Source organism: Plecotus auritus (genome assembly GCF_963455305.1).
Source record: "Plecotus auritus genome assembly, chromosome: 3".
NCBI lineage: Eukaryota > Metazoa > Chordata > Mammalia > Chiroptera > Vespertilionidae > Plecotus > Plecotus auritus.
This window is the reverse complement of record NC_137772.1, coordinates 159,545,858-159,617,946: the sequence shown is the minus strand read 5'-3', so window position 1 is coordinate 159,617,946 and position 72,089 is coordinate 159,545,858. Positions and strand designations below refer to the sequence as shown.

The 72,089-nt window shown below is 39.4% G+C and overlaps 2 protein-coding genes across 2 annotated transcripts in view; both read right to left on the bottom strand.

Moving 5' to 3' along the window:
* Positions 1–18,051, bottom strand: part of IL26 (interleukin 26) — a gene marked incomplete at both ends in the record, with an annotated part of 24,123 nt that extends 6,072 nt beyond the window's left edge. Inside the window, 3 exons of the mRNA XM_080662086.1 lie at positions 17,432–17,566; positions 17,739–17,795; positions 17,881–18,051. Coding sequence (XP_080518212.1) covers positions 17,432–17,566; positions 17,739–17,795; positions 17,881–18,051 — 363 coding nt within the window. The remainder of the gene's footprint in view (positions 1–17,431; positions 17,567–17,738; positions 17,796–17,880) is intronic.
* A 25,166-nt stretch (positions 18,052–43,217) lies between these two features.
* On the bottom strand, positions 43,218–47,471 carry IL22 (interleukin 22; the record flags this gene model as incomplete). Its single annotated transcript, XM_080660772.1, has 5 exons — positions 43,218–43,295; positions 45,593–45,658; positions 46,555–46,698; positions 46,809–46,874; positions 47,286–47,471. The coding sequence occupies 5 exons, from the start codon at positions 47,469–47,471 to the stop codon at positions 43,218–43,220; spliced, it is 540 nt and encodes a 179-aa protein (XP_080516898.1).
* Positions 47,472–72,089: the final 24,618 nt, after the last annotated feature.

Here is a 72,089-nt window from a genome sequence, read left to right as displayed (position 1 = left end):
CTCCCTGCAGGCCTGGTCACCCCTAACTGCCCTCCCCTAAAGGCCTGGTCCCCCCCCCCCCCGCAACTGCTCTCCCCTGCAGGCCTGGGTCACCCCCCAACTACCCTCCCCTGCAGGCCTGGTTGCCCCCAACTTCCCTCCTCTGCAGGCCTGGTCACCCCTAACTGCCCTCCCCTGCAGGCTTGATCACCCTCAACTGCCCTCCCTTGAAGGCCTGGTCCCTCCCAACTGCCCTTCCCTGCAGGCCCAGTTGCCCCCAACTTCCCTCCTCTGCAGGCCTGGTCACCCCTAACTGCCCTCCCCTGCTGGCCTGATCGCCCACAACTGCCCTCCCTTGCAGACCTGGTCCCTCCCAATGCCCTCCCCTGCTGGCCATCTTGTGGTGGCCATCTTGTGTCCACATGGGGGCAGCCATCTTTGACCACATGGGGGAAGCCATCTTGTGTGTTGGAATGACAGTCAGTTTGCATATTACTTTTTTATTAGATAGGATAGAGGCCCGGTGCACAGGTGGGAGCCAGCTGGTTTGCCCTGAAGGGTGTCCCAGAATAGGGTGGGGGTTCTCTTGGGGCATGGGGAAGCCTGGGTGAGGGGCCTGTGGTGGTTTGCAGGCAGGCCACACCCCCCAGTGACCCAAGTGGAGGCCCTGGTATCTAGGATTTATTTATCTTATATAATTGAAACTTTGTAGCCTTCAGTGGAGCCAAGCCTCCTGCTCACTCCGTGGCTGCCGCCATTTTTGTTGGGATTTATTTATCTTCTATAATTGAAACTTTGTAGCCTTGAGTGTAGACCTGGGCCGGCCAGGGCTGCAAAGAAGCTTGGCTTCTCCCATTGCCCAGGAAACCCAAGCCTCCTGCTTGCTGCAGCTCTGTGGCCACAGCCACCTTAGTTGGGTTAATTTGCATACTCGCTCCTGATTGGCTGGTGGGCATGGCTTGTGGGTGTAGCAGAGGTGCGGTCAATTTGCATATTACTCTTTTATTAGATAGGATGCCATATTCTCTCAACCATTCAAAGAGTATAAAACCATATGTAAGATCTTATATATTTTATTTACTTCCCCAGATTATAACCATCCTTTTTTGTTTCCTTTTGTTTGTTTAGGGTTTTATTTATTTATTTATTTTAGTTAATCTTAATGGTTAAGGCAGTTCCTACTCTGGCCATGGCCTAGGTTTCCTGAAATTTTCTTTCCCCCAGAATGTCAATGATAAGGGATTAGATTAAAGATTAAACTAATTTTATTTTATTGTATGACAGCATATAGGTTTTTCAGCAAATCTTATTAATTAACTTTTTGAAATTTTTTATGTGACATCACAAATATTTTCTGAGGTTCATTAAAATAACAATTGAGGACAGTATATAAGTATAGCCCATCTTGAAAATACATTTTTTAAAATGTTATATCAGTTTGGCAAAAGTTGAGCATTAGGACATCAACACAAAATGACTGATACCAGACAGGTTTATAGGAAACTTAAAAAGAAAAAATTTAAATTAACATTATTGGAAGAAAGGTTACCTATATTTGCAACCAAATAGGTTGCATGAAAGGAGAAAAGAGTAATAAACTTTTAGCCATGTCTCTCTTCAAAAGCAAGTTCATAATCAGACATTTACTTTTTAAAAAGCAAGACAGATATCCAATACCTGTGTAAATATATATCAGGAGAGTTACAAAACAATGTCCTATTTCTATATGCTATGTAACTAACAGAATCATCTGATATAAATTAGTGTATAATTTCAACTACCTTAGACTCTGTAAAAAAGAAGGATCTCATCCTTCGTGACAATCTGTGAGGACCTAGAAGTTTTTATGCTAAGTGAGATAAGCCAGACAGAGAAAGACAGATACCATACGATCTCACTAATATGTGAAATCTAATGAGCAAAATGAACTGATGAACAAAATAGAACCAGAGGCATGGCTACATGGAACAAACTAAGAGATGTCAGAGGAGAGCATGGTGGGAGGGACTGGATAAAAGAAGATGAAGAGATTAGTCAAAGAACATATATGCATAGCTCATGGTAACAGACAACAGTGTGTGTGTGTGATGCGGGCTGGGTGGAAGTAGGCAAAGGGGTGGGGGTAGAAGTGGAGGACATCTGTGATAGTGTCAACAATAAAAAAAGTAAAAATAAAATATAGATAAGCACCAAAAGAGAAAAAGAACATATATTTAACCAAGGTTAAAACCAATTACTTGATCTATTTATCTTGAAATCGAAGTTCTACTATATGTTATACACATAATGCAAGTAAACACTAACAGTAGATACTAGAAAGGTATTTTATTGTTTAGGTGACAGTGGTCGGCAAACTCATTCATCAACAGAGCCAAATATCAACAGTACAATGATTGAAATTTCTTTTGAGAACCAAATTTTTTAAACTTAAACTTCTTCTAACACCACTTCTTCAAAATAGACTCGCCCAGGCCATGGTATTTTGTGGAAGAGCCACACTCAAGGGGCCAAAGAGCTACATGTGGCTTGCGAGCCGCAGTTTGCCGACCACAGGTTTAGGAGAATTACTCTTTTGGAAATTGTTAAGAAAATGTAATTAGAAGAAAATTAGTGTTCTGTGTATGGAAAGCAGTAAGGAAAGACACTAACAATTATACAGAACTATTAAATGCTAGGCACTTTGATATATTATCTCATTTATTTCTTCCAACAACCACAAGATGAGATTATTGCTATCACTGAAGACAAGATTTGGACTTTGCAATTAATGAAAGAATAAAACAAGGTTGGTCTCACTTTCTACATCTAGCTTTATCAGATCAACCAATTGCAATTAAAAATATTTGAAATTACAAGGATAAATAATTAGTAATGCTTCACAAGTTGATAAATTAGTTGCAATTAATGATAAAAATTACTTATCAAACACACTCCAAGAAATGGAGATACAAATATTCTATTTGCTAAGACTTATCAGACTTTAAGTTAATTACACACAATATAAAGACGTGCATCTCTAATTACCAATTACTATTCAGGCTCTCAAATGCTAATTAAAGTAGATGATAAAATCTTGAAAACTAATGGAATTTTTTTTCAGTTTCAACTTTGATTATTAGCAATTAGGCAAATTATTTTGTGAATTCAATTAAGCAACTGTTAAATTCCATTTCAAGTCAGAGTATTTCAGTTCTATAAAAACTTTTAAAATGTCTTCTTACATATGCATAGGTCAACTTCCCAAATACCATTTAGTCAAATACCATGGCTAGCAAAGGTTATAAAAATAAAGGTACTTTATGTTACCCATAATTTATTTTCTTTTAATAATTATACTATCTAAATTATCCAAATCAGATTAAGTAAAAATATAACATTTTAGTAGGTGCTACAAAATCTTCAGAATGTTATTGGAAACACTGACATGACATTCAAATACAATGGAGAGCAGGAGAAACCAAGATGGCGGCATAGGTAAACACCTAAACTGCTGCCTCGCACAACAATTTCAAAACTACAACTAAAAGACAGAACGGACACCATCCAGAACCACAGGAAAGCAGGCTGAGTGAAAATTCTACAACTAGAAGGAAGGAGAAAAGCTCACAGAGAATTGGAGGTACGGCAAAGGGGCTTTGTGCGCGCAGAGAGGAAGGGCGGCTGAGAGCCTGGCTGACTTCCTCTGGCGGAAGGGGGAAGGAAGCCTCCGACCGCACTGAACCCCAGTTCTGACTGCACTGAACCCCAGTTCCGGGCGAACCCCTGGGGACCCACACTCTTACGGGGGGAGTCTGGACTCTCGGGCGGAGACTCGAGCTGGGAAAGGCAGAAGTCTGAAGGCGCACACGGGCCAGTGCGCACAAAGGCTGCGGGGGTTGCCACAGGCTTTCCCTAGTGGAGGGGAGTCAGAGGATTCTGACTGCACTGAGCCCCAGTTCTGACTGCAGTGAACCCCAGTTCCAGGCGAGCCCCTGGGGACCCACGCTCTTGTGGGGGGAGTCTGGACTCTCGGGCGGAGACTCAGGAGCCAGGGAAGGCGGAGGACTGAAAGCGCGCCTGCGCAGGTGCGCACAAGGGCTGCGGAGGTTGCCGCGGGCTTTCCCTGGTGGAGGGGAGTCAGAGGCTCCTGACGGCACTGTGCCCCAGTTCTGACTGTAGTGAACCCCGGTTCCAGGCGAGCCCCTGGGGACCCACGCTCTTGTGGGGGGAGTCTGGACTCTCGGGCAGAGACTCGGGAGCTCGGGAAGGCGGAGGACTGAAAGCGCACATGCGCGCAGGGGCGGGGCTGACAGGAAGCCAAGACTGAGGCCCCACCCCATCCAAGCTGAGCACAGAGGCTATTGCAATTTGGCAAGTCTAATCCTATAGGGCTGTCTCCAGCACCGGGCTTCTCCCAGCATAGACACAGCTGATCCTTACAGCCAATTGGCCCGGAGGTCAATTCTTCCCAGTGATACCAACAACAATAAAGACTTAATTACAACAAGGCTGTACACACAGTCCACAAAGGGGTGCACCAAGAGTGTCCACCTCAGGTTAACTGGGGAAGCAGACCCACTGGGCCATATTGGAAACCTAGCACAAATATCTACCTTACCAACTCAGGGAATCAGTGAAAATGCGGGGTCAAAGAATCAGATCACAAACGAAAGAAATGGAGGAAAACAAACGACTGGATATAGAATTCAAAACCACGATTTTTTAAGAATATCCTAGAAAAGGCCGATAAATATAACGAGACCCTCGAAGATATGAAAAAGGACCAACTAGAAATTAAACATACACTGGCTGAAATAAAAAATATTATACAGAGACCCAGAAACAGAATAGAGGAACACAAGAATCAAGTCAAAGAATTGAAATACAAAGAAGCAAAAAACACTCAACCAAAAAAGCAAAAAGAAAAAAAAAAAATCCAAAAAGTTGAAGATAATGTAAGAAGACTCTGGGACAACTTCAAGCGTACCAACATCAGAATTATGGGGGTGCCAGAAGAAGAGAGAGAGCAAGATACTGAAAACCTATTTGAAGAAATAATGACTGAAAACTTCCCCCACCTGGTGAAAGAAATAGACTTACAAGTCCAGGAAGCCCACAGAACCCCAAACAAAAGGAATCCAAAGAGGACCACACCAAGACACATCATAATTAAAATGCCAAGAGCAAAAGACAAAGAGAGAATATTAAAAGCAGCAAGAGAAAAACAGTTAATTACCTACAAGGGAGCACCCATACGACTGTCAGCTGACTTCTCAACAGAAACTATGCAGGCCAGACGGGAGTGGCAAGAAATTTTCAATGTGATGAATAGCAAGAACCTACAACCAAGATTACTCTACCCAGCAAAGCTATCATTCAGAATTGAAGGGCAGATAAAGAGCTTCACAGATAAGAAAAAGCTGAAGGAGTTCATCACCACCAAACCAGTATTATATGAAATGCTGAAAGGTATTCTTAAAGAAGAGGAAGAAGAAAAAAGTAAAGAGAAAAATTATGAACAACAAATACATATCTATCAACAAGTGAACCTAAAAATCAAGTGAATTAAAAACCTGAGGAGCAGAATAATCTGGTGAATATAATAGAATCAGGGGCATAGAAAGGGAGTGGACTGATAATTCTCAGGGGGAAAGGGGTATGGGGGGTTCATGAAGAGAATGGACAAAAATCATACACCTATGGATGAGGACAGTGGGGGGGAGGTAAGGGCAGAAGATGGGGTGGGAAAGGGGTGGAGGGGAGCTATGGGGGGAAAAAGGAGAAATAATTGTAATAATCTGAATAAAGATTTATTAAAAAAAAAAAAATACAATGGAGATTTCAGACCTTGGGGCATCTCAAGATAATTATCAAGGTGTTATATCTTTTTAAAAATATATTTTTTATTGAGTTCAGAGAGAAAGGGAGAGGGAGAGAGATATAGAAATATCAATGATGAGAGAGAATCATTGATCAACTGCTTCCTGCATGCTCCACACTGGGGATCAAACCTGCAACCCGAACATGTGCCCTGACCAGGAATCGAACCATGACCTCCTGGTTCAGAGGGTGACAGTCAACCACTGAACAACACCGGCCAGGCTATGGTACCATATCTTTCTTTCTTTTTTTGGTACTATGTCTTAAGAGTAGTTAAAGAAGATTCCAGTCTTAGTAGACTTGCAAAGAAACCCAAAAGGCAGGATGCTTATAGAAATTAGAAAGGCTTCTCAAAAGTAAAAAAATAATTTAAGTCCATGAGTTAATAATGAAATGAAGAGAAAATAACAACTCATTGACAAGCTTGAAAGAATGTTTGAAAATTAATTCCTTATATTGAAATCTGGTAAATAAAGAAAAATAATTAAGTATTTTTCTACCTTTCTTACATGATAAGTTCCTCAGGACAGTCAAATAGTTAGTACTAGTTATATTCTGTTTATAGAACATCCATGCTAATAAATAAAGCATAATAGAATTTTTAAATATCATTTTGCAATGCCTTATGAATAGATCTAGACAATAATTACCAATGACAGCAAAAGTGATAAAAATGGATGCCATATATTATGTGCCTCTTAATGAAAGTACACAACACTACATATGAACTAATCTAGCCAAAACATCAAGCCTGAACCTGATCAAGTCTCTATATGTAATTACTAATGTATGGGAAATAAAGAAAAGAATATATTAAATTAGTCTATGAAAATGCAATCAGCAAAATATAGACTATAAAAACCTCTTTAAACAAGTGACTCAATTTCTTTAACAAATTAATTGCAAGAAGAAGAAAAAATAAAAAAAAAGAGAGGGAAAAGAGAATGCACAGGGATTTGGGTAAAGTTAACTGAAATGTGTTGACTTAGTAGAATTAGGCAAAATAATCCTTCAATCCTAACTAACAAAACTTAACAACAAGATCTAAAAGAATCAAACTCTTTTCAAGCAATTTAACTGTCTCCCCACACAAAGTTTAATAATATTTACAGGAACACAAAAAATATCTAGGGCCCAATAAGATAAAACATGTAATGGCTGACATCTAATCAAAACTTACCAGGCATGCAACAAAGCAGGAAAACATAACATATGATGAGCAGGAAAAATAATCAAATATTTAAACTAATATAAATTTTAGAATTACAGACAAGAATATTAAAAGAGCAACTATAAATTATTATATATGTTCTAGAAGCTTAAGAACATTGATCACATTAAGGAAATGGAAAATATTAAAAGACCCAATTTAGACTTCTATAGATAAAAACTACAATGTCTAAGATGAAAAATATACTGAATGAGATTAACAGCAGATTAAACACTAAAGAAAAAAAGTTTAATGAACTTGAAGATGCAGCAATAGAAACTATCCACACTGAAACAGGGGAAAAAAACTAAAATGAACTGTGGGACAACTACCAATGGCTTAAAGTATATGCAATTAGAATTCCAAGAAGAATGTATAGAAGAAAATTTTTGAATAAATGATGGCCAAAAAAAATTCCAAAGTTTATAAAAACTGAAACTTAACAGATGCAAGAATCTTAATTAACTCCAAGCACAAGAAACATAAAGGAAACTACACCAATGCACACCATAATTGAATTGCTTAAAACAAGTAAAAAGAGAAAACCCTTAAAAGGGAAAAGCCTAGAAAAAAACAAACATGACAGAGGAATAAGATAAGAATGGAAGCAGATTTCTTGTCAGAAACAATGCAAGCCTGAAGACAGCAGAGCAACATCTTTAAAGCATTGGGGGTGGGGGAAGAAATTATCAACCTAGAATTCTATAATCAGAAAAATGTATATTTCAAAAGTAAGGGGGACTTAAAGGCTTTATTTCTGACATAAAAATTGAAAGAATCCATCAACAATAGAACTGTACTACAAGATATGGTAAGTGAAATTCTTCAAAGAGAAAGATGATATTAGATAGAAACCTGGTCCTACATGAAAAAATGAAGTCTCAAAAATAGCAAAACACATAAGCATTATAACTGATGAGTCACTGAAAGGGATAAAATGGAATCATTAAAAATCAGTTAAGAAGAAGAAAGAAAAAGAGGATATGGAACAAAGAATAGACTGGAAAAATAGGAAACAAACAGCATGGTGGCAGATTTAACCACAAGTATATTGGTAATCATGTTAAATGTAAATGGTTTAAACATGCAAAAAAGAAAAAGAATTTGTTAGAGTGCATTTAAAAAAACAAACAACACCTAATATATGCTGCCTACAAGACACTCATTTTAAATAAAAGACACAAATAAGTTAAGAGAAAAGGATAAAAAAGATATATCATGTTAAAACTAATTGAAAGAAAGCTGGAGTGATTATATTAGTAGCAGAAAAAAGAGTTTCAGTTCAAAGAATATTATTAGGAACAATAGGGTAATTCTATAACAATGAAAGGATCAATTCAGCAAGATGACACTAACATCATAAACATTTATGTACCTAATAACAGAATTTCAAAATACATGGACTTCTAACATGAGTACTGATAGAACTTCAAGAAAAAAATCAAGGAATCCACTATTAATGTCAGCGATATCAATAATTGATATAAGTAGAAAGAAAATCAGTGAAGATGTAGAATAATTGGGAAACAGTAACAACTAGATCTAATTGATATTATAAAACACTATACCCAAAGCATAATATCTATTCTCTTTAAATACACATAGAACATTTGCTTAAATAGACCAAATTTGGGACCATAAAAGATGGCTCAACAAATATAAAAGGATTCAAGTCACATAAAGTATGTTCTCTTACTAAAATGTCATCAAATTAGAAATCAAAATCAAAGCAGTATCTGGAAAAGTCCCCATATATACAGATACTAAATAACACCATTCTAAATAACCCTGGATGAAAGAAGAAATCAAACAGGAAGTTAGAAAGCATTTTAAAGTGAATGAAAATTAAGCACTACATCAAAGAGTGAGGTATGTAGATAAACAATATTTAAAGGGAAATTTATGACACTATATGAAAAGACAGAAAATCTCAAACTAATGACCTCAGCTTCAACCTTAAAAGAAACCTGAAAGATCTCAAGTTAATGACCCACGCTTTCACTTTAAGAAACTATAGCCCTAGCTGGTTTGGCTAAGTGGATAGATCGTCGGCCTGTGAACTAAAAGGTCCCAGGTTCAATTCTGGTCAAGGGCACATACCTGGGTCGCAGGTATGATTCTCTCTCACTATTGATGTTCTCTCTCTCTCTCTCCCTCTTCCTTCCTCTCTGAAATCAATAAAAATATTTTTTTTAAAAAAGAAACTACAAAGAAAAGAGCAGATTAAACCCAAATTTAACAGAAAAAAAAAGAAATAGTAAAGTTCATAATGGAAATCAACTTAATAAAAACAGAAAAGCAATAGAGAAAATTTATTAAACTAAAAAGGGGTGCATTGAGAAATCAACAAAATGAATTGTAGTATGAATAACCATAGCAGCTTTATTTGTGACAGCTAAAACCTGGAGATATATATATCCTATCTAATAAAAGAGAACCATGCAAATTGACGGTACCTCCGCTACGCCCACAAGCCATTTCCACCAGCCAATCAGGAGTGAGTATGCAAATTAACCCAACAAATATGGTGGCGGCCACAGAGCTGGAGAGAGCAGGAGGCTTGGGTTGCCCCCAGTGATGGAGGAAGCCAAGCTTTCCACCCTCCCTGCCTGCCCTGGCCTCCACTCAAGGCTACAAAGTTTCAATTATATAAGATAAATAAATCCCAACAAAAATGGCAGCAGCCACAGAGCTGGAGAGAGCAGGAGGCTTGAATTGCCCCCAGCGATGGAGGAAGCCAAGCTCCTGCAGCCCTGGCCTGCCTTGGCCTCTGCTACAAAGTTTCAATTATAGAAGATAAATAAATCACAACAAAAATGGTTGCAGCCACGGAGTGAGCAGGAGGCTTGGCTCCACTCAAAGCTACAAAGTTTCAATTATAGAAGATAAATAAATACCAGATATTAGGGCCTCCACTTGGGTCACCGGGGGTTGTGCCAGCCTGCAAACCACCACAGGCCCCTTGCCCAAGCCGCCCCACGCCCCAAGGGAACCCCCATCCTGATCCAGGACACCCTTCAGGGCAAACCAGCTGGCCCCCACCTGTGCACCAGGCCTCTATCCTATCTAATAAAAGAGTAATATGCAAATTGACCATCACTCCAACACACAAGATGGCTGCCCCCATGTGGTCAAAGATCCTGCCCCCATGTGGACACAAGATGGCCACCACAAGATGGCCAGCAGGGGAGGGCAGTTGGGAGGAACCAGACCTGCAAGGGAGGGCAGTTGGGGGCACTCAAGCCTGCAGGGGAGGGCAGTTTGGGGTGACAAGGCTGGCAGAGGAGGGAAGTTGGAGGTGACCAGGCCTGCAGGGAAGGGCAGTTGGGGGGGACCCAGGCCTGCAGGGGAGAGCAATTAGGGGGGACCAGGCCTGCAGGGGAGGGCAGTTGGGAGGGACCAGGCCTGCAGGGGAGGGCAGTTAGAGGTGACCAGGCCTTTAGGGGAGGGTAATTATGGGTGACCAGGCCTTTAGGGGAGGGCAGTTAGGGGTGACCAGGCCTTCAGGGGAGGGCAGTTAGGGGTGACCAGGCCTGAAGGGGAGGGCAGTTAGGGGTGACCAGGCCTGCAGGGGAGGGCAGTTAGGGGCAATCAGGCTGGCAGGGGAGCAGTTAGGCATCAATCAGGCTGGCAGGGGAGTTGTTAGGGGGTGATCTGGCTGGTAGGCAGAAGCAGTTAGGGGCAATTAGTGTCTTTCTGATACTGAAATTTGTACATACTATATGCTTGAATGTATTCTTCACTCAGGGGAATTCTTACAAATGCATTTTTCTCATGTATAAGAACAGATTCATGTTAAGTGTATTTATCAAAATTCTGCATGTTCAAAATGATTCCCTTATTATGACTCTTTATTGCCCCAATCTCCCTTCTCTCTGCTACTCAGTCTCCAATTCCAAATGTAGAAACCTGAAACCAAGAAAAACTAGAATATTCCTTAAAACAAAGGAATTCTTTTATATGAAGATAAAATAAAGCCAGTCAACTAAAACTAGATAGGTAAAAGAAACAATGGATTCAAAACTTGCTCATTTTACAAATTGGCTATTCAGCAAATTGACTCAGAGCAGGTACATAAAATATTCTGAAAATATTTTATGAAAGGAGAGATAGGTGAGAGGAAGGAAGAAGAAAAAATGAAAGAAGGAAGGGAACAAAACCCCCTGATTTCAGCCACTCCGTGGCTACACATCTATATATATAAAAGCCTAAGCAACAAAAGACCAAATGCCCAGTCACTATGACGTCCACTGACCACCAGGAGGCAGACACTCACCTCAAGAGCTGCCTCCTGGTGGTCAGTGCCTTCCCACAGCCAACCTCCCGTGGCCAGTCAACCTCCCGCACCCCCTCCCCCTGACTGGCCAACCTCCCACAGCCTCAATCGGCCCTGATTGCCAGCCAGGCGAAGGGACCCCACCCATGCATGAACTCATGCACTGGGTCTCTAGTTAAGTATAAATCCATAAACCCTCAAAATGTGTATAATTGTTTCCTTGCCTTCATCACATGGTAGTAAGTGGCACAATGTTACCTGGGAAAGAACAAGTAAGAAGGGGGAAAGAGAACTATTTATTTGCCATGGACATTTTAATTTTGTATCTGAATTTTGAACTAAGAAAGCTAAAGCCTAGAAATTTTCAATGGTTGGTTTGTGATAATAGTATTAAAAGAGTTGTACCCTTATCTATAGCCAGTAACCTTAAAGTTCCATGTCAGCTGCATAATGGAAAGAGATATTGAGCATCTCCAGCTGGCAACATGTGATCCACTATCTAATTCCTGATTGTACTAGACTTTGTTTTTAAGTGTTTTCTCTGGTGACACAAAACAACCCCCATGACGGATAACTCAGATATAACCCAATATAATTATATTTGGTAATGTAATACATGAGTATTCCATCACTGAAATTATACTATTTCCCCAACACAAACCCTCCTAAAAATACCAAGGAATTTACTGTCAATTTTAAAGGAGTAATTTAGTACTTTGCTCTTAATAAGTGAAAAATTCCACCTAGCTCAACATAAAATCAGCTAATTCATCCAGAGTCAAATTCCATCTGGCAAAATAGGGCAGACTATGATATTTTAAAACATTATCAGGATTAAAATATCTTTGCGTCTTTAGCAGAGTAATTGTTTTTTTAACAATCCTGGATGATTATTTTAAAACTAGAGGCCTGGTGCACGACATTCATGCAGCACTGGGGGAAGGGGGTCCCCTCAACCCTCTCGCAGTCCAGGATCCCTCTGGGGATGTCCCCCGAGGGGTCCTTAACACTGTCACAGAGGCGGGAGAGGATCCCGCCACCGCCGCTGCACTCACCAGCCATGAGCCTGGCTTCTGGCTTCTGGCCGAGTGGTGCTCCCCATGTGGGAGTGCATTGACTGCCAGGGGGCAGTTCCTGCATTGAGCATCTGCCCTCTGGTGGTCAGTGTGTGTCAAAGCGACCAGTTGTTCCGCCATTTGGTCAATTTGCATATTAGGGTTTTATTATATAGGATGTCAATAAATGCTCAATAAATATTAATGATGTGGGGGAAAGTGTCAAGAGAAATGAAACAATCACATAGAACCAGCACATTTTAAATCACCATTACAAGGTAACAGTTTATAGAGTTATAGTAATTCTTATTGTTATTTCAATGTATTAGGATACAAAATAAATACTTGTTGGATTCGCTAAGTTACATGAAGCAATTTATCCTATCTAATAAAAGAGTAATATGCAGATTGACCATCACTCCAACACACAAGATGGCTGCCCCCATGTGGTCAAAGATCCTGCCCCCATGTGGACACAAGATGGCCACCACAAGATGGCCAGCAAGGGAGGGCAGTTGGAAGGGACCAGGCCTGCAAGGGAGGGCAGTTGTGGGCGATCAGGCCATCAGGGGAGGGCAGTTGGGAGGGACCAGGCCTGCAAGGGAGGGCAGTTGGGGATGATCAAGCCTGCAGGAGAGGGCAGTTAGGGGTGACCAGGCCAGCAGAGGAGGGAAGTTGGGGGTGACTGGGCCTGCAGGGAAAGGCAGTTGGGGGGGACCCAGGCCTGCAGGGGAGAGCAATTGGGGGGGACCAGGCCTTTAGGGGAGGGCAGTTGGGGGGGACCAGGCCTTTAGGGGAGGGCAGTTAGGGGTGACCAGGTCTTTAGGGGAGGGCAGTTAGGGGCAATCAGGCTGGCAGGGGAGCAGTTAGGCATCAATCAGGCTGACAGGGGAGTGGTTAGGGGGTGATCAGGCTGGCAGGCAGAAGCGGTTAGGGGCAATCAGGAAGGCAGGCAGGCGAGCAGTTGGGAGCCAGCAGTCCTGGATTGTGAGAGGGATGTCCGACTGCCCATTTAGGCCCAATCCTATCAAGGCAGTCAGACATCCCTCGAGGGGTCCCAGATTGGAGAGTGTGCAGGCTGGGCTGAGGGGCACACACCCCCGTGCACGAATTTCATCCACCGGGCTCTAGTATCATATAATTTGCTTTTTTTGTTATTTCCAGGTTTTGGAGGGTGGCATTTTCAAAAGAACACATACCAATGATTTATGGTTGACATAAACTCAAACTCCAAGTACTCACATTAAGCAAATGGACTATATCCCAAAATTCTGTATATAAGTCAACTGTTTTGCACTCAGACAACATTTAATTCTGGAAACAACACCATAAATGCAATGTTGATTGAAAAAAAATCAACACCTCCAGCTCCTATTTAGACTATAGCATCACAGTAACCTAAGCATTAGTTTAGAGTTCTGGGTCCCAGAAACAAAGATTGTGCCATTTTCTTCTATTTCTGGATTATGGGAATAGTCTGGGACCAGCTTTGAAATATGTCGTGGTTCCAGAGAAATAAAACCCACAGAACTCAAGGTCCTTCTCAAAGTCCCTCCTTGACACTTTTCCTGCTCCATTTAGACATTCGTATTTCTCTACTCTGAATCCCCAGAGCTTGACTAGTACTGTTATTATGGTGCTTTTTCTTTCTCCCTCTTGTTATAAATGTGTGTATAGTGATCATGCTCTCGCTTCCCCACTAGGATCCTTCCACCAACACACACACACACACACACACACACACACACACACACACACTGCAAAACTCCTAGAGTGAAAGGTTTGTGTTTTAACTAATTTTTCCCATAATAACCTTGATAGCAAGGACAACCAGACAAATACAGCAAGTGTAATTACTTTCTATATTGGCTGTTTATATATTGATTATATTTAATGCCCACTTTTTATTAATATCACATTTAGGTTAATCTTGCCTACTTCATATTTTATAACTTCTCCATGCTTAAATCCTGCCTCAATCACTAATTTAGAATTCCACCAATATTAGTTGCTGAGTAAATTTATATTACATTGATACCAGCTTCTGTTGAAAAAAAAATGTGATTGGCCAAAAGATGAAACACAAGTACCTATTTCTTAAAGCAAAAGTCTGAGAAAGCTTTCCAAAGCTCAGGCTAATCCTCTGACTTTCTTTTTCAGTTTCCTTAAGGTGGCAGATACACCCCAGGGTATAAATTCCAGAGCTCCTGAGACAAATTAACTGAAGCTAACAATGGTTGGCTACAGGTGGGAGAATGTAAGAAGTAAAAGAGCTAGGTGGCTCTTAGGGAGGTTGATTGGGTGTTGTATTGCCATTTGGCCATAAGGGGGAGCCAGCCACTTAGGTAAGCGGCCTGTGCTGTGGTGGCCCAAGTCCCTGAAAGGGCATCTCCATTGACAGACTGAGGTCCCTTTATGAAAACACTCAAAAACAAATCAAGGAAAACCAGAGTTCCTATACAGTTCTGTATTTTCTAAGTTTTTCAGCTTGGTTTGGGTTATAACCGTCATTATCTGTTTTCTGTATCAGGCAAGGATTTCTTCTAGTGCCTCACTATCACTAACAAACTTCATTTAGAGTAACATTAAATCGGATGGCTAATGCAAACAATAGCACCTACACAGAGGAGCCGAGGTTCTCTAACAAAAAGAAAAACAGAAGGTACTAACAAAATAAAGCTAAAGAGGATGCCTGTTTCCAGATACTGAAATGGGGACAGTTTGCTGGTCCTTCGGATGACCCCACTCTAGCCTACAGTCACTGCCATGGGTCTCTATTTCCCCCAATAGCAGCTGCTTCCATGGATTATTCTCCCCCTCTTCAAGTCTTTTAGTGGTAAAAACTCTCTTACTTGGGAGAATAATCATCTAATCAGGGAGGCCAAAAGAAATATAAAATTATATAATAACTAGAGGCCCGGTGCACGAAATTCGTGCACGGGGGGGGTGGTCCCTCAACCCATCCTGCACCCTCTCCAATCTGGGACCCTTCGAGGGATGTCCAACTGCCCGTTTAGCCCTGATCCTGGGTCACCCCAAACTGCCCTCCCCTGCTGGCCTGATCGCCCACAACTGCCCTCCCTTTTAGACCTGGTCCCTCCCAACTGCCCTCCCCTGCTGGCCATCTTGTGGCAGCCATCTTGTGTCCACATGGAGGCAGCCATCTTTGACCACATGGGGGCAGCCATCTTGTGTGTTGGAGTGATGGTCAATTTGCATATTACTCTTTTATTAGATAGGATAGAGGCCTGGTGCACAGGTGTTGGCCAGCTGGTTTGCCCTGAAGGATGTCCCGGATCAGGCTGGGGGTTCTCTTGGGGTGTGAGGCGGCCTGGGCAAGGGGCCTGTGGTGGTTTGTAGGCCGGCCATGCCCCCCGGCGACCCAAGGGGAGGCTCTGGTATCTGGTATTTATTTATCTTCTATAATTGAAACTTTGTAGCCTTGAGTGGAGGCTTAGGCTGGCCAGGGTGTGCGGAAAGCTTGGCTTCCTCCATTGCCGGGGAAACCCAAGCCTCCTGTTTGCTCTGTGGCCACAGCCATCTTGGTTGGATTAATTTGCATACTCGCTCCTGATTGGCTGGTGGGCGTGGCTTGTGGGTGTAGTGGAGTGATGGTTAATTTGCATATTACTCTTTTATTATATAGGATTCCACTTAAATTTAAGAGACTATACTATTTACTGCCTTAATAAGAGTTTATAGATTAAATATAGAATAAACCAAAGATGAGTGACGGCCTTTCCATGATTTCAGGGAAAGGAACTGGCCCAGAGCAATCTCCCTGTGTTCTAAAAAGAGGTACCAGTTTGTAATTTTCAATCATTATTATTATTTTAGTGAAATGAGAAAGTTTATTTAAAAATCATGCAGCCCAAGTCCCAAACAAGGACATGACCTAAACACAAACTAACCAAAGAAAAGTGAACATAGAGTCAATGAATTTTTTTGCCTAACTGACCAGCTCACCCTTATAAAATGCTTCTATATTATGGGCTATGATTTGGATTCCTGACCCTTTCATGGACCACAAGACAAAGATATCCTAACTCTTAAAAAATAAAAATCCACCTCCAACTGCCCAGTATTTAGGTCTCAGTAACCATCTTGCCCAAGAGCAGAGAGCTCGTTTCCACTTGCCATCCCAAGGGTTGCAGCCATTATCACTCCTCTCTTCGCACCACCTGCAAGGCACAGCCGCAGGAGGCACGCTCGGAACCCAATCATGGAAAATATTCCACACTCCCCACAGAGGCAAGGCAATTAATATTGCGCAGATACCTTAATATTGTGTTTTGTTTTATTTTTTTCTACACTGGTCTTTATTAACTGTGGGTGTTTTTATAGAAATGTGGTCACTTTTATCTTCTTAATTAATTCCCCATCGCTTATGGTGACAGAGACCATACACCACATCAAATAATTTAGATCCATAAGAAGACATATCCCACCCCTTTATTTTGTTTTGATTGAGACCATGCCTTAAAAAAAGATATAACTATAAAAACTTAAGTAAATAAAGAACATGGCAGTCTAGAAGTTCTCAGCAATATAGGAAAGAAAAAGAAAACAGCTTAGGATAGTTTTGGGCACATAGTTGGTACTTAAGAACTATCAAATGAATGAATGAACGACTTGGGAATCATAAAGAGGGAATGATAAAAATTAAATAATACACGGGTGGGAAAAAGTAGGTTAACAGTTAACAGTGAGTATACAAAACACATTGTCTATTATCATTTATTAATTATTTTCCATATGACCAACTGTAAACCTACTTTTGCCCACCCCTGTATTTGAGTAGCATTCCATGTTAGTTTAGCTTGCTTCAATATGTTTTACATGCCATTCCTTGAGATATAATAAATAGTGGCATTCTGAGTTATGCATGGTTATTTGACCCTGTTTTCCTAGAAATGAGCTCTCCATGTGGACTAAAGCCAACACTTAGAAAGGCCCTTTTACTCACCCTTTGATGTGGAGACAGCTTCACACATGCTGTTTCCTAGGTAGGTTTGTAGGGTCAAACTCACCATGTTTGCTGTGCATACTTACACAGCGGCTCAATTTCTGCCTAAGGCTGTGAAAATCTTCCACAAAGTGGATTTCCTTGCAAACTTGCAATTGGAGTTGACCAAAAACATCTTCCATGAAGAAGGACAGAAGCTGTTCTTGGAATCTGCAATTTTTCTATAAATAAAATATAAGAAATTGCATATGATAAACCATGAATCACTTTTGTAAAATGTCACTGAAACATCCCCCTGTTTATTACTTAATGACCATCTGGGAAAATTTAAACGAGGGGGGAAAACATCAAACAATTAGAAACCTGGGGGAGAAGAAAGGCCCTCTGGCTTACCATAAATAGCTTTTTTGATTTCTTTTTTAATAATCGTATGTTTTTTATGCTGTCTTCCTACAACAAAACAAAGAGAAATAAGTTTTATCCAGAATTATAAATGTCCTATAGATCATCATTGTAAGCAGAGCCTAGTACTTACTGGAATTGTTGCTTTGAGCCTTGCTGCCTTGACATAGAGCATGTCAACAGCTTGGGACAGTGTTCCCCTTGGGTAACAGCTCTTGGCAAAGGAAGGTTGCTTGTGCTTGGCAATAGCAAGAGATAGAGTGGCAAACAGCAACCCCGACGTCAAAATGCAATTCCCCCGCATTTCCCTCCACTTCGCCCGGCCTGTGTCACTCACAGCAGCCAGAGAGTTGCTTGTGTTCGTAGATGAGAGGATAACCTACTTACTTTAGCCCTCAAGGCTGCCTCTCCAATGAGATGCTGTGAAAGATAACATACAGTCTATATAGAGGAAGATCACTTAGGCTGTTCTATTTTTTTAAAAAAAGATTGCTTCATAATCAAAAAACTTTGACCACACCATCTGTGACATTAAGCAAAAGCTCAAATTTACTGGTAAGATTGGGGCCTCAACCCCCTACCCCACAAAAAGAGTCAAAACTTGAGTTGCATATCAGAACAGATTTCATTATTTTAAAAGTCATGCCATGCCAATGAAAAAAGCCTGATTTCCAGGAGGTTTGTGAATTCTTTTAATTCACAAGTGAAAAGAAAATCTCCTTTTCCAAGGTATATCCCAGAAAAATTTAACAGCAGAGTAGAATGGGAAGCCCTAGGACACAAGCTCGTGATGGCATATAGAGTTCTGTTTATCCCTTGCCACACCTTTCACCGGGCTCCTCTTCCCTCAGAAGCCATCATTCCGCAGCCAGCGTCAAAACCCAAGAGAGAAATTTCCCAACTTTTCTCAAGAATTTTTCCAGCTCAGAAACTGTAACGCCCCTAATATATTCAAGATTTATTTGGAACTGAACCTGGGATTAAGGCCCACAATTTTAAAAGGTTTTTTATTATCTCTAGCCAAGTTGACCACACGGACTTTTCTTCTAACTCTAGACTTCCAGTAGAATGTGAATTCTTAAGGAAAGACACCCTGTCTTTTTATCTTTGAATCCTCAGTACCTACCATGGTGCTTCATTGAAAGAAGCACATCTAATATTAGTTGAGTAACCACTTTCCTTCCCATATCATGAAATACTACTATAACTGCTTAACTTAAATAAATGTATTCCATCAAAAAATTCTATCAAGGATCTGCCAGTTCTAAGGGTCCTGGGTTCGATTCTGGTCAAGGGCACATACCTTGGTTGCAGGCTCCACCCTGGCCCGGGGCCCTGGTCAAGGCTCATGCAGGGGGCAACCAATTGATGCGTTTCTCTCTACAGAAACCCTATTCAGAGTATGCCAGATGCTCAAGGCCACTCTGAGTGTTGGAATCTCAATCAGGATGTCCAAAGTCTATACACAGGTACAAGAACAAGGACACAGTAATCTGTATGTACCCTGCGCAAGCGTGCCCTTCTATAACCCAAAAGACTGAGGTCACTATTTGGCGAGAAGCCTCTTTTGTCTAAGTAGTATAAAGTTGTTACTGACCAGCCAGGACGGGGCTGTATTATGGGGAAGATGTATTATAGCTGTGGGTACAGAGGCTGCTACTGCTTTGTGGGAAAGATGTATTGCTACCTAGCTGGTATACAGCTATTGTATAGGACTTTGCTTTAAAGAACTGCTTTGTCTAGTGGTTCCTTGTTAGCAATGGCTACATGGCCACTGGCTCCTACAATAGAGACTCTCTTATATACCCACAATATCTCATGGCTTCTCTGTCAAATACCTGACAGTTGGTGTAGTGGAGCAGGATGAAGGAACTGAGTCCCAACACTCTCACATCAATATTTCTCTCTGTCTTTCCCTCTCTCTTTCACTCTCTCTAAAAATCAATGGAAAAATATCGTTGGGTGAGGATTTTAAAAAAAGAAAGGGATCTGCCAATACAAAGACTACTGCTAGGTACTAGGGGCTATGAAGGCAGATGTTCCATGAACTCTCATCCTCAGTTCTGCCCAATTTTTCCTATGGCAATAAGCGTGGTTCATTTTGGGTAGTAGCCACAAGATAAGAAGTAAATGTATCACATGATCTCACATGTATGTGGGATCTAATGAACAAAATAGATCCAGAGACATAGAAGCACAGAATAGACTCTTGAACTTCAGAGGGAAGGCAGGGGAAGGTGGGTGGGTGGGTGGAAAAGATCAACCAAAGAACTTGTATTCATATATGCATAACCCATGGACACTGACAATAGGTGGTGAAGGCCTGGGATGGAGGGTGGGGTGGGCTAGAAGGGACCAATGGGGGAAAAAGGGGGACATATTAATACTTACAACAATAAAGATTAAACAAAAAGATATATTTTTTAAAAAGAAGTAAACGTAGTCCAGGACCATTGAAAAGCAGAGCTGAGTCACCAAAGCCTAGCAATAAGAGAGGTAACGTGGTGCCTGGGCAAGTCAACACTAGGAATCTGGTTGTGAGGAAGAGAGTCAGCAGAACTAGGCAGAGTCAGTAACAAGCGCCAGAACCTAAGACTAAATTCCAAATCAAGGCAGCCAGGGCTGGCGATGGAGCTAGGAGAAAGGATCACATGAAATGTCCAAACACTTGGGAGCATTTTCAAAAAGTAAGTCAATCTCTTTCAAGAGCCCAAGCCTCATTTCCACCAGAGCACCTCCGCTGATAACGAACACACCCTCTGAAATGAGATGAGAACTCATCACAAAGAAGACAGTTGATGAGGAGAGAAAGGATGCACAAATCCAAGCATCCTCCAAAGTTTTGTCAAAGCACATAGGGCTTAAAAACAGCCTTTCTACCTCATTTTCTAAGTGCATCAAAAAAGAAGGTGCACATAGAGAGAAACCAAGATGGCGGCATAGGTAAACACCTAAACTGCTGCCTCGCACAACAATATCAAAACTACAACTAAAAGACAAAACGGACACCATCCAGAAGCACAGGAAAGCTGGCTGAGTGGAAATTCTACAACTAGAAGAAAAGAGGAAAGCACATTGAGACTCAGAGGAGCTACAAAAGGCTGAGGTACAGAGGCTCGCACGTGGAGAGGAAGGGCGGCTGTGTGCACGGGCGGCTGAGTGCGCGGCTGGCTTTCTAAAGTGGGAGGGAGAAAGAAACTCCCGACTGCACTGAACTCCAGTCCCAGGCGAGACACTGGGAAACCAGACTCATTCGGGGGGAATCTGGACTGTCAGGAAAAGAGAAAGCACACTGAGACTTGGGAGCTGCAGAAGGCAGAGGTCTGAAGGCATGCACGAGTGTAGAGAGGACTGACTTCTGAATGCACGGGAGGCTGAGTGTGCAACTGGTTTCTAAAGCAGGAGGGAGACAGAAGCTCCTGACTGCATTGAACTCCAGTTCCGGGCAAGTTTCTGGGAAACCCGACTCATTCAGGGAGAAACTGGACTGTCTGGCAGCAGGCGAAACTCCAGGGCAGCTTTCTCTTAGAGGTGCTTGCAGTGATTACTGAGGGACACTGAGACCCAGGGGCCTCATAGGGCAGGGCTGACGGGAAACCAAGGCTGTCTGCTCCTCCCTAAAACTCCACCCCATCCAAGCTGAGCACAGAGGCTTTTGCAATTTTGCAAGTCTTGTCTCATAGGAGTGTCTCCAGCACAGAAGTGTTCCCAGCATAGACACAGCTGATCCTCACAGCCAATTGGCCTGGAGGTCAATTCCTTCCAGTGATACCAATAACAATCAAGACTTAACTACAACAAGGCTGAGCACACAGTCCAAAAAGGGGTGCACCAAGAGTGTCCACCTCAGGTAACGGGGGAGGCTGAGCCACTGTGCCCTAGAGGACACCTACCACACAAATCTACTCTACCAACTCAGGGAAGCAGCAAAAATGCGGAGACAAAGAAACAGATCACAAATGAAAGAAATAGAGGAAAACAAACAACTGAATATAGAGTTCAAAACCACAGTTATAAGGTTTTTCAAGAATTTCCTAGAAAGGGCCAATAAATTTAACGAGACCCTCGAGGATATGAAAAAGGACCAACTAGAAATTAAACATACACTGACTGACATAAAAAATATTATACAGAGACCTAACAGCAGACTAGAGGACTGCAAGAATCAAGTCAAAGAGTTGAAATACAAAGAACCAAAAAACATTCAGCCGGAAAAGCCAAAAGAAAAAAGAATCCAAAAATTTGAAGATAGTGTAAGGAGCCTCTGGGACAACTTCAAGCGTACCAACATCAGAATTATGGGGGCGCCAGAAGAAGAGAGAGAGCAAGATACTGAAAACCTACTTGAAGAAATAATGACAGAAAACTTCCCCCACCTGGTGAAAGAAATAGACTTACAAGTCCAGGAAGCTCACAGAACCCCAAACAAAAGGAATCCAAAGAGGACCACACCAAGACACATCATAATTAAAATGCCAAGAGCAAAAGAAAAAGAGAGAATATTAAAAGCAGCAAGAGAAAAACAGTTAATTACCTACAAGGGAGCACCCATACGATTGTCAGCTGATTTCTCAACAGAAACTATGCAGGCCAGACGGGAGTGGCAAGAAATATTCAAAGTGATGAATAGCAAGAACCTACAACCAAGATTACTCTACCCAGCAAAGCTATCATACAGAATTGAAGGTCAGATAAAGAGCTTCACAGATAAGAAAAAGCTAAAGGAGTTCATCACCACCAAACCAGTATTATATGAAATGCTGAAAGGTATTCTTTACAAAGAGGAAGAAGAAAAAGGTAAAGATAAAAATTATGAACAACTAATACATGTCTATCAACAAGTGAATCTAAAAATCAAGTGAATTAAAAATCTGATGAACAGAATAAACTGGTGAATATAAGAGAATCAGGGGCATAGAAAGGGAGTGGACTGACAATTCTCGGGGGAAAAAGGGTGTGGGGGGTGCGGGAAAAGACTGGACAAAAATCATACACCTATGGATGAGGACAGTGTTGGGGGGGTAAGGGCAGAGGGTGGGGTGGGAACCGGGTGGAGGGGAGCTATGGGGGAAAAAAAGAGGAACAATTGTAATAATCTGAACAATAAAGATTTATTAAATTTTTTTAAAAAAGAAGGTGCACAGTTATAACAGCAAGAATTGAGACAGAATTTAGAAATCACAATAGTGAGAGTCCTGGAAATCAATGTATTTTTCTATCAAAATGTATTAATCATTGGTCCATCTCTTCAGCCTGTGACCTGGGGGAAGTCAGCATAAGCACCTAAGAGACTTACTCAGAAGAGGCAATGCATTTGAACCGGAAGTTGCAGACCACTAGCAACATGATTTCTCCCTTGAGTTCTTTCCCTACGCTCAGAATAAAAAGCCAACGTCCTTCCAATGACCTAAGGACCATGATTTTACCATTCTCCTTACCTTTCTGGCCTCTTCTCCTACTGCTCTCCCCCTTGTTCACCTACCCACTCTAGTCACGGTACCTCCTGGCTGCTCTTCAAACTCACCGAGCATGCCTGTATCACAGAGCCTTTGCCCTTGTTGTTTCCTCTCTCTGAAATGATTTTCCCCCAGACATCTGCATGGCCAGCTCTTCCAAGTCTTTGCTCAAATATCATCTTCTCAGCAAGGCTTTCCCAAGATACTTGTTATGAGCTGAATCCCCCACAAAATGCATATGTTGAAGCCCGAACCCCCACGACCCCAGAATGTGACTATATTTGGAGAGAGGGTCTTTAAATGAGTTATCAAATTAAAATGAGGTCATCTGGGTGAGCATTAATCCAATATAATTGGCACCTTCATAAGAAGAGAAGATGTGAACACAAACATACAGAAGGAAGACCATGTGTAAGGAAGACTGTGTGTAGGCACAGAAAGAAGCTGGCCATCTACAAGCCAAGGAGGGGGACCTCAGAAGAAACCTGCCCTGCTGACACCATGATGTCAGACTTCTAGCCTCCAAACTGTGAGGAAATTAATTTATGTAATTTAAGCCCTCTAGTCTGTGGTACTTTGTTATGGCAGCCCTAGGAAACTAATACAATACCCTAATTAGAATCAACCCCACTTCCAGCTCCTCTCTCTCTCTCTCTCTCTCTCTCTCTCTCTCTCTCTGCTTTGTTTTCCAAACCCCTTATTGTGATTTAACATATGCTATATTTTATTAACGGTCGATCTCCCTTTCCTAAAACTTTAAGCTCTATCAAGCAGGGATTTTTGTCTGCTTGGTCATGGCTGTTACCCCAGTTCTAAACAATGACTAGCACATAGTTTGTGCTCAATAAATAATGTTGAATTACTGAATACACCCCCGATTACCAGAGAACGCCCTGTAAGGTGAGAAAAGATCAAAGGACAGCTAGAGCTCTACAGAGGAAGGAGAAAGAATAATAAATTCTGCTTTGAGAGAGCCTTTCTGGATGTTTCTTCTCAATTCACTTCTGAGCTATGTTGGGCAGCCACAAGAGCTCTTTATCTTCTCATTTTGTCTATAAGATCTATAGAGCCCACAGTGGGTATCCCCTCCCCTGCCTTCAGTATTGTTTCCTGCCTCTCCTTTGCATTTCAAACTAGACCAGAATGTAAGATCAGATCAGCTGTGCATCAGGCTTGATGGGAACTTCTTGTGCAGCTTGGTGCTAAGCAATGCTGGCTACTCCTTTTCATCTCTGTCTTTCTCATAACTTCCTACACACTAGCTGTTCAGTTCAGCACAGTTAAATCCATCTGGGGTTTTTTGTATTGCAGACCTGGGTGCTCTTTGTGGAGGGAATCAGCTAATAAGAGGTCTCTTATCCTTACACAAATTTGTTTTGGTGCTCATCTCTTCCAAGGGTTCTGCCATGAATTGATGCATTCATTAATTTTTTCAAAATTAAATGCAAATTAATTATATATATGTATTATATATATTATATGTATCTGTACATATACATATAAATTCTGATGCTCATAGCAAATGTTATATGTAAGGTATATATGTGTATGTGCATATATACACAGAGCGAGAGATCCCAAAAAATGTATACACACACTTTGAATAATTATGAAGATAGTTTTTAATAAAATAAATTTTATTTTCAAAATTGAGCTATCAGTTATTAAAATGTGTAACATTTTGGGACACCATGTATATACAGATCTTATATACCTTGAACACCTACTATGTGTCAGGCAATATTCTAGGCTGTAAGCAAAATAACCAAAATCTTTATCCTCACAGAGCTTAGATTCTAGTAATGAATTGTCTTAGCCCAGGTTCCCCAGAAAAAGGAGCCTGAGGCAAAGCTTGAGTGCCAATGCTTTATTAGGGATCAGTGAGGGTGAAGGAAAAGAGAAATAGATCCAACAAATACTAGTAGATCCTGGTGATACATCAGTAATCTGGCCAATGTTTTATGAAGAGAGGCAGCCAGACTTTTGGCCACTTAGGATGTCTCCAGACAGTCTGTACAGAAACCAAGGAAAGGGAATAAAAAGTATACCCCAGTTTTCCCCAATGAAGGTTTGCCCTATGGGGAGTTAACTTTTCACACCCATAATATTCCCTGGCCCCTTCAGCAATTAAGGGAAGACAGATTCCACAATCTGCCCCAGGCCCTTTTTCTGAGTTCAGAGTGGCAGAAGGAGCCAGAAATGACCACGCAGTAGCAGCTGGGAACAAGAGAAGCCAAGAGAATCTGAGATAGCCCATAAGATGTGATACAGAGGTTTGCTTTTTATTGTAATAAAAAAATTCACTATCATCAAAAATAGTTAGAGCCAGGCTAGATTCATCTTGTGGGGGTTGTTGATAGTGGCAGAGGCGATATATGTGGGGGGCAGGGCATATATAAGAAATCTCTGTAGCTTCCTCTCAGTTTTGCTGTGAACCTAAAATTCTAAGAAAAATAAAATCTATTTTTTAAATTGCTAACAAGATGAGATAATAGTACAGTCATGGTTACATTTCATGGTTCTGCTATGACAACTTGTGGTTATAGGGAAATTTAATGCAGCATTTGTTAACTCTGGAGTATACTCAATGCTAAATACATTTGTCATCTGCTGCTCATAGCAGATCTTATTAGCCACTCACAAAATAATTCCCTTTTCATCCTGCTCACAGAAGGTTTTGGAGTGTCGATGTGCCTAGTCCCAGAAAATGAATTGAATAATCTAAGCCAAAGGCTGGCAAATTATAGCCCAAATCTGGCTCACAGCCTGTTTTTGTAAAGTTCATGAGCTAAGAAGGGTTTTGACACTTAATTAACAGGTTGAGAAGGAGGAAGAGAAGGAGGAGGAAAAGAATATGAAAAAAATGCAATAGAGATGATAGGCAGACCACAAAGCCTAAAATATTTACTATTTTGCCCCATACAGAAAAAGTTTTTCCATCCCAAATTTAAGCCAATGATTGGCATGAGCACATGTGTCATTTCTGGCCAAAAAGATATGAGAGAAGCCTGCCTGGGAAAGGGGTGGGTCTGTTCTTGGATAGGGCAAACAGACACCTCCCTGGGCTCTGTACTTGAAATGGAGGCAGCTTGGGGGATGTTGCACCTTATTTCTCTTTTTAAACATCATTAAAATTGAATTTGGAAGATTTCCCTCACAGCCAAGATGGAGTGATTTCATTCTTACATGAGGGGTAGGTGTCTCTCTCTTCATTTTAAGGACCAGGAATCTGCAGTTTAAAGTGATGAGGCAGTAAAGAGCAGATATCACATGCTCTGATGACGAACTCCAGTACATTGGAACCACCTTCTGAAGACAAAAGCATGGAGACTTTGACAAAACCATGGACAGAGAACCCAGACAATGCTACTACCATCCTGGCTTTAGACCAGGGGGTTCCCAGCAGCCTTCACACATCACTTGTTACCAACAAAAGTGGGCCAAACAGGCTGTAGAAGGGTCTCCTACAGTGTGAATGTCCTCCTGGAGGTAACATCTCTTGTCTGCCTGTGCCAGAAACTATTTGCATTTTGAAAGAACTTCACTCCATACCATCAGCAATATCACATTTCCCATAGTTTTTGTGAGGCATTGTTGGTGGAAAGTGTTAGTGGGTGTCAGCTGCCCAAACTCAAGAAGGAGAAAGTTAAAATACAGAGCATCAATGCAATTGCCTTACCAGCTCACATCAGGTTAAGGGCCAAGGGATAGTGTGAGCCAAATTCTGTTAATTCACTGAGCTCTCTTTACATAGTCCCATGAATACTGAGTTCCCAAAGACTAGAAATAGGAAGTTGTATAGAGTTACTGTTACCACTGCTGGTCATCTCCCAGTGCATCAGTCCACACCAACCTGAGCTCCAGCCACACGACCTCTGGCCTTCTGCTGAGCATGCTGTCCTCTTTCATGTCTCCAAACCTTTGCTCATCGAGATCCTTGGGCCCAGAATGCCATTCAATCCTGTCTTCATCCATCCACCAAACATTTACCAAGCATCTGTAAAGTGCCTGGTATATTTAGGTCCTAGAACACAGAGATGAACAACAGTTTCTGTTCTTGAAAAGCTCTTGAGATAGACACATAACAAATAATCAAACTGTGATGTGATAAATGCTAAAGAGATGTAAATTATTCTTAGAGAGTCTTGAAGATGGGGCAATTAACTATGCCTAAGTTGCAAAGGGGAAGAAAACAGGAAGATTTCATTGAGGAGAGGACATTTGAATTTGTTGAAATCCTTCTTATCCTTCAAATGATCACCTCAAATGCAGCTTTGGTGTCATCCGCAGTGACAATTGTCATCAGTACATTTCAATTCGCTTGTGTCCCAAGCAGTTGTTTTCCTGTCATCCTCACCAGACAGCAGGCTCCCTGAGGATAGCATCCAAATGATATCCAACCTTATGTTTTCATAGCCCCCATCACAGGATCTTGCACACCCTAAGATCTAAATTGCATTGAAATTTCCAAGGGTGTCATTGAGTCAAGCAGCAATGTAAGTGCATAAGCTTCCTGGGTAGTCATTGTGCCTAAAAATAGCATCTGCAGCGATGGCAAGATGAAAATGTCACAGATGAAACAACAGCTCATAAAAGCATCTCACAGCATGCGGGTTTCAAAAAGAAACAGTGCCTGCTAGGAAGGACACAACTGGTGGATTTCTAGGTGGTACTGAGGTTAACCCGCATGCAATACATTGCTAAAGTAAGACATGGGATACAGAAAATCACCCTGATGGTTAAGCCTCATAGAAATAAGGAAGCATGTGGGGTCCCCCTGAATATCCTCTACAGCTATAACCAGGAAAGAAGGAGGAAGAAGGGCCACACACAAGAGAAGCAACCACGGAGGAGAAAAAATGGCGGCGGAATAGACAGACATGTTCCGAGCCTTGTCCCAGAGTAGAAAGAAAGAATAGCTGAGGGTCACACGAGGAGTGTTTGTTGGCAAGTTAAGGGACAGCTAAACTCCAGAAGAAGATGGGGGACTGCTAGACTGGGTTCCCTGACCTGGCAGCCCCCACTGTGGCTGGGTCCCCTCCCAGAGCTGCGGGCACGCATGCGGAATCTGCGCCATCTTGAAAGGGAAAGTGGAGTTTATCTGATGCCTGAGAATCCACAACTGCGGCACCCACGGAACAGCTGCAAGCCCCAGAACACCGGTTTCCAATTGGCGCAAACACACGGATTCAGAGGAGCTCTACACTCCACCACGGAAAGGTCAGATTTCACCTGGGATAAGGTGAGGTCTCTGGTCCCGGTGGGAGAGAGGAATGGGTGTTTTGTGGGAGCTGGAGGACCAGGGAAGTCTGTTCCTAGAAAAATCTGTGGCTGTTGGGGCAGGCGTGATCCGTGAATGTGGAAAGGGGTCCTCAGAGCTGCTAACAGAAGGGCTCTCTAAAAAGCAATCCATTTTGATCAGACGTGCAGGGACACCCTAAGAATTTCAAAGGTGTGCCGGCTGCCTAGACTTGCTCGCAGCCCCAGAGTTCGCACACTTGGGCTTTTTCCTCTTCAAATCCTTGCTTCTGATTACTAAGCCCAATACATAGGATCACCCAGTTGGGGACACCCTAGGAGACTGCAGGGGAAAGTGTTTTTCTGGAACCTGGGGATCAGAGCAGGGAGTGACCATCGGAGAGCCAGCTCTGAGGCAGCCCACTCCCACAAACCGGTAGTGAGTGCCACAGGGAAAGAAGGCTCTAACAGTGCCTAGAGAGGCCATATATAGACCCGGAAGTCAATCCAGAAACACTGCCACCCAGGGGCTGAATCACAAATTGACTCTTGTGTAATCAAAAATAAAGGAATACGAGAAATTAAGACACACTGCCTGCTTAAAATCAGGACTGGCTTACAACACTGAAGAGCAGTGGAATGCAGGAACTGCAATATTGTCTGGACTGAGAAACAGGCATGCCAAACAGAACAACAGAGGAAGTGAATGACCTTCACTACTCCACATTTTATTTTTATTTTTTATTTTTTTATTTTCATTTTTTGCATCTTTTACTCAAGAAACTAATTTTTTTCTTTTTCCTCACTTGATTTTACCTTTTTAATTATTACATTTTTATTTTCAATCCGTATTATTACTACTGCTATTTTATCTTTTTTTATAAGTGTCATTTTATTTTCTCTTCATTTTATTTTAGGATTAGTGTTCTATATTCTATTTTCATCTTTCCTTTAGCATCGTTTTACTCTATCTCAACTCTACCTTTATGCCATCACTCTCTTCCTAACCTTCCCCTTTTCGGTGTCCTGTTTATCTTACCCCTTTCCTGCTTTAGATTTTCCCTATTCTTTCTGTTTACCCCTTATTAAAATTTGACCCTACTTACATATCTAATCTCCAATCCCCTACTCCTAGTCCATACACACCTCTCTCTTCGCTATCTTAACTATCCAAAAAATTGTTTTTCTCTCTGTCCTTTTGTTGTTGTTCGCTTGAATGTTGATTATATCAAATTTTTATGCTTTTTTGTGAGATTGTTTTGCTTATTCTTCTTTTGTTTATTTTTTTTGTTTGTTTTGTGCTTCAGCTTTCCCTTGCCTCACTCAATATTAGTTGGTGTTGTAGTTTGTATTAATCCCCAGGTACTTGTTGCTGGCATTTGCTGGGATCAGTAATTGTTCTATTGGAGTTTTATCCCAATATATATAGTTTGTTCCCCTTTATCTCTTAGACTCTTTCTTGTCTCTCTTACTTTTTTTTTCCTTTTCCCAATTTCATTTTGACACTCCTTTTTTTTTTTCCTTTCTTTTTTTTTTTTCCTCTTCTTCTTTCCCTCCTATCCCCTAATTTGCCTTTCTCTGGTGGTCACCTTTATTGGAGGTTATTAATATCGTGAATACATTGCTGTTCAGTGCTTTGTGTGTTGTACCTAGTATTGCTGTATTTTGTGCCTTTAAATCAACGCAGGAGAGAGAGAACTACATAACCAGACATCCAGAGAAGAGAGACCATGGGGAGACAAAGAAACAGCCCGCATATGAAAGAAAAGCAGGCATCACCAGAAAAGGAAGTAAACGAAATGGAGGCAAGCAACCTTCCAGAGAAAGAATTCAGAGAAATGGTCATAAGGTGGCTGAAAAGAATGGAAGACAAATTTGACAATATGAGCAAGAACCAAGAGGAAATGAAGAAGAACCAAGAAGAAATGAAAAATGACATCACTGCTGTAAAGAACTCAATAGAAAGCATCAAGAGTAGACTAGAAGAAGCAGAGGACCGCATCAGTGAGCTAGAAGACAAGATGGGAAAAAATACCCAAATAGAGCAACTTCTAGAAAAAAATTTAAAAGGCAGGAGGAGAGCCTAAGGGAACTTTGGGACAACACGAAACAAAACAACATCTGTATAATAGGGGTTCCAGAAGGAAAGGAAGCTGAGCAAGGAATAAAAAATCTGTTTGAAGAAATAATGACAGAAAATTTCCCTGATATAAGGAATAAAAAACCCACACAAATCTAAGAAGCTCACAGAGTCCCAAGCAAAATGAAGCCCAAAATACTGACGCCAAGGCACATTATAATTAAATTGGCAAACACCAACGACAAAGTAAGAATCTTAAAAGCAGCAAGAGAGAGACAGAAAGTTACATACAAAGGAACCCCCATCAGACTAGCAACTGATTTCTCAACAGAAACTCATCAGGCCAGAAGGGAATGGAATGAAATATACAAAGTCATGCAAAGGAAGGGTCTGAATCCAAGAATACTGTACCCAGCAAGGCTATCAATCAAAACTGAAGGTGAAATCAGGAGCTTCACAGACAAAAAAGGAATAAGGGAATTTATTACCACCAAACCAGCAATGCAATAAATGCTAAAGGGTCTGCTGTAAAAAAAAAAAAAGAAATAAGAAGCGAAGAAGGGACACAGGGGTAAAGAATAAAAATGGCGACGAATAAGTACCTATCAATAATAACTTTAAATGTAAATGGATTAAATGCCCCAATCAAAAGACATAGGGTAACTGAATGGCTAAGAAAACAAGACCCATATATCTACTGTCTACAAGAAACCCACCTCAGAAAAAAAGACGCACACAGACTGAGGGTGAAGTGATGAAAAAAGGTTTTCCAGGCAAATGGAACTGAAAAAAAAAGCTGGGGTAGCAATACTTATATCTGACAAATTAGATCTCAAAGTGAAGGACATAACAAGAGATAAGGAAGGCCACTTCATAATACTAAAGGGAGCAATCCAACAAGAAGAAATAACTCTGGTAAACATATATGCACCCAATACAGGAGCACCCAAATACATAACAAAAACTCCTGGAGGATATCAAGGGAGAGATTGACAGCAATACAATCATAGTAGGAGACTTTAATACCCCACTATCACCATTGGACAAATCCTCTAAACAAAAAATCAGCAAAGAAATATCAATCCTAAATGACTCACTAGACCAGATGGAATTAATTGACATCTTCAGAACATTTCACCCCAAAGCCACAGAATATACATTCTTCTCAAGTGCACATGGGTCATTTTCAAAGATAGACCATATGTTGGGACATAGGCAAAGCCTCTTCAAATTCAAGAAGATAGAAATAATATCAATCATCTTCTCAGATCACAGTGGCATAAAACTGGAAATCAACTACAATAAAAACAACCCAAAGAAATCAAACACATGGAGACTAAACAGCATGCTATTAAACAATGACTGGGTTACCAGAGAGATCATGGAAGAAATAAAAAACATCATGGCAACAAATGACAATAAAAACACTACAATCCAAAATCTATGGGACACAGCGAAAGCAGTCTTGAGAGGGAAGTTCATAGCTCTACAAGCCTACTGCAAAAAACAAGAAACAATGGTAATAAATTACCTAACCCTACAACTCAAAGAGTTAGAAAAAGAGCAACAAGAAAAGCCCAGTGTAAGCAGAAGGAAGGAAATAATAAAGATCAGAGCAGAGATAAACAACATTGAGACCAAAGAAACAATACAAAAGATCAACAAAACCAAGAGCTGGTTCTTTGAAAGGATAAACGAGATTGATGAACCTCTAGCCAGGCTCACCAAGAAGCAAAGAAAGAGGACCCAAATAAACAAAATCAGAAATTAAAGAGGTGAAATAACAACAGATCCCGCGAAATACAAAGGATTGTTAAAAAATACTATGAACAACTCTATTCCAACAAACTGGACAACCTGGAGGAAATGGACATATTCCTAGAAAAATATAACCTTCCAAAACTCAATCAGGAAGAATCTAAACAGCTCAATGTGCCAGTAACTATGGAAGAAATTGAAGCAGTCATCAAAGAGCTTCCGGCAAACAAAAGTCCGGGGCCAGACAGCTTCACAGGAGAGTTTTACCAAACATTCAAGGAAGAACTAAAACCTATCCTCCTCAGACTATTCCAAAAAAGTCAAGAGGAAGGAACACTTCCAAGCTCCTTCTATGAAGCCAGCATCACCCTAATACCAAAACCAGATAAAGACAATACAATGAAAGAGAATTACAGGCCAATATCCCTCATGAATGTAGATGCCAAAATCCTCAACAAAATTCTAGCAAATCGGATCCAGCAGTACATCAGAAAGATCATACACCATGACCAAGTAGGGTTTATCCCAGGAATGCAAGGATGGTACAATATCCACAAATCAATAAATGTGATACATCACATAAACAAATTGAGAGATAAAAATCACATAGTCATATCAATTGATGCAGAAAAAGCATTTGACAAAATCCAACACCCTTTCTTGATAAAAACTCTCAACAATGTGGGAATAGAAGGATCATACCTCAACATAATAAAAGCTATATATGATAAACCCACAGCTAACATCATACTCAATGGGCAAAAACTAAAATCATTTCCCCTAAGAACAGGAACAAGACAGGGATGCCCACTCTCACCACTCCTGTTTGACATAGTACTGGAAGTATTAGCCATTGCAATTAGACAAGAAGAAGAAATAAAAGGCACCCAAATTGGAAAAGAAGAAGTAAAGCTGTCCTTATTTGCAGATGACATGATATTTTACATAAAAAACCCAAAAGACTCCATCAAAAAACTAACAGACTTAGTAAATGAATTTGGCAATGTAGCAGGATACAAAATTAACGCCAAGAAATCTATGGCATTTCTATACACCAACAGTGAACTTACAGAAAGAGAGACTAAAAAAGCAATCCCATTTACCATAGCACCAAAAAAATTAAGATACTTAGGAATAAACCTAACCAAGGAGGTAAAAGACCTATACGTGGAAAACTACAGGACACTGAAAAAAGAGATAGAGGAAGATGTAAACAGATGGAAGAACATACCATGTTCATGGATTGGTAGAATCAACATCATTAAAATGTCCATACTACCCAAAGCAATCTATAGATTCAATGCACTCCCCATTAAAATACCAACGGTATATTTCACAGACCTAGAAAGAACTCTCCAAAAATTCATCTGGAATAAAAAAAGACCCCAAATAGCCACAGCAATCCTGAGAAAGAAGAATAAAGTAGGAAGGATCTCAATACCAGATTTCAAGCTGTATTACAAAGCCACTGTCCTCAAAACAGCCTGGTACTGGCACAAGAACAGACATACAGATCAATGGAATAGAATAGAGAATCCAGATATCGACCCAAACCACTATGAGTAATTAATATTTGACAAAGGAGGCATGAACATACAATGGAGTCAAGACAGTCTCTTCAATAAATGGTGTTGGGAAAATTGGACAGATACATGCAAAAAAATGAAACTAGATCACCAACTTACACCATACACAAAAATAAACTCAAAATGGATACAGGACTTAAATATAAGACGGGAAACCATAAAAATACTAGAGGAATCCACAGGCAGCAAAATCTCAGACATATGCCGAAAGAACTTCTTCACTGATACTGCCCCTAGGGCAACGGAAGCCAAAGAGAAAATAAACAAATGGGACTACATCAAAATAAAAAGCTTTTGCACAGCAAAAGAAACCATCAACAAAACAAGAAACCCCACTGTATGGGAGAACATATTTGCAAATGTTATCACTGATAAAGGTTTAATCTCCAACATCTACAGGCAGCTTATACAACTTAATAAAAGGAAGATAAATGATCCAATAAAAAAATGGGCAACGGACCTAAATAGAATCTTTTCGAAAGAAGCAGAAGGAAGGCCAAGAGACACATGAAAACATGCTCAAAGTCACTAATTATCCGAGAGATGCAAATCAAAACGACAATACCATCTCACACCTGTCAGAATGGCTATCATCAACAAATCAAGAAACGACAAGTGTTGGCGAGGATGCGGAGAAAAAGGAACCCTCGTGCACTGCTGGTGGGAATGCAGACTGGTGCAGCCACTGTGGAGAACAGTATGGAGTTCCCTCAAAAAACTGAAAATGGAACTCCCATTTGACCCAGTAATCCCACTCCCAGGAATATATCCTAAGAAACTAGAAACACCAATCAGAAAGGATATATGCACCCCTATGTTCATAGCAGCACAATTTACAATAGCTAAGATTTGGAAACAGCCTTGGTGCCCGTCAGCAGATGACTGAATCAGAAAACTATGGTACATCTACACAGTGGAATACTATGCTGCCATAAAAAAGAAGGAATTATTACCATTTGTAGGCACCTGTATGGAATTAGAGAACATTATGCTAAGTGAAATAAGCCAGTCAATGAAAGAAAAATACCACATGATCTCACTCATTTGGGGATAATGAAAAACATTATAAACTGATGAACAAAAAGATAGATACAGAGGCAGTAAAGCATCAAACAGACTGTCAAATTACAGCGGGAAGGTTAGGGAGAGGTGGGGGAAATAAGAGATCAACTGAAGGACTTATATGCATGCATATAAGAGTAACCAACGAATGCAAAACATTGGGGGGTGAGGGCATGTATGGGAGTGGGGTGGGGGGGCAATGGTAAGATATGTACACATATAATACCTTAATTAAAAAAAAGGTGCTAAATAAACATTTGTTGAATTTAAAAAAGAGAGAGAGAAGCAACCACAGGTTTAGAGGAGTCAGAATTATTCAGGTGTAATCATTCTACCCATCCCGCAGCTGGCATGGCAGCTGGACTGAAACAAAGATTCCCAAGGCAGGGGGAAGAGAGAGCCTCAGAAAGAAACAAGAGATTCCTGATTCAAAGAGGAGAAGAGGGCTCTTTAGTTCCTATAGGTGGTTCTTGCGTGTTGACTTAAGCACCTCTATTTTCCGTGGAGAAATCTTTTGGAGAAATAGAATTTTTTTATTAAAGAATGTATTTTAGTCCTGCTGGTGAGGCTCAGTGGTTGACCATCATCAGCCTATGAACCAGTAGGTCATAGTTTGATCCCCAGTTTGATCCAAGGCACATGCCCAGGTTGCAGCTTGATCCTCAGTAGAAGGCATGCAAGAGGCAGCTGGTTAATGATTCTCTCTCATCATTGATCTTTTTATCTCTCTCTCTCTCTCTCTCTCTCTCTCTCTCCCTTCCTCTCTGAAATCAATAAAAATGTTTTTAAAAGAATGTGTTTTAATTTTAGAAGCCGTATTACCATTGTTTCTGATTTTACTTTATTGCTGTGTCAAAAATTTATACACAACTCAGATATGCCAAAAACTGGGTCTATGTATGGTCTATAAATGATCTCAGCTAAATTAGCAGACTCCACCCTGCTGTTGGGCAGGATTGGGGGAGGAATGGAAGTGAGAAAAGGGATACATAGGTCAGAATCCCAGCAGAAAATTTCTATTACACTCAAAGTGAGTCATAGAGGAGAGTTTATGGCATTGATTTTTTTTAAGGTATGGAAAGAGTTTAAGGAACCCTACAAGAAGTAGTGCAATGTTCTGAAACTAACAATAGCCAGATTCCTGTTAGGGAACAGGATTGAGAGAAATTTCCAGAACCAGGAAAGAGAACGCTGTGGAAGAGGGCTGTCTGCAAGGAGCTCTCTGTAGAAATATACAACTGGCCTGTATGGCAATCTGGCAGGAAGATTCCAGAGGAATAAACACTCTGACCTTATTTTTATTCTTCAAACTACTACTAGATTTCCCACTTGTTAGTTAGATGCTATCAAAAGCCAGAGAACAAGCACATATATGGTTCAATTCATACATGTCAGCCTCTCAGAGCACAAAGTGAAGTGGGAAAGAACAGCGGATGGATCTGGAGGGCCAGATTGACATAATTCATCATTTTTGTCTCAGCATCTATTCTTGTCTTTGGGTGAAAAAAGTATCCAACACAGGAAATACTTATAATCTAAACAACTACTGTATCAATCTAGGATGATGTCAATGTGATCCTATGCCCATCAGAAAACTAAAATATTAGCCCCCACAAGTATCCTATTTAATAAAAGAGTAATATGCAGATTGACCATCACTCCAACACACAAGATGGCTGCCCCCATGTGGTCAAAGATCCTGTCCCCATGTGGACACAAGATGGCCACCACAAGATGGCCAGCAAGGGAGGGCAGTTGGGAGGAACGAGGCCTGCAAGAGAGGGCAGTTGGGGGTGATCAAGCCTGCAGGGGAGGGCAGTTAGGGGTGACCAAGCTGGCAGAGGAGGGAAGTTAGGGGTGACCAGGCCTGCAGGGAAAGGCAGTTGGGAGGGACCCAGGCTTGCAGGGGAGAGCAGTTGGGGGGAACCAGGCCTGCAGAGGAGGGCAGTTAGGGGTGACCAGTCCTGCAGGGGAGGGCAAACAGGCTGGCAGGGAATCAGTTAGGCATCAATTAGGCTGGCAGGGGAGTGGTTAGGGGGTGATCAGACTGGCAGGCAGAAGTGGTTAGGGGCACTCAGGAAGGCAGGCAGGCAAGCAGTTGGGAGCCAGCAGTCCTGGATTGTGATAGGGATGTCCGACTGCCCGTATAGGCCTGATCCCACCGGGCCTAAACGGGCAGTCGGACATCCCTCGAGGGGTCCCAGATTGGAGAGGGTGCAGGCTGGGCTGAGGGACAGCCTCCAGTGCACGAATTTCATGCACCGGGCCTCTAGTTCTTTATATAAGAGATAAAGAGGGGGAAAGAGGAGAAAATAGGACAAATAATTTATTAACAGGAACTGTATCTGCTATAGTTCCTACTTTTATAGTTGTTTATAGACTCTATATTAAGTAATCATAAATTCCTTCTTTCATTATTTATTACATTTTCCCTTTACCCTCTGCCTGCACCTCCATTGGATGGAATCCTTTACCTGGTAAAGTGACTTAAACCCTCATTCCTAAGGAAATGGAGCTCATTTATTTTTTTAATATATCTTTATTATTGAAAGTATTACAGATATCCCCTTTTCCCCCATTTATCCCCTCTAACCCGCTTCTACCCCCTCCTCAGGCCTTCACAGCACTATTCTGTGTGTCCATGGGTTATGCATATATGCACATAAGTTCTTTGGTTAATCTCTCCCTCCTCCACCCCTTCCCTCTGAGATTTGTCAGTCTGTTGCATGCTTCTATGTCTCTAGATCTATTTTGCCTGTTAATTTATTTTGTTCATTAGATTCCACATATAAGTAAGATCATATAATACTTGTCTGTTCCTGACTGGCTTATTTCACTTAGCATAATACTCTCCAGGTCCCCCATGCTGTCTTAAAGTCTGAGAGAGCCTTCTTTTTAACAGCTGCATAGTGTTCCATGGTGTAAATGTACCTCACCTTTTTTATCCACTCAGTTACTGATGGGCACTTGGGCTGTTTCCAGATCTTAGCTCTTGTAAATAGTGTTGCAATGAATATAGGGGTGCATATATTTTTTCTGTTTGGTGTTTCAACTTTTTAGGATATATTCCTAGAAATTGAATTACTGGATCAAATGGCAGTTCCATTTCTTATTTTTTTAGGAAACTCCACAGTGATTTCCATAGTGACTATACCAGTCTGCATTCCTACCAGCAGAGTACTAGGGTTCCCTTTTCTCCACATCCTCACAAGCACTTGTCGTTTGCTGATTTGCTGATGATAGCCATTCTGGCAGGTGTGGGGTGATACCTCATTGTCATTTTAATTTGCATCTCTGATGATTAGTGACTATGAGCATTTTTTCATGTCTCTTGGCCATCCGCATGTCCTCTTTGGAGAAGTGTTTATTTAGGACTTTTGCCAATTTTTGTTTGTTTGTTTTTTAATTGATTCTTAGAAAGAGAGGAAGGGAGAGAGATAGAAATATCAATGAGAGAGAAACATCATCAATTGGCTGCCTCCTGCATGCCCCCTACTGAGGATTAAGCCAAAAACCCAGGCATGTGCCCTGACCAGGAATCAAACCAGTGACCTCTTAGTTTCTGAGTCGATACTCAGCCACTGTGGCACACCAGCCTGGCATCCTTTGCTCATTTTTTAATTGTATTATTTGTCTTCCTTTTGTAAATTAATATCCAACAAAGGAGGCAATAGCATACAATAGAGTAAATACCGTCTTTTCAATAAATGGTACTGGGAAAATTTGGACAGGTCCATGCAAAATAATGAAACTAGAACACCAACTTACATCATACACAAGAATAAACTCAGATAAAAGACTTAAATGTAAGTCATGAAACCATAAAAATCCTAGAAGAAATCATAGGCAGCAAAGTCTCAGACATCTCTCATAGCAATATGTTTGCAGATATATCTCCTAGGGCAAATGAAACTAAGGAGAAAATAAACAAATGGTACTACATCAAAATAAAAAGCTTCTGCATAGCAAAAAAAAAAAAAATCAACAAAATGAAAAGGGAGCACTGTATGGGAGAACATATTTGCCAATGATACATCTGATAAGGGGTTAATGTCCAAAATATATATATAACTTAACAAAATGGAAATGGAGTTCTTGATGATCCTGTCTCTTTGGGATTGATGCAGTTTTCTGTTAGCAAGACTATCAAGCAAATTGACAAGACAATCCAGCAAATCCATCCGGTCTAGTTACAGTCTATCTAGCCTCTTGGTGTAGCAGTAATGCAATTTCCTCTTAGAGATCCTGTCATCAGTCATCTCAGCCTTCTCTATCTGTTTTTCAAAAACAGGCATTCCTTGACAGGAGAGTACAGAGATAAACTTGCTATAACTGTGATTGCCTCTGAGACAAGAGGAACACAGCTTTCAACTCCTAGCATCCCTGCATTCCACTCTTCTGATAGAAGTGTCTTCACTCAAATCTCAACTTCTTTTCAGAACAAAATCACCTGTCTATCTTAAATTCTCGCATGCAGCACTGCATGCTACTGAATAATACAGTGTAAGTGAAGGATCAGAAGAAAAACAAAAGGATTATTTTCCTGCTAGTGCATATGGTCTATACATAGCTCTCATTTCCCAGGCAGCCCAAGCTGAGTGCCACAGTAAGACACACACAAGTTTTCTCTGACTCAACTCCCATCTACTGCAGTGTAGTCACCTCCCCCGCTCCCTGGACTATTGCTCTGACCTTGCTTCTGTTCTAACCCTCCCCCCACACAAACAAACACATACAGTGGGCTTCCTCTCTATCCAATAGCCATAGTGATCTTTATAGAACATGAATCATATCAAGTTTTTCCCATGCTCAAAACTCTCCAGTGGCTTCTTGTCAGTCCTAAATTATGGTTAGTGTCTCACGGTGCTATGTCTCACACAGCCTCACAGGCTAGTCTTCTTTAAAACCTCAATGTTGCCGTCTGCTACTGGGAGAGGAGACACCCAAGGCCTCCACCAAGGCAAGAGCATGAGCAGTGCTGATAGTGGCAGCCAAATGCTAGCCACTGCCACTGATGCTAAAAAAAGAAAAAGAAAAAGAAAGAAATGCTACAACAGGTACTAATGATTGTGTCAAGACTCCCTTCCAGCTGCCCCACTAACTTTCACCTTCTGTGGAAAGACCTATGAAGGAATAGGTGAGATACACACACAACGATTGAAATTTCTTTTGAGAGCCAAATTTTTTAAACTTAAACTTCCTCTAATGCCACTTCTTCAAAATAGACTCGCCCAGGCCGTGGTATTTTGTGGAAGAGCCACACTCAAGGGGCCAAAGAGCCGCATGTGGCTCGCGAGCTGCAGTTTGCCGACCACTGGGTTAGAGCATTGTCCTGATAGGCCAAGGTTTTGGGTTCAATCCCTGGTCAGGGCACATACAAGAATCAACCAATGAATGCATAAATAAGTGGAACAACAAAGTTTTGCCTTCTCCCGCTCTCATATCAATAAACATTTTTTTTAAAAAAGAATAACAAAATAGAGATAAACTTAACCCTCATTGATACTCTCTTCATAAAATATGGGAATCTTATAGAAAACAGTGTAGTTTTCTACCTTGTAAGAGGTATATATTCAGCTTCCATTTATTATTGCCAAGAATTTTCATTGCTTTGTTGGCTTAAAAGTAACTAATAAAATAAGTGATAGTATTTTGAGGTGGGATATTCAGCCATAATCACAGCTAAGGTACAGAATATTTGGGAGAACATTGTGTTCTTATTTTTGCATATGGTCTCAGGATAAAATATTCTTTCACTGTTATTTCATTTTGCGTTATCTCAGGATTTTTGTAATTATATATTAAAAAGTAGGATAAATTGTGTGTGTTGTCTAAGAAATTTGTTTCTCTGGTTTAATGCTTTGTGTCAAAAACAGTTTGCTGTGAAGAAAATATATCAAAGGGATTGGAATTCCATTCTTGATTTTTATAAACTGTTTTAAAATGCTGTGCTCTTCCATTTGCTTCCATGGTGTGTTCTATTTGACATCTATTTCTCTATATCAATTATTTTTTAAGTACCAATAAAAATAATTGGTAAGATTAAAAAAAAAAAAAAAGACCTACGAAGAACTTGGGCTATCTCTCATCACTGCCAAAGTTGTCATCAATGAAGACAAATTGATGAAGATCCTAGCACCTTATGCCTTATGTTCATTGACATTCAGTATTTAAATCTCTGTTTTTCAGCCTCCTTGCCCTAGGATGGAAGTCGTCACAAATCTAATTTTAAGAGTAGTATTCTTCCATCTATGTCTTTATTTCTAGAATATTAGTAAAAAACAAGTACAATATAAATTTTTCTCAAGGCATTGCACTTAGACTCATCTGGAAGAAGAGAGGAAAGAGTCTTAAACCCAACTTATGCCAGAGTAATTTTATTTCTACCATCTCTAAAGTTTAGTTCTCGTACCTCTCAGCATTCAAAGGCCATGCCCAAAAATATTAGTTCCACTTTATCTACACATAAACCTACAATTGATAATGCTCACCAATTATCACCAGGCTTGACCTAATCCCACAAGAACTTGGCAAACAATTGGTGAATGAATTAAAGGATAAAACCAAGGTTCCTGATTTTTTGGAAAAGGAAACACTTTAGACAGCTGCCCACTAACTTTCACCTTCTGTGGAAAGACCTATAGATTCTTCAGAGCTGGTGTCATTTGTTCATTCTCTAGGTAATCCAACTTTTATCTCTACCTCTTTGCTCTCTTCTCTGTACAAAGTTTGAAGATGTGCAGCCTTTGCTCTCTCTCTCCAGTGTGCTTCTTGCTCTTCTTCTACACACAAGACTTCCTGTGAGTGCTAAACTCCACTAGCAGATACTCCTCCAGCTCAATAAGCTTCCCCTTTACTTTATTTCCTGATTTACAGGAAAACTAGAGAGTGCCCTCCCTCATAGGCTCGAACTAGAACTAAAGCAGTTCACCTACAGAAATAGAGGTTCCATCTATTTCTCCCCCAGTAGCATCCCTCCTTTCTTTTATCTGCCAATTGCTAACAATACAGATGGATTCTTTTCCATTTCTTACCTTTTCATTTCAGAATTACGTGCTGAATCAAAATAATAAATCTATAGAGGCAATAGAGCAGAGATCCCAAAACTCAGATAGACTGAGCTCCATCAGGATCAACTACATATAGTTACACAATGTTTTAAACATGGCTCTGATTCAGTTTTCTCATCTGCCAAATGGGGATAATACTAATGGCCACCTCATTTGCTTAGAGTCAAAAATAAAGTCTTTTATACGAAAACAGAGATTTTAAAGCTTTTACTCCATTTTGAGAGAATCAATTTTCACATGTTTAATAGGTTGCCACGTGGAAGAGTGGCTATGCTTTTTTTACCCTGTCACTCCAGAAGGCATAGGCAGAACAGATGAATGTTGTTCAGAGAAAGCTCAACATGAAGAAAAATTGGTCAGCGCTGTCTGAAATGGAAAAGAAACCTTGAGAGGTATTAATTTACTGTCACTGGAGGAAAAAGCAGAGAGCAGGCTGTAGTAGAATGGATGACTAGAGATGACAAGATAAACTTTAAAATTTTTTTACATGAAGATCCCTTGGCCTTAATACAAAGGAAGAGTGGAAAGGTGGAATGGTGGAAGAAAGCAGGGAGATAAAGGAGAGCAAATGGCTCATTTAGCAAATGGGAATATGATGATGATGATGATGATGATGATGATGACGACAATAATGATAATATTAAAGAAAAAAATCACAAAGCCACAAAACTTAAGATATTGAAGTATTTATTGAATTTAAATAAACATATCAGTGAGCCATAATTATTGTCATAAATATTAATATTAGCCTTATACTTAAGTAGCAATATCATGATTCTATAAATAAATCCATATTAGTAAAATTACATAAATAAAATGATATTTATAACAATAAATAAACTTATAAATATTAAGACTTAATTTTGAAAATAAAGTTATTTAGGTTGGGTTTTTTTTTCCCCTAAAAGAATGGGAAGTAATTTTTTTGTAAGAATAGACCATTCAGCATTCAATTGCTTAAAAATGAATTTCTGTGTATAAAATGCCAATTACAATTAGCAATAAATCTCATTATGCTTGGAAGAGCTACCTTCTAGTCTTATGGACACAAGTGACATGGTTCTCTTTTTTAAACTAAGTAGGGGTTTATATATTTATAAATCCTTGATTATGAAGTTTGACCTCCCATTTTCCTTTTGGTAAAAAAAAAATCTTTGGGATCTTATTGTTATTTCCCACAGGCAAGAAGAGTTATTTTCCATTTTCCAGCTTTTCCATGATCAAATGCAGGCATCTTTCAGGAATAGAAACAACAAGTTTACTTCTCCAATTGCTTTGATCTTCCCACTCTCCCCAAGCTGTGAAAATAAGAAAACACAAGTATTGAGTACTTTCACCATATTTTTAAAAGAGGGACGAATTAGAAGAAAGTGGCTTGGTTAGGTTTCTGGAACAGAAACCAAGTTTTAGCCTTTGTAAAAAAAATTAATAGTAATACCCTTTAGCAATAATGTAATATGACTTGCCAAAGACCTTATAATTATGGCTATCTGAACTGAGAGGGCACCAAGAGGTATCAATCTCTGTGGTACCTCATGCTAATGAAGTTGTTTAAAACCACTTCCTAACCAGAGCAGCCAGATGGGAGCTATGACAGGGGACCCAGAATGCCACCAATTAGGATTTCCCTACCCCATAGCCCTACAACTGTCTACGACCAATAAATATTTACAACAGTTGCCTTGAATCAAAACTATACTTTTACCAATACACATGAGGTTTTCTGTTCTCACCTTCTTAAAAGAAAAGAAACAGGTTTTCACTTTTGTGAAAATATCAAATAAGTCCTATTCAGTTGCTTTTAATTAGTAGAAGGCCAAATACAGGTTCTAACATTCTTTCTTTCTTCTTCTTTCAGGTAGTATATAAATGAGGCTTTCAAACCCAATGGAAGAGGGTCCAAATTCAAGTTCAAAGCACCCTCTGAAATTCATCTGTCCTCTATACTTTGCTCTCCTTTCTCTTCCTGCTTTCTTCCACTCTTCCACTCTTCCTTTGTATTAAGGCCAAGTGATATCTGTGTCAAAAAATGAAAGTTTTCCTTGTCCTACCGTCTTTTCATCCATTCTACTACAGCCTGCTCTCTGCTTTTACCTCCCAAGACTTCCTTCCCTTTTCAGACAGCGCTGACCAATTTTTCTTCATGTTGAGCTTTCTCTGAACAACATTCATCTGTTCTGTCTATGCCTTCTGGAGTCACAGGGTAAAAAAAGCATAGCCACTCTTCCACGTGGCAACCTATTGCACATGTGAAAGTTGATTCTCTCAAAATAGTGAGAAGCTTTAAAATATCTATTTTCTCACAGACCACCATCAGATTTCTCTCTCACTCACTTCACTCTTCTAAAGACCACAGAGTAAACTGACATCAAAGATCTTTCAAACCAGAAGGGCAAAGCACTTTTTGGCTATGGCATGCCAATATCCATCCCTTCACATCTAGGTAATACTTAATTCTATGGCAAGAGAATTGAGCTTCACAGTCAAACACTACAAAGGCCACAACCATTATGTTCATTAAGTTATGCTCAGAAAGAAAGACTTTGGGTAAAAAAAAAAATCAAGATGGAAAAAGAGGGAATTGTCATTTTGCTTGTTGCTGAAATTTTCATCAACTAGAGCCTTCATGTTTCTGAGGTCTAATTATACTTGCTTGCAAGAGCTTCACTTTTGCTGCTACTAATCATTCTTCTGGTTTTGAGATTAGTCACAATCGGTAGTCTGAGCCTTCTACTGTTGTTCTTTTCCCCAAACAGGCCACATGATAGTCTCATTCACTGTAGAAATACACACTAGCCTACACCAGATAGATGCTCAGTGTCTATCTAAGGATTTATTGTGGTGGAGAAGAGGGTAGAAATGAAGGGAAAGGGACAGAGGAAGAAAAGATTTCTAATTCTAACTTCCATGTTACTATAACAAATCTACTACTAATATTTTTATTCTATTTGAAACTGTGTAAATATTGAGGGTTGCTTTTAAATTCAAATCAATAGCTGTCAGGTATTATACTATGGTAACTAAATATAAGTATTAATCATTCCAGAAATTCAGCCTACAGTCAAGTCAAGCTCTTTTGTTACAGTTGTTCTGGGTTTATTTCTCCAAGTTTTAAATCATCAAATTTAATGGCTTTAAAAATCACTTCAAATAAATATGCTCCCAGGCCCTTTTCTGTTTTGAACAAGTGATTTTTCAGATTACATGAACTACTAGGAATCTTAAATTTCCCTAAGAATTAATAATACTAAAACTAGTACCTATTGCTGCTGAAAGAGCGCTAGCCTGGATGGGATTCAGGAGAACTGCATTCTAGCCCAGGCTCTGCCACTGGCCATCCCCAGAGCATGGGTGATGAGATTAAACAACCTAACTTCCCATACAGTTCTAGAATTCTATGATTTGAAAAATTTGGCAAATGATTTATAAATATAGACACACATCTATATCAATATATACCTAAATTATCAACCTAATGGTAGAAGAATCAAGTTAAAAAATCATAGCTTGGGGGGTAAAAGAAAGAAAGGAAAGGTAAGAGAAAACATTTGTCTCTCCTATTTAATTATTCAGCATTAATAGTTATTAATAGTACCTCTTTTACTGTGTCCTTCAGCTTTTGGACATTTCTGTGGATATGCTGGTCATCACTCTCAATGTGCTAGAAAATGAAAAGCAGAGTAATTATTTTAACGTTGTTGTACTGATACTTTATGAACCTCAGCGTCCCCAACTGAGGTATGTTACAATTCACCTGGAGTTAAAGTTCTTAGCATTTGTGCCCACAATGACCTAGATTTCACCAGTGACCTAAATTTTCTGAGCTCTTGAATTCCCTTGGACACCAAAATCCAGTCATTTCCCTTGTTTACTTTTGGGAAATCTTACTGAGGTTTAAGTTTGTGGAAAGAGTAGAGTGGTTTATGCAAATTCAATCAAGATTAAAACCCTAACTGTACCTTATCAAAAATGCATGCTCAGAACAAGAAACAGACATAAAACATCATCTGTGAACAGTGGGCCCTCCCCAATAGGTACTAGGTCTCCTTTGCTCTGCCCACTTCACTCAAACTTTTTTCATAGTTTTAAATGTTCAGGGGCATAGAATTCACACACCTTTGATTTTGTCACTTCCCATGACATCAACAGGGTAAGAGTCTTTGCCCACCCACCATGGAACATTAAACCTTCCCATTTCCCTCTTTCTCTCTTTACCATCTCTTCCCTTGATCAATTTCTACTCGGTGGATCCATTTCCACATCTAGGTGTTCAGACACCTTTCACATCTCACATAACCTGAATTGCTTTTCCCAGGGACAAATGAGCCTCTACGCACTTGTCTTTCAGACCCCATTCATTACCATAAATTCAAAATATGACTCAATTAAAGTAAATACTCTGTGATTCCAAATGACTCCTATAAAGGTGTCACTGAGGCACCTCTTACTGCCAGCATAGAAGGAGGCAGTGAGGATTGGGGGGGAAAGGGCTCTAAATGAAAGAAGGAGAAAAGGCAGGTGATTAGGAGTGGGTGAACTTAGCCTGAGAGAACTTACACATTGGCTAAGCTTTTTGCTAAGGTTTTCCAGGAAAGACACCACTTGCTTCATGTAGGGCTGGAATCTATCAGACTCGGGGAGCAGCACTTCTTCAAGGGTAAAGTTCAGCACCTGCTTCATCAGATAGCAGCGCTCATTCATCTGCAGGCAAAAGTAAAACATCAGAGATCCTATTAGGGTACTTCCAGAAGATCCAAACCATCTTCACCACCGCTCCAAGTAACCATGGATGGCACACTGCTATGGCTTACATTGACTCCGTGGTACAGTTTCTCTCCAATGAGGCAAACATCTGTGTTGTTATCTAGCAAACTAGCCTGGAAGAGAAGAAAAGACTGTGTTTGGACATCGAGGAGACAGAACAAAAGTCTGTAAGTAGAGATGTACTTTATCCCCTCTCCCAAGAGCAGTCCAATGAAGACCAAGGAGAGAATTCAGATGTGTGCATGAGTTTAAAACAATGCACAGAGGAGTACAGAGCAAATGAATAGTCAGCTGGGCTCCTTTGGGGGTAAAACTCCATGTACATATTTTAAAGGCCAAAATGGAAGGTCTTCTGATAAAGCCCAATCTCCCAAGAGTCTATGACAAGACAAAATAATTCCTGGTCTACTAGTAGAGATAAATGATGGATTCTCAAAGATCTTAAATGTGCTCTGCAGAAAAATGTAAGAACTATTTGGGTTCTAAGTAGATAAGATACGAAAGAGAGAGATTGAGATGAGTACCTCCTCGGCCATCTTGAAGGTGTAGTTGGTGAAATAGGGCACTTGGAAGTTGGACTCGTCAAGCCTGCAGTAAGACCTGATGGGCACAGCTGCTCCTCCCTGCACTGACAGGGCAATGAGAAGAAGGCAGCTGGCGGCCAGAGTCCCCATAAGGGAAAAGCTCACAGATTTCTGCAGGGTGGCCATTGAAGACAACTCTCACTCTAGCAATTGGCAGGTAGGGAAGAAGAACCTGGTATCAAGAAAACAAGAACATAAAGGAAGATAATTAAGTGTCAAGAAGTATCACAACAAATGAATCAATCATACTAAGTTTGCCTGAAACACTTACCTGCTTCAATGATTCTGCTTGTGATGAAAAGGTAGAAGCTGCTGCTTTTATAGTCCTTGGGACACCAAATTTTTTTATTGTGAAAAATATGACATCAGCAATTATCTAATTTCCAGTGTCATCTTCTGAGAACTACCTAACCACCATAGGAGCCCACAAAACGCCACCTCCTGTCCTTCCCACCTTGATATGCAAGTGTTTCCCTACAACGTCACTATTAGGTTCCAGACGGTGCTTTTACAGGTAAATCCTTGAATTTTCTAAACCTGACATATTTTTCAAAGAAAACAATTGCTTTGTCTTTATAGAGTCCATGTTTTGTATAATGATTATAGTAACTGAGTAAGCATTTTGGTCATGGACTCATTTTCCTTTCAAGCTTTATAGATTCTTATCTCATTAGAGTTGATCAGAAATAATGACCTGTGTCCTATATCCTCTGCTTTAAGATGATGACATCTTGGAGATAATACCATTTTTTAAAATACTTTTTATCTTATTTTTTAATATGCTAAATCCTGAAGAAGACTCACACTTTAAAAATTAAAGTGTTAGCTAATCTAAGCACTATTTTCCTCCCATTCTTTTTTCAACTGATCATAACAATTATGGTAGATGCAAATATATCTTAAAATTTTTATTGAATTAAAATTAATATCAATTTAACTTAGTAAATATTAATGTTGAACAATCTTATCACTATTATTCTTAACATGCAAGTATTTTAAAAATACAGTCATCTAGTAGTTCATCTTGAAATTTTACCTGCACTCATTCTAAACAACACACAAGTCTCAAAATAATGTTTCCAAAATCTAATAACAAATTTTAGTGTGTGTATATATATATATCGGAAGAAGAGAATCTGGCACTATGTTGACTTTAAATTATTAAAACTACAATGACACTAACACCTAAAATCTAGACTGGAAAACCTCCTAAAGGGTGGGAGCAGAGAGCAAGTGCGCTGATCTATTGCTAGAAGAAGGAATGTGAATTTGAACAAATTAGTTCAATAAGATTTTTCTCTTCACAACTACTGCAGATCAGGAGTGTTGAAGAACTGGAATAAGGAAAGTGAGTAATTGTAGAAACTTGAGCATTTTGTGAGATGGCACAGACCTAAGTGAGGAGCCACAGTGAAGGGTGAGAATAGCATGAAGACACAGCTTTTGGAAAAATGACCCTAAAAGAACCATGCAAAAGGGAAGGGTAGGGAAGAGTAAATAAAAATTAGACTCATTCCAAACATTTTCTTAGGGTTGTTCATGAGCCTGAAATGATGAAACTCCTCTTTATCCAATTTTTTCTTTATGTAAGATATGACCATTTTTTACCAGAACTCTGTATAATGATATTAGCACCAAAGTTAAGCGAGTCTATGTATTAAATAGGCTTTTGTTGGTTTGCCTGAGAACCTGAGAAGTATACATATTTTGTTCCCATGGAAAGATAAGTTGTGACATCATTGAATTATATGCTTTTGAAGGAAAAGTCTTTGTCTTTTTTAACTTTTTAACCTCCAACCTTAAAACCGTTTTATGCACAAACATAGGAAATACTCAGTAGGAACATATGAATGAATAAATAGTTCTGTGTAATTAAATAATTTACTAAATATCTGTGGGAACATGCATGGAGGTATTTTTGAGACTACCATTATAGTAGCACTTCCAATGTTGGGATTTGACCCAGTACTACTTGCCAGCTTCAGTATTATTCCTGAATAGGGAATAAATATCTGTGAAACAAAACTAGAATGTCAGAAAAGTGTAAACCAGTCTTTAATAGCAACTACATGTCTATTATTCATTATATGGCCCTGGTGGACAACATGGATAGCATTAATGGAATCAAGATTTAGATTTTAGTGAACTTAACCAAAACCCACTAAAATGAAATCTGCTCTCTAGCTGTATATGGATTTGTGAATAGTCATACAAGGAGTCTCAAAAATAGAATAAAATTGCTCCTGTGGAAAAAAAAAAAACAGCTGAAGACATATGTGTGCTACATAACTTCAGATCATAATGGGTTTTCTCTTCAGTTGTTTCCTTATGAATTTTCAAGTCTTTCCCAGAAGCCAACACAGATAAAGGGCAAGCCCAGAGTCATGCCCCCAGGCCCCATACAGATTGTACCCAAGGTTGATCTTAGATACATGAAACAATTTACCTAGTCAAATCCAGGAAGGACTAACCAGAATCACCAACCAGAAGGGAGGCTATTCTGTTTCATTCATTATTATCCCTAGCACCCAGAACAGTGCTCGGCATGGAGCAGATGATGAAAAAATATTTGCTGATCACATGATAAAACTATGTTCCAACTTGTTAGCAAGAATTTTTTATTCTTCATACTCCTCAGTACAACACACATGATCATTGTTCCACACAAGGTTCCTCTCTTTCTCTCTCTCTTTCTGTGTGTGTGTGTGTGTGTGTGTGCACATGTGTGTGATTCTACACTCATTATTCTCATTCCCTCCATACTAAACACCCAACCACCTCTATGCCTGCCATAGGTTTCTGTTTTAATGCATTTGATATATATTTCTGAATATGTATGCATCCCTGTAAAACAGATTGTGGTTTAGTGCCTGTAGGATTTTTTTTTTTACAGGAATTATTCTTTGTCTTAATTGTTCACTTAGCACTATGGTCTTGCAATCTAACTATGTTGCCATATGTAACTCCTTTATCTAACATGGCATTCCATGGTGTGTATCAAAATTTTACTTGTTCCCCTTTTGATGGGCACCTAAACCACTTCCAATTGCCAACTCTACAGGCATTGCCGCATGATGCAACCTCATGTAAGTCATTTTATTCTACTTTTTTAAAAAATACCTTTGAAATAGTTACCCAGGAGTAGGTCCACTGGGTCACAGGGATAAGTTTATTCACTTTTACTGGGTACTGCCAGATTGCTGTTCAGAAAGGCAGCACAGATTCTCTCATATCAGTGAAGAAAGGTTCCTCTTTTCTTACATCTCTGCCCACACTTCAAATTATGCAGATTTAATTGTGCCAGCTTTTTTGGAGGTATAAAATGGTATCTCATTGTTGTTTTGATTTACATTTTTCTCCATACACTTGTAGCCACTTAGGTTTCCCCTTTCATGAACATCAGTCGCCTATTGTTCTAGAGGGCTTTGGTCTGTTGTTGTTTTGTTGTTGTTGATTTATAAGAGTGCCCTGTATATTTTATAAATTACTCTCTTGTAGTTTGTAGGCATAACAAACTCTTCTCCCAGTTGGTGTTCTATTGACTTTGTCTATATGTCCTTTGTTCAACAGAAAATTTAATTTGGATTAAAGACATTATTTTTCATTTTATCTCCCTAGGTCACAAAGTTGTTCTATCTTTTCTTTTACCTCATCTATGGTATTGCCTTTCACAATCAGGTATTTAATGCCTTTTTGTACACGTTGGAAAGTAGGGATCCAGTTTTATTTTTCTCCACATAGAAATGAGCCAGTTTTTCCAACACAGTTACTAAACAGTGAATCCTTTATCATATGTGTTTCCTATAATAAATAGCTATCTCTCTCTGAACTCTCTATTTTGTTGCATTGGTTTATTTACTTTTTTCTTACTATCCTTGAGCCCATTTTATAATATTTTTATTACTGAGGAGTGTCTTTATATCTAGACAGGAAAGTCTACACTTTTTGCTCTAGGTTGCCTTAGCTATTCTTAGACTTTCATATATATATTTTATATAAATTTGTAATAAATTTGTTAAAGTTCCTAGGAAAATGGAGTAGAAACTTTAATTCAGCTATCATTTAGTTCAAAGATTAATTTTAAGGGAATTAACATATTTATAATATGAATTCATTTCACTCAAGAGCATTTACTATCTCTCTACTACTTAAGATCTTTTATATACTTTGATCGTGTTTTAAATTTTTCTCCACTGAAGTCCTGTATATTATTTTTAAATCCTAGTTACTTTATAGAAGAAGCAAGATATTGAGCTATTAGTAATCACTTTCAACTTGGTGTGAATGAGTACCAAGTTGACTTGGAGAATGAGACTATTGGGGTTCTCCTCGCCTGAGAACATGAAGAGCATGGTCTTTTTTTAAGGTCAGTGGAAAGGCGAGATAGAGGTACACAGCAAAGAACAAAGCCAGAGACTGGGGTTTTCAAACACAAACCTTATTTATTTCCCAGTGCTGCTTGAAGATAACACTGACGATGCCCAAGATAACTTTCTCCCATAGCCACCTCAATCTGCTAACACCCTGCCCACAAAGACACTTGTCAACCATAGCCACCTTTCTCTTTTTCCTGAGGATTGAAACTTGTGAATCTGTACTATATGTCATCTTAAAGGAAAGACTCTACCATGGGAATGTGTCATAATATAAATGATTATATTTTCCCCTCTACTAATAACAAGTAGTACTAAAATCAATTTCAATTATAGAAGAAAGCAATAATTATACAAATTCCTCACTGTTCTAATGCTTATAAACAGAATTTGACATTGGCTTCCTGATGTCTGCCTCCACTGTCATAGATTTTTCAAAATCTATAGGATCCTTTTGAGTCTTTTATTTCATTATTTTTTGACTAGTAAGTATTAAAAATCATAATTCACACTTGCTTATAACACCAGATATTCAAAGTCATAGTTAATTAACTAATATCAGTGAATCTTATATACCAAATCTCTAATAAGTTTTGGGTTATTAATATTTCTCACAATCTCTCAGACCCATGTCTTATACTTAAAAAGTACAGTAATAGTTAACAACTGTGTTGTAGCAGTTTTAGAATTAATCTGAAGTGGGATTAATTTTGAGAGAAAACATTGAATGTCCCTAACTACTGACTAGAGAACTGGAAATTTAAATTGTACTTATATTTGTTAATTAACATGTCTTTAAAGAAATTAGAAGTACCTACAAGTCCTGAATAAGTAGGAAGGGAATTAAATATTATTTCTCACAGGCTAAATACTACTTTAAAACATACCTTTAAAAAGTCATATTCAAAACTCTATTTGGTGTGATTTTATCAGACCCTCTCAGTCTCTGATGGGAAAACCGTGGGCCAGTAAATGTCCAGTAAACTAGACATCCCTCATGTTCTCATGACCCTGTTGAACTTTTTCAAATACAAATGATCAAACACAGAATCAATTCACAAACGTCATCCTGAGAAAATGTCCCCTTTCCCTTTCCCTTGTCACTGCCCTAATTCAAAAGCAATGTGTACTATAAATAGGCTGAAGCATCACTAATTTAGGTCAGTTGGACAAGATGTCACTTTGAACCAGTGGAAAGTCTGAAATGCACTGTTTTAAAAGAAAAGTACTTCTATTTTCACTTCCAAATTCTCACAACCAAATATACTAAGCCAATAGCATCTCATTCTATTTAACAAATATCTATTTTGTTTCTGAATATTTTACCACACAAGGGTTCTTGGACCCATGTTTTATACTTAAAAAGTACAGTAATAGTTAACAACTGTGTTGTAGCAGTTTTAGGATTAATCAGAAGTAGGATTAATTTTGAGAGAAAACATTGAATGTCCCTAAAGTGCTGATTAGAGAACTGGAATTTAAATTGTACTTATACTTGTTAATTAACATGCCTTTAAAGAAATTAGAAGTACCTACAGGTCCTGAATAAGTAGGAAGGGAATTAAATATAAGAACCAAATAGAAATAGTGCTTGAAATCCTTAACAGGCTGGCCAAGGCAGGAGTTAATATAAATAACAAAGCCACAAACAAGTGGGATTATCTATTAGAATGTCCATTTGTGGTGCTCTAATAAGAAAAGTATCTGAGTAAGTTTTGTCTAGGAAATGGAGCAGAGACAAAGCTCTGCACAGAGTGCTGGGTAAGAGAAAAGGGTCAACATGCTCTATTCCTTCATTTACTCACCCATTCACTCACTAGAACATAAGCTCCAGAAGAGCACAGCCTCTATCTGGCACAATCCTTGGAATGAGGTCTAGTTGGATGATTAAATGAATTACAAGCAAAGGTGACTTCATGATTATTGCAATAATTTCCTTTTGACCATTTCTCTTATAAGCTCCTAGCACAGTGCCTGGCATCCAGCAGGCATTTAATAATTGTTCTCCTAGACCAGTGGTTCTCAACCTTTCTAATGCTGCGACCCTTTAATATAGTTCCTCATGTTGTGGTGACCCCCAGCCGTAAAATTATTTTCGTTGCTACTTCATAACTGTAATTTTGCTACTGTTATGAATTGTAATGTAAATATCCGTGTTTTCCGATGGTCTTAGGCGATCCTGCTAGCGGTTCTCAACCTGTGGGTTGTGACCCACAGGTTGAGAACCGCTGCTGTAGAGCCTAAGACCATCGGAAAACACAGATATTTACATGGTGATTCATAACAGTAGCAAAATTACAGTTATGAAGTAGCAATGAAAATAATTTTATGGCTGGGGTCACCACAACATGAGGAACTGTATTAAAGGGCCGCGGCATTAGAAAGGTTGAGAACCACTGTCCTAGATGAAGGGACAAATAAATATTTCTTGAAAAAGTAACTCTCATTATTTTTATCTCTTTTCATCTTTGCAGCCACCCTCGAATATTGAAAAGACAAGAAGCTGTATTCCCTCTTTATAGCTGGGGAAGTGAGATTTGTTTCTGACTTACCCAAAGCCACAGAGTCATCTTGAGAAAGCCAAACTTAAGTTCAGATCTTCTGACTCAACAGCTGCCGCCTTTACTCCCTATTGAGTTCTTTCCATTTTCACCCACTACAGTCTGGTTTCTTCTTCAAATTTATTACTAAAAATCATTTTGGGTCATGCATTTGATACGGCTGGCACTGAGTTTGAATTAAAGAACTGAAGTCCCATGGTTGACATGAGCCCCACCTATATTGTAGCAAGGAGGTAGCCATTAAGACTATGATCTCTCTAGTTGGTCTGCTTAGATCTGAATCTGGCTCTGCCTCTTATTTAACTGGATGGCCCTAGGTCAGCTATCTAAAGGTTCTGTTAAAAGAGAATAATAATAGTTCCAACTCCATAGAGTTATTGATATAACTGTTCAAGAGTCATTAGCTATTAACAATAAGGAAACTCTTTGTAGACAAAATATGGAGCAACCAAGAGAAAATGAAAACAGTCACAAGTTGGGAAATAAAGATTCTGCAACATAATGAGTTATTTTATTTTGGACAGACCAAATCTGTTGAATGAATTAATTAGTCTTGACTTGAAATTTTAATGAGGTTCCCTTCTCCTTCATCTTCTGTGATCAAACTGTCCTAAATCTTTTTGTTTCTTCCTTTGAAATAAATCTTGATTTAGATCTTTCCATCTTTCAATAAATAAATATATACTGACACTATCTGTTATTAGAACCACCACAAGTGTGAGTTGTTAAAAACAATCCCAGAAAAGATATTTGTAATATATCAGACACAAAAAAAACTCTAATTCAGAATACATAAAGAGTTCTTGCCAATCAGAAAGAAAAAGACCATCCTGAAGAAAAAAAATGGACAAGACACTTTCCAAAAGAAGATATTTAATAGACGTATGAGAGGAGTTAGGAATAAGGAATAAGGAATGCAAAACTAAAACCACACACCTACCAGAATGACTAAAAATTTTTTAAAAGACAATACCAACTGTTGGAAAACATTTAAAGCAAATGGAACTTTCATAAATTGCTTGTAGGACTATAAATTGCTACAATCACTTCAGAAATTTGTTTTGCAATATCTACCAAAGCTGAACAGATACGCACTCTATGACCCAACTATTTAAATTCTAGCTACATATTCAACAGAAATGAGTTTGTTAACAAGAGACATTTACAAAAAATATGCATAACATATGCATAACATAATATAACAGAAAGATCTAAATCAAGACTTATTTCAAAGGAAGAAACAAAAAGATTTAGGACAGTTTGATGACAGAAGATGAAGAAAAAGGAAACCTCATTAAAATTTCAAGTCAAGACTTAATTCATTCAATTTATAAATGTGAATTCTTAAACCATGTAGGATACAGTTTTACAAGAAATGCACTATAACTAAATATTTGGAAGAAACTTCTTTCACAATGCAAAAACTTTTGGGATAGGAATTTGTGTCTGCAGGGCTTCTCAGAAAATCATGCCAACAGTAAGAAAAGTAATAACATAGCTATAGAGAGGGGTCAGAAAATAATTTACAAAGACTGAGAAAAGATTTTTATCTATAGGAAAAAGAAGTTTACAGTTTAGCATGATGACGTTAATAGTGAATTTATAAAAACCCTTTCTCAAAGGTGTCCAACTTTTCAGCTTTCTTTGTAAGTTACATCTAATTAATCACTGCTTCAGGGTGATGGATATTCCCTTTTCAAGATATGATAACCTGCTGTGGAAGAGCCACAGACTGGGTGGGAAAATGCTATGAATGTTTTGTGTGTTTTTTGTCTATCCATTCATTCCTTTTGTTTCTGGTCTTTTTTTGTGAGATAGTTAATAGTTTGTTAATGTCATTATAAGATTTGTGAAATACTGTTCTTTTGTTCAGTTGATTTCTAGTTTACTGAATTCAGGAGAGATATGGTAGCCTTTCGATAAATTGTAAACAAGACTGAGGGCGGAAAAGAATAGATAAAGTACAGTATAGTTATACACTAGACTACTATACAGCAATGATAATGTACTAGTACTTGATACTGCTACACATACAATATGGATGAATCTCACAAGCAAATGCTGAGCAAAAGAAGCCAAACACAGAAATATCCAACTCATGTAATTCCTTTCATATAAAGTTCACAAACAGGTGAAACTGGTCTATCATGTTAGAAGTTGGAAGAGTAACCACTTGTAGGGATGGTCAGATACAGGTATGAGATAAAAGGGGCAGCTGGAATGCTGATAATATTTTGTTTATCTGTCTGATTATGTGTGTTTAGCTGGTAAAAATATATTGAGCTACACATTCATGATTTATTCATTTTCTATATGTGTTTTATAGTTTAATAAAAGTTTTCTTAATGTCATTATTCCTCTGACCCTGTCTACATTTTCTCTAATTTAAGCAAAAATTTTCAAGGTTTCCTCTGCTCAGTCTGTACCTCCGACAAAGAATGGGAATGCTGGGGGCCAGGGAGATCATGTGTTTGAAGAGAGGCAAAAGGAAGTTGGTAGCTCCTGGACTTTGTCCTCATAGAGATGGTCTGTGCACCCAAGCTGGAAAACTACTAGTGAAGACAAAAGAATATGTTGGTTGAAAAGGGTGCTGTGCTCTCAGCTAGTTGTTTTGACAACTTCACACAGTCTGAGAAAGATCATGTGTTGAGTAAGATCAAAACTTATCTATTCTTTATCAGAGATTCAAACAATATAGAGGCAGCTGAGTGATGAAAACTGATTCCTTCAACTTCATTGTCGACTCCCCTCGTTGCCACACATTGCCAGTAGAGAGAAGCCACAGGAAAGTGGATTATGCTGAATTTTACCTCAAGGTAAGACTTTATCCAAAAACATCAAGGAAGTAACCAGAAATGTTCCTACTTTAGTAGGATCTTTGACATGATCTTTTGTGCTCTCTTTCCCACAAACACCCCAATGCAATCCATCATTGGTCTCTTCTCCCCATTCCCAATTCTCCAGCCACACAGGGACCTCTCTTTTCAGGTTCCCTCAGAGTTTAATTAAAATTCTTTCCACACTTGACATCATCTTTGTCCCTGAACCAAACTGTTCTGAGTACCACTTAGAGATTCATGCTGTTCTTAGCCAGTCCTGGAAATGTGCTCCAGATGGGCTTTCAGGAATTCTGCCAGATCCTCTGGGACTGAGCAATAAGAAGGAAATTAGATAATGTCCACATGGCTTCTTTGGGAAGGAAAAGAGATAGTTTACCTGTCAGCACAACCATGACACTGACTGGTCATATACTTCCTAGTTTTTATTTCCTCTTCTCCATTAACACCAGGTCGATTACTTGCATTTGTAAGTTACTATTATCTTCAGTTAGGCTTGTTTTGAAACAAAACTGTAGAATAAAATAAGAGTGCTTTGGGACCTCATCTCTTTCTTTGTATACCATTATACTCACCATTGTCTCTCTCCTTCTCTCCATTTCCCACCTTCTACTTCAGTCTGTTTTATATTCATACCAAGTCATAAATTATAAAACTAATATCATCTGTAATTTTCAAGCTGTTCCCCTAGATTTCATCTCATTTAATCTTCATAATAACCTGTCAAATTATGTTATTCCAATTCTACAAATAAGAAATATGAGACTCAGAAAGGTGAAATAACTTTCTCCAAGTCACATTGCTACATAATGACAACTTCAGGACTAATTCACCATGTTATTTCAGAGTGAAGTGTCAAGCTAAATGCATCTGCAATTATAAGATTTTAGCCATTAGAGATCCAGACAAAGGAAATACTTAGTCAACAAAGAGGGTTTCCTGGAATCCATGAAACCATACCACTTGCCCTTCCACTAAGTCACATAGTACCTTGTATTTACTCCTATCATGGCACATATCAATCTGAATTAAAATACCCTGGTTACTTCAACTTCCCAACTATAGGTCACTAGCTCCATTATGATAGGAAGATGGACAGGTCAATTTTTACTTGCTTCTCCTGTGATTCCATTAAATATCATTCTCTCTCTCATACACACACACACACAGAGACACACACACACACACTACACCACTTTTTCTTTTGCTTGGAGATGGCCTGGAGTAAAATGAAAAGACAAGACTCTACATAATTTCCAATAAATTACATGATTATTCAAACTGAACAGGAAGAGTTTTTTAATAGGAAATCTCCCCCTTACATTAGGAACAGTAATTCCGATAATTATTAAGAAGAACAGTGCCATGGGGCATCAAGGGGAAGGAAGGAGCAAACCACCCCCTTGCTCATGTTGTGAAGAATAAAACCTGCACTCACATGACCCTCACATCTCTGTGGCCTATCCTTTGAGCTAAGATGGGGCCAGGAAGATTCACTCAAGGAAGGTCAGGTTGGAAAGAATGATGTCTCTCTCAAGAGGTTCCCATTCTTCCTGCCAAAAGCAGGCATGTATGCCTCTGGTGTGATTCAATGGCAATGACTACCCAAGTTCACCATTGTTCTGCTCTCTCCACACCAGTTGAAGGCTCTCATGGAAACCACAATGGCAACCACACACATCATCTTTACTCGTTCAGTTCTCCACCTCTTGTTCCACCAGCCCGGTCATCCTATGTTGACCCCCATGCTAATCAGGGTCTCCAACATTTCCCCCATAGAGACATAGCCTCAGGGACAATACCCCATGCACTGGACCCTACATCCTGCCTCAACCTTACCAAAAATGTTCCTGGCCTTTGTTGCTACTACACAAGGTGGCACCAAGTAACTGAGACTGTAGTGGCCAGTCAATCCATCCCGAGGCATTAAGAGGTAAAAAACATTCTAAATGCAAATAGACATTTTGCAGGATTCTTTAACATCTTAGCTCAAAGGAGTGACCAATGGGAAATTTGGCCAAAATGACAGGCTTGTAGAGGAAAGATTTCTGGATAAATGTCTCTTGGCAACTTTCTGCACCTGTTACACGTGTTGAGCTAGGCCTTACCCCTGACCCTCTAATTTTCCCATAACATTAACATTTCTGTGACCTCTTTGGAAATATTTGTGGTTGATTGCATTCATTGTAATTGAGGAAGAGTAGAGAGCATTCTGATATTTTTGCATAAGATCCGAAGTTGACTTCAGGGACCTTCCACGTATTACTACCAGGTAGCCATTAATTAACTGTCCCAGGATGTCCAGAGAACCCTCTGAGAACACAGTCTAATATCATGTTTGCCTATGGGATTCCCCTGTACCACCTGGTGGTTTAGTATTCTCGACAATGACATAAAATGAAGAAGATTGGGGGAAAGAACTGGAAGCCAGCATCACTTTACCTCAAGAGCCACAAATGCTTCCTTCTTTCATTTTTTGCACCCACAGATAGAACCAAAACTTTACCTTGGTCTTTTGAGATAATCCACTTTCCCAGATGTCCACATTAGTCATACTGTGTATCTAGGTGATTTATTTCATGAATTAGTTAAACAACAGCTGACAAGAGCTTCATTCATCACAATAAATGAAAAGTTTTATTCTAATACAAGTTCTGTCCTAAAATCCTGATCTAGCCACAAAAGACCTTTCCACAACTTTACCAAAAGCCGCTTCTTCCCACAATTCAGCTTCTCAGAAGAGCATTTACTGAGTGACTTCTGTGTGCCCAGCCCTGTGCTAGTCCTCATTGTGTAGGAGGAACAAAGCATAAGAAAAGATTCCTCATTTTACAGTCAAATTAGTAGACAAACACAAAGACTCAATTAGGGAGCATTAAAGTAACAAACAGTGTTGACATTAATTATGATCTAGATTCAGATCAGAGTGAGAAACAAGTACATGTGCAAATTTCTTCTTAAAAAAACTCCTCTTTGATTGCCCCAGGCTACACAGATATGAATGCCTTTCTGGGACAAATGGCACTTAAGACTTGACCGACATGCGAGGAATTGATAAGGAGGCTGGTATTTGAAGTGGGGGGTGGGATGGAATGAGGTGGCAGGGAAGAGTGAGGAGGAATAGGTTATGGGTAGAGGAAATAACATGTGAGAAGGCCTGGAGTTGAGAATGAAAACAGTGCATTCAAATAACTGACATAAGTTCTATATGACCTCATTGCATCACGAAGAGTAACAAGAAATCGTCACCATGTGCACGTGACTCACTCCCTGGCCTCCTTCAAGTGCCTTCTCTCTTTCAATCTCCTCTCTTTTTAAGGTAAATTTTGGTTCTCAGCAATTGAGCAGAATATACAGAGATTTCCCATATGCCCCTTGCCCTCACCCATGCGTACCCTCCCTATTATTAACACCACCACCCTCCTCCAGAATGGTACATTTGTTACAATTGATGAACCTACATAGACATATCTTTATCACCCAAAATTTCCCAAAGTCCTTTAGGTGTTTGTTGCAAGGCTCCTTCTCAATAAGGCCCTCCCCCAACTATCCCGGTAACTGCCAACACAATCCAGCATATATATTCACTATTTTATTTTTGTATTCATTATATATGGGCTATGTAACAAATGGCCCCAAAACTTAGCAGTTTAAAAAAACATTTGTTATTTCATATGATTTTTAGCTATTTTTAAATTTTTATTTATGTATGTATTTTAATTGAATTTATTAGCATGACATTGGTTAATAAAATTATATAGATTTCAGGTATACAATTCTACAATACAACATCTGTATATTGTATTGGGCGCTTACCACCCCAAGTCAAGTCTCCTTCCATCACCATTTATCCCCCCTATACCTTCTTGTACTCCCCCACCTCCTTCCTTCTGACAATCACCATACTATTGTCTGTGTCCATGAGTCTTCCTTTTTATTGTTTGCTTAATCCCTTCATCCATCTCCACCCTCCATCCCCTGAGAGTTGTCAGTCTACTCTCTATATCCATTTTGCTAGTTTATTTTGTTCATTAGATTACACATATAAGAAAAATCATATGGTACAGTACTTGTCTTTCTCTGACTGGCTTATTTCACTTACCATAATAATTTCCAGGTCCATCCATACTCGTGCAAAAGGTAAGATTTCCTTCTTTTTATGGCTGAGTAATATTCCATTGTATAAATATACCACACTTTTTTTTTAATCCACTCATCTACTGATAGACACTTAGGCTGCTTCCAAATCTTAGCTATTGTAAATAATGCTGCAATGAACATAGGGGTCCTTATATTCTTCTGAATCAGTGTTTAGGGTTTCTTTGGATAAATCCTCAGAAATGGAATTGCTGGATCATAAAGCAGTTTCATTTTTAATTTTTTGAGGTAACTCTATAGTGTTTTTAATAGTAGTTGCACCAGTCTGCATTCCCACCAACAGTGCACGAGGGTTCCCTTTTATCCACACCCTCACCAACACTTGTTGTTTATTGGTTTATTGATGACAGCCATTCTGACAGGTGTGAGATGACTTCTCATTGTGGTTTTAATTTGCACTTCTCTGATGTTTAGTGATGATAGCATTTTTTCATCTGTTGCCCATCTATATGTCCTCTTGGAGAAGTTTCTATTCAGGTCCTTTGCCCATGTTTTAATTGAATTGTTTGTTTGGTGTTGAATTGTATAAAGTCTTCATAAATTTGGGGTATTAACCCCTTATCAGATATATCACTGGCAAATATGTTTTTCCATTAAGCAGGCTGTCTTTTCATTTTGTTGGTGGTTCCTTTTGCTGTGCAGAAGTTTTTTGGTTGGATGTACCATAGTTCCATATGGTTTCTAAAGGTCTGGCTCTGGAACATTTATGACATTGTGTCAAGATCTACTCTTTCAGCAACCTCCACGTATATAATACAATATCATTAACTACACTCACAATGCTGTACATTAGATCCCCAGAACTTATTCATCTGATTAGCTTGTACCCTCAACATCTTCCCACCCCCGCCCCCAGCCTCTGGCAACCACCATTCTACTATTTCTATGAGTTTGGCTTTTTAAGATTTCACATACCAGTGAGATCATACAGTATTTGTCTGACTTATCTCACTTAGCATGATGAATACCCTCAGTTCCATCCATGTGTCACAAAAGGCAGGATTTTCTTCTTTTTATGGCTGAATAATATTCAGTATGTGTGTGTGTCACATTTTCTTTATCTATTCATCCACTGATGGACACTTAGGTTATCTCCACAATGTCTTACCATTGTAAATAATGCTGCAATGGACATGGAGGGTGGGAGTTGGAAATAGTGATTTAATTTCCTTCAGATATATACCAGTGGGATTGCTAGATCATATGGTAGTTACATTTTTAACTTTTTAAGAACTTCCAGATTGTTTTCCATAGAGGGCTATAATTGTGTTCTATAAAGTCTCCATTAACATGAATTCACAAATACTAAACCATTGCACCTAGGGAAGCTACAGGGTTGGCTTCTCGTAAGCCTCTGGTCATAATATTTTTATCAACTTATCAATCATAGCCTTGTTTTATGTGTGTTTCTGCCTAAAAATATCTTACTTAATATATATGTTGATTCATTAACATTGATCTCAGAACCAACAGCACTGTAACTCATGCCTGAACAAAGCTTATGTAACACACGTTTTCTCCATTAAGCATATTACAGCCTTTTTGCACTTAGGAGGAACACCAGACAGCACTTCAGCAGTTCGCTTGGGGTGGGGGTGGGGGTGAGGGGTGGCATTTGAGATAGCAAAGTCATCGATGAAAAGCACAAATATGCAAAAAAAAAAAATGTGACACTAAGTAGGCCACAAAAAGGAAACCAGTTTACAGTGTGAGAGGTGAAAGAAGGCAGAGAGTCCCTCACCTTGTTCAACCTCTGCTGAGAATCAGTACATAGGGCAACTCAAAATTTCATTACTCTGCACATGACTGCAAATGACCACCATTCACTGCGTGTATTGACTGGGAGGTTACAAAAATGTTTAAGCATGTGAATTCTCAAATATAGCATCTGCAAATAATGAGGATTTAATATATATTCAGAAGAAGAAGTAGTCATTCTCAAAAGAAATCAGTCGCTAGTTAAAGGAGAGAACAAAAAGTAGTTTCACAGTCTACATAGCGCTCAAGTAAAACAAAGACTGAATAAGGATCCCCTATATGTTGTGAACATAAGGTAATTGTTGGCATTTGTTAGAGCACTTTCATGGGGGTGATTGAAGCAAGAGTATGATTGGTATGAGTTGGAGAATAATTGGGGTGGGATTGGGGTGAGGGATGAAGAAATGAAAGGAGGGGAGGTATCATTTGAGGAAACTTGGTTTTGCTCTTCAGAGGGGAAGACATTCAACATTGAAATGTAAGCTCCAATTGGGGGCTGGGCTGGTCGGGCGGTAGGGGGGGGTGTGGCGGTGGGGGGGGGGGGGGCGGCAATTGGGGCCCAGATCAGGCTGGTTGGCTGCTGCAGTGCAAGTCATAGCCACCAGTCATTCTGGTTGTTCCGCCATTCCAATCACTGGGCTTTTATATATATAGATTATATTCATTTATAATTTCTAAATGTCCTTTAGAAATGTTTGTTGAATGAATAGAATGATTGAGAGCTTACGCTATATTGCTCATTAAACTAGAAAATGTGGCCAAAACCGGTTTGGCTCAGTGGATAGAGCGTCGGCCTGCGGACTGAAGGTCCCGGGTTCAATTCTGGTCAAGGGCATGTACCTTGGTTGCGGGCACATCCCTAGTGGGAGGTGTGCAGGAGGCAGCTGATCGATGTTTCTCTCTCATCGATGTTTCTAGCTCTCTATCCCTCTCCCTTCCTCTCTGTAAAATATCAATAAAATATATTTTTTTAAAAATTTAAAAAAAAATAAACTAGAAAGTGTGTAGATCTTGCTTGTATTGTTTGTCATAATTTTTCAGCTAGAATGCAATGCTTGGGGTAATGCTATTTGCTATGCCAGGGTTTAGAAATTTACCAAATAATTTACATCAAAGGAGGTAGAAGCATAGAAGTCAAGCTTGTGGACTCTAGAGCCTGGGTTTGAATCTTAGCCTCATATTTTATTTTTTGTGCAATCTTTGGCTAGTTAATTTTGTGCATGCCAATATGTCAACTCATGATAATAGTACCTGTAGTAATGATTGGTTATTTACAAATATCTGTTTTTCTCCTTCTTAAGTAAATGAAGAAATGGTTTTTGCCCACTTCTTTGAAGTTAGACATGACCATGTGACTTGCTGTGGTCAATAAAATATAAGTAGAAATGATGGATGTCACTTCTAGTCAAAACTTCTAAGAGTCAATGTGCTATTTGTCATTCCCTTTCTCCTTATTACAATGACTGGAGATATTCCAGATGGTGGAAGCTCTGTCATGCTAACTGACAACTATATAGAGCACAATTTCTAGCTACAGCATATGAAGACTAAGCCAGAAATAAACCTTTATTTTATTAAGCCACTGCTGTATAACATAGCCCATCCTGCTGATATGGTAATTTCTTTGAGTTGTAAATACATTTAAAGAAGTAAACACATGCAACATCCTTGGAAACGCTGACTAGGAATTAGTTGTCATTCTTATAGTAGGCTGTTGCATTGGAACTGCATACCTATTGGCTATGTCTTTGGTTGCATAATTTTGCTCACTTCTTCACTTGACAACAGTTTTGTAATACAATTATTTTTATAAATAGAATACAAAGGGTATTCAGTCTTTCCTCCAGCATAGCTAATCAAAATTTGTTTTTATTAATAGTAGTTTAGAACATTTTTTGACTCTATAATTTTTATGGGTGATGTCATGTAAATTTTTTATGATGGCTGCTGAATTTGGGAAAGCCTACCAAGTTTCTTTTATAGGTAAATTTGCTGCTTACAGCACTGCTACAGATTCTGATAAATTCTGTTTCCTATAATGCCTATTAAAAGTGGTCAAAAGGAATAGTGCTTTAAAAATGTATACACTTCACTATTAAACATTGTTTTGACAGAGGAAAAAAAAAGAAATGTAAGCTCTAGCCCTAGCCTGTTTGGCTCAGTGGATAGAGTGTCTGCCTGAGGACAGAAGGGTTCTGGGTTGGATTCCAGTCAAGAACACATGCCTGGGTTGTGGGCTCGATCTCCAGTGGGGGGCATGCAGGAAGCAGCCAATCAATGATTCTCTCTCATCACTGATGTTTCTATCTCTCTCTCTCCCTCTCCCTTCCTCTCTGAAATCAATAAAAATAATAACCATAAAAATTTTAAAAAAGAAATGTAAGCTCTATGAAGGTAGGGGTTTCCTTATGTTTATTCCTGCTTCTACAGTGCCAAGGACAATGTATGGAACATAGTAGGTGCTCAATACAAATTGTTCCCAATAGCCCTGGTCTGTGAGCGCTGGGAGAGACCTTTGACATCATGTGCCCAAACCCCCTAACTTTACAAAGAAAAAGTTCCAAGGCCAAAGAGGCTGAACAATTTGTCTACAGCCCACAGCTAGTTAGTGGCAGAATTATGGCTAGAAACCCAAGACTTCACTCTTACTTCAGTGTACATTTTTCCTACACTATGGAGCCAAAAATAGGAGAGTGGAAATGGGAGGAAGCAAAAGTATTTGGCCACATCATTACAACAGGGATTTCAGTATATGGAGGGGCTAGTAGGCTTTCTAAGTAAAGAAAGAATATTGCAAAACAGTATATATAGCATGACTCCATTTTTGTAAAATAAGAACAATTCAGGCAGCATACTCTTTGGGGAAAAAATTGGGGATCACTATACTGTTAAAGTGGTTTTCTCTGCAGGGTAGAATTCCAGGAAACCTTCGCTTTTAACAGTACATATTTCTGCACTATTCGAATTTTATCTAAGTACCTATTACTTTTGTTAAGAAATAAAATAAATAAAAGGAATATTTTTAACACCCACAGAGAAAAGTCCACCACTGTTAGAACTGTACAATGTTGTCTACATAGATTGGTGGATCTTTGGCCAATATGTAGAACAAGCTTTGTGAGGATGCTTGCCACAGCCTGGAACAGCCACTGAAGTTTTTTTTTCAAATGCCATAGGGATCTAGAAGAAAAAGGAGAGAAGATAGAACTTACTACTGCAAAGTAGGAGAAAGAGAAGGTGATGGGAAGAAAGAGGCATTTCCACTGAGGGAGAGGGGGGAGCAAGATGCTAAAAACAAACCACAAATAATCTGGGGATTAATAACATGGGCACCTACTGAGAAAGAAAATGACTCAGAGATTTGTAGTATCATAAACAGAGGGTTTCCTGCCCACTCCCACCCCCACCCCCACCCTCCTTGCCCAGCTCACATTCACACATGCAAGCAAAAACAGCCCCGCTGTGCTCCTGCCGCCTGCACAGTTTGTAAATTACTAAAGCCCCTGGAGCTACCTTCATTAGGGCTGCTTGAGGATCCAACAAGCTGAGGCGTCCAGAAAGTGAAGCACAGCGGCAGACTCATAGTAAGCTGTGATCATGGTGGCTGAATGAAACGGTGATCTTCATATTGCCTACACCTTGGGGAGATTCACAGATTTGTTTTATGCTGCCCATACATTTTCCCTTAATTAAATGCCATTCTATAGCATCGTTTGGAATTGAGAAAAGTTGGGTGTACACGTGTCTACCTGAAGAGGACGCTAGAGAGTCTCTTACACGGTGGTTCTGTTTCTTGAGAACATGGTGGACAACAGATGGTTTAGGGGGCTTGTTAGCCAAAAGTTATAGGGCACTCCCCTTTTTTTCCAGGCTCTAAAATAATAAAATCTTTTTGAAAGTGAGCAAAAAGTTTAGAATTCTAAGAGACAGGCATCATGCATAAGACTTTCAACTTACATATCATTTGATAGCAACAGATACTCTCCGTACTGCTTCTTCCGGAACTGTTCCAACATCCAAGCAGAACAGGAGATCGCTTCCCCTCTCACCTTCAACCCCATGCAATTCTCACACCACCCCTCCCTACCCCTACAATTAGAAGTGGTAAAAGAGCATCCAGCTCCAGGTACATGACAGCGGTTGTCTCCCTTGCCAAGAAGTTAGTGATGGAGGCACCCTGGTTCTAACTAATATGTTGATGTGTAAAAAGGTGAGACTTTTACACTCAATATAATTGGCCCATTTGAAGCACTAAGAGGAGGTCTTCTCTTCCCTAAAAGAAATGTCACAAATTATTAAAATATGCTATAACATGTCAATAATTGAAGCAGTGTAGTACTACTAGATGAATAGAGCAACCACAAAGAACAGAGTCAGAATTAGAACCAGATGCCTACTGGGCTTTCGCATATGATAAAGGGAACATTTCCAATCAGTGGAGTAAAGGTGGACTTTTTAATAAAACAGGGCTAGGGTAATCAGGAGGTTACATGCAAAAAAAAAGTTTTTAAATAAAGTAATACTCATCAGAATACTGTAAATCAAATAAATCAAAGATTTAAGCATGGGGGAAAACAGAAGAAACTTCAAAAATATAAGAAAATGCAGGGGAATTCCTTTGTAGCAGAGTAAGGCAAGCCTTTCTACGATTCAAAGTCCATAGGTTATGAGAGAGAATAATGACGCACTCAGCTATATAACAAACAAAAACCCTCTAACTGGCAAAATAATAGTAATAATAAAGATACACCAAGAGCAAGTCAGAAGGTAAGTGACAAACTAGGCAAGATATTTATAACTCATATCTCAGGCAACGTAATGTCCCCACTATATATTTTTCACAGAATGGGTCTATAAATGCCCTTGAACACATGAAATGATTCTCAACCTCAGTCACAGAAAAGACAACTAACTGTAAGTCAGAATTGTACTGGGAAGCCATTTCTCGCCAGTTAGATGGGCATCAATCCAAGAGTGTGACAGCACACTGCTGGAGGGCAGTGGAGATGCCTATGGAGGAAAATTTGACAGTAATCATCAAAAATGCATTTACCCTTCAACCTGGCAATCCCACTTCCAAGAATTTATCCTACAGATATAGCTGCATAAGGAAAACATAATTTGTACCAGTTTATTCATTACAATGCTATTTGTAATTACAATATTTCAAACAAACTTAATGTCCATTAAGATTATTCTAATACCCCATAAGCCCACTAATATGGACTAGTTAGGATAAACTATGGTATAGCCACACAAATAGAATACTATGCAGATGTAAACAGTAAAAAGTGTATGCTTTCTACATATTGATACAGAAACACCATCAGATGTGATATTGTCATATAGTAAGAAATATATATTTGGTCCCTGGTACCTGGCACAGAGCATGGGAAACCATTGTAATTTCCTAAAAAGTAAGGGTGACAGGAGCATCTTTTGTTATATTATTTGGTTTTTGTCCTGGGTTCCTGACACAAGAGCTTCTAAGACGCTTGAAATCTCAGGAGTGATAAGAATGAATGTCTCTTTGTATGCTCATGAGGTGCCTCTAGTTGGGCTCAAAGATGGCTTCTGGATGTGGGCTAGTTTCCAGAGAAACCAGATCAAGGCAGAATCAGAGGGTTTAAATTTCAACCTCAACCCTCAGACCTTCCAGCAGGGAAGAGGGCCTGGAGACTGAGTTAATCATCAGAGGCCAATGATTTAATCAATTGTGCCTATGTGATAAAGCCTCCATATAAACAAAGGGGTTTGAAGAACTTTAAGATGGTAAATGTATCCACCTACTGAGGGCATGGCATTACCCAAACTCCACAGGGACAGAAGCTGCTATGCTTGACCCTTCCAGACCTCTTCATGTCATTTTTATCCTTTATAATATTCTTTACAATAAGTTAGTAATAAGTGAAGTGTTTCCCTGAGTTCTGTGAACCATAATAGCAAATTATTGAATCTAAGAAGGGCATTATGGGAACTCTATTTGTAGCCAAACTGAACAGAGGGGTGTTCTGGGTAACCTGGGACCCCTCTACTTGTAGCTGGCATCTGAAATGGGGGCAGCCTTGCAGGACTGGGCCCTTAGCCTATGCAGTCTGTGCTAGCTCTGGGTAATATACGTTCCCTAGACCTTTTAGAAAACATGGAGTTGTTCCTTTGGCCAAATACATGTGAATCTAGAAGAAAGGTGATATTGTGGACATCGAGGGAATGGGCACTGTTCAAAAAGGAATGCCCCACAAGTGTTCCCATGGCAGTGGGCTTTGTTGTGAACAAGCAAGTTAAGGGAAAGATTCTTGCCAAGAGAATTAATGTACATATTGAGCATATTAAGCACATGAAGAGCTGAGATAGCTTCCTGAAACGTGTGAAGGAAAATGATCAGAAAAAGAAGGAAGCCAAAGAGAAAGGTACCTGGGTTCCACTGAAGCGTCAGCCTGCTCCACCCAGAGAAGCACACTGTGTGAGAACCCATGGAAAGGAGCCGGAGCTGCTGGAACCCATTCCCTATGAATTCATGGCATGATAAGTGTGTGTGGGGCGGAGGGGAAAATACTCTGTGCTGATAAAATGTTTCTCTTAATTGAGTAGAAGTGTGGCGTCCCTTACCCCCAAAAAATAATTAAAGAAAACTTTGTGTCCTAAAAAGAAAAATAAATAAATATATTACAGAAATATGCCTGGCCAGCATGGTTCAGTGGTTGAGCATTAACCTATGAACCAGGAGGTCACAGTTCAATTCCGGTCATGGCACATGCCCGGGTTATAAGCTTGATCCCTGGTTGGGGAGGTGCAGTTCAATGATTCTCTGTCATCATTGATGTTTTTGTCTCTCCCTCTCCTTTCCTTCTCTACATCAAAATAAAAAGCTTCTGCTCAGCAGAAGAAACCATCAACAAAACAACAAGGGAGCCCACTGCATGGGAGAACATATTTGCCAATGTTATCTCCGATAAGGGTTTAATCTCCAAAATTTACAGAGAACTCATACAACTTAACAAAAGGAAGATAAACAATCCAATCAAAAAATGGGGAAAGGACCTAAATAGAGACTTTTCAAAAGTGGACATACAGAAGACCAAGAGACACGTGCATGCATGCTCAAAGTCACTAATCATCTGAGAGATGCAAATCAAAACAACAATGAGGTACCATCTCACACCCGTCAGAATGGCTATCATCAATAAATCAACAAACGGAAATTGCTGGAGAGGATGTGGAGAAAAAGCAACCCTCATGCACTGCTGGTGGGAATGCAGACTGGTGCAGCCACTGTGGAAAACAGTATGGTGTTTCCTCAAAAAATTAAAATGGAACTCCCATTTGACCCAGTAATCCCACTTCTAGGAATATATCCAAAGAAATCAGAAACCAATCAGAAAGAATGTATGCACTGCTATGTTCATAACAACACAATTTACAATAGCTAAGGTTTGAAAACAGCCTAAGTGCCCAACAGCAGATGATTGAATTAAAAAAACGTGGTACATCTACCAGTACACAATAGAATACTACACTGCTATAAAAAAGAAAGAAGTCTTACCATTTGCAACAGCATGGATGGACCTGGAGAGCATTATGCTAAGCGAAGTAAGCCAGTTGGAGAAAGATAAATATCACATGATCTCACTCATTTGTGGAATATAATGAACAACATAATCTGATGAACAAAAATAGAACCAGAGACATAGAAGCATCAAACAGACCATCCAACCTAAGAGGGAAAGCAGGGGGTGGAGATGGGTAGGAGATCAACCAAAGGACTTGTATGCATGCATATGAGCATAACCAATGGACACAGACAGTAGGGGGTGAGGGCATGTGCTGGGGGATGGGAGGGGGGGAGGAAGGAGACTTATGTAATACTTTAAACAATAAAAAATTTATATTAAATTATATTTAAAAATAAAATGTTAAAGAAATATAATATTGACACAGAATACGGAGACTGAAAAATAACCCATGCTTCTGTCTCTTCCCTTATTGTAACATATGAAAATCATATCCTAAGGTAAACTTCTAACCAAGCCCCTAAAAACCTCTTTTTGCCACTGTAGGAGGAGTTATCACATGCCAGATAGACAGGAGTCTCTGCTTGTAAGATGGGCTGGTTCAAGGATCTTCAAGCACAGGACTGTGATCAAAGGAAGACTCCATGTTTGAAGGGAAGTCAGGATATGGGAGTATTGGGTTTGTGCTTACAATCCCTCACCCAAGAAAAGGAATCTAGGTTCTACTGGGCAGGAATGCTGAACAAAGCAGAACTCTACAGTCTGGTGGATTCAGTCTAATTGTTTACTTGTTACATTTTCTAAGAGAGGCAATATACCATGGTGCCCAAGACTGAGTCCCCAAAGTCAGTTGGGCTTAAATTTCAGACTTAATTATAGGATGTGAACTTGGCTTAGTTACTCAGTATCTGTAAAGCTCAGTTTCCTCAACTGCAAAATAAAGGAGGTAACTGGTTAAATTATGCACATACAGACACTTAGCACAATGCCTGCTACATAGTCAGGACTTAGTAAATAGTAACCATCAATATTATTTGGCCTGTGCTCAAGGGGGTCTGTTGCTCTGTATCTCATCAGGTAAAATATCATGCAGAGGCAATGCAGTTTTGAAGGAAAGCTACCAAAAATTTCACGATCTCCCCTGTCATTTTATTTTTCATGTCAACCTAGATTTAAATTAAAGAGAGTGAAGCCCTCATTTGCACAGTTCTGGGATTGAAGATATGATTTTTAATGTGACAACTCTTTCAAAGAAACCCATTCTTTATATTTCGGGCCTAGAAAGCTACTCCAATAAGGAGGAGTAAGCCACTTACAGCAATTTAACCACGTGTGGGAGAAAATCTCAACGGAGGATGGACATCTTTGAACTCAGTTAAGCCTTTAAAAGCAGTTCAATCATTTGGCCTCAGAGAATCTTTTTATTTTTTTTTAAGAAAAAGACTAAACATTTCAACATTATTAATAATTGATCAAATCTCAAAATACATTCCAGTCAAATTATCAATCATTTAAAAAGTTTATCAAAGATCTGTATTTTTTATTG